We start from the raw sequence: 66,152 nt of genomic DNA, 5'->3' as shown, positions 1-66,152 counted from the left end.
AATCTTTTGTTCTTTTTCACTATCTTTTACTTTGTCTTAGCTGTATATACATTTGCTAGTATTTAAAAGATACATGTCCAAATGGGTAGTTATTTTTCTTGGGGGTATTTTCCGCTATTATGTTTCGAATAATTTTGTTACCTTGATGTGATTTAGTTAAGTTGAATCTGTTAATCTTTGTATGCTTTTTTAGGTACATGTAGAAAGTTTTTCTCACTAATGGACGGTACAAAAATGACGATAAGAATCAGTTGAATTTGATTTTAGTTGCATTACTTACAAAGAGAGATAGATAAACTCAATGATATCACAAACTATATTTATTTTTATTTGTTTGTTACAATTTATATGTTATAACATAAAATTATTAATAATATTTTTTTTAAGCTTTCATTATATCAAGATTTTATTAATTTAGTTTATTTTTTGAAAAAAATGATTTTTTATTTTTTTTTGGTAATAGTCCGCGGGTTAACCGTTTAACCCGCGGACTTATGCGGACCGGACTCGGGCTTAATATTATAACTCGTTTATATTTGCCGACGGGCTTGTTCGCCCCGTTTAATATGCGGGTTTATGCGGGGCGGGTTAAACGGGACGGTCTAGCCCGCATACCCAGCTCTATAATCTCACCTACCGTGAATCTTTTATACCCCAATATTCCAATTTTGCCCTTGCAAAAAAATCCGGTTCGCAGAAACCGAATTTTTACTAGTGCAAATTCAGAGTAAATTTCGGTTTTTAGAAACCAAAATTTGTTTTCAAGGCAAAAAAAAACTTCGATTTTTACGAACCGAAGTTTTTTCAAGGGCAAAATTGGAAATTCAGGAGATAAAAGATTCACGGAAAGAGAAAACATCGTAGTAAATTTAGGAGTTTGTTAAGGACTCATCCACAAAATATCAGCTAACACAACAATACTATGAACTTGAGCTGGAGGATTTCATATCACACAACTAATATTTATTAACGCATCTGCACATTAATTTATCTTATGGTATGAATGATAAACATCCACCTCTCAATTTAACTCGAGTAAATTTTAAAGTTTCTTTACAAGTGTACGTCTCATAAGTCATAATACTATCTGTCAACCAGGTACGAATCACTTAAGCCAGAATCATGAAATCCACGTGAAGCTCAATTCTATTGAACCTTAACCTTCTAGCATAAGAGAACCCTTCTAGTACTCCACACATACTCCTATTATCTTTACACAATTTGCTAAAAAAAAAAAACAAAAACAAAGCTCTAATTAAAATATCTAGGCTTTATGCCAAATTTTTGGCTTATGACCTATAATTTATAAGCATATATTAAAATAAAATAAAATAAAATGACCTCTACCAAAAAAAAAGAGAGAGATATGTTTGTTACAGTAACAACTTTTTCTAACAAGTTATATCTTTTTCTTTTTTTTTAAATAACGAGCTTATATCTTTTGTTTTACTATCTTATATCTTATTTTGACAAGTTAATTTAATTATCTTATAAGTTAAAGTTTATAGTTTATTTACTTATTTTTTTAATTTTACCCCTATCATCTTACTTAAAAAATTAAATATTAATTAAACATATTTTTTTATATCATTTCATATTTATGGGTTAATTTAACCGTTAATTTTATTAAACACAATACTTACCGTGATACAAAATAACCTCATTTACCCTGTTTATCCTTCAAGATCATTTTGTTTAGTTCACTCACTCTGCTGGAGGCTTTCGTGCCCGCCGCTCATTCTTGCAGCTATTGTGGTTGTGTTGTATTTGGGTGGTGTAGTGGCATGAACAAAATAGTAGAATCTTTAAGGCAAAGGATTCCACCATCCATCAGCTGCTCGACAAAGTCAAAGCTCATTCGCTCTGGTGGATAAAATCTTCTAATGTAAATCTCAGTATAAATTCTCATATGTGGTGATCGAGCCCCTTTGTTTGTCTAGGTATTGGTTGATTAGTGTTTTGTTGATGTAAACGCTTGTTGTTCTGCTTGGCACTCCTTGTGCTAGGTAGGACTTCTTTTTTTTTCTCTTATTAATGAAATTCATTTTTGCTTGTTCAAAATAAAATAACCTCATTTACAATTGTAAAATCAGTCAATTCAATATCTTAACACTAGGCATGGCAACAGGGCAATGACGATTTTTGTATTCCTTGTTCCTGAACTTGAAGGGGTTCGGTTACCCTCATACGTACCACTTCGATCACCTTCAAATATGAAAAATAAAACCTCAATCCTATACTCGATGGGATTCGGGTATTCAGTCCCGCCCCATCTCTGCATTAAATTGTATTTTGTTTTGATATTTTTTATTATAAAAAATAAAATAAAAACTCAAAACTACGTTATTTCAACAATATGATTTTTTAAAAATAATAAAAATAGAGAAATCGACTTTTTTAAAATGAAATAAACAGCTAAATATAATTTAAAAATTTAAGAGTTTCAAAGTTAAAATAAATAAAAATATAAGTTTGTTTTGATACAAGCAACGTGGGTTGGAGGTAGGGTTTGGAACAAGCCAGGCCAGACCTCGATAAGCATGAGTCTGGCCTACGATTTTTCTTCAGGCCTGGGCCTGGCCTACGGCCTATCAAATGTTATTTATTTTGGTCTGGCCTGAGCCTTTTTAAAGTTTGGTCTGACCTTGTAGCCTATTTAAAAGCTTGTGTTACATAAATGTCTCTATATAGTCTTTTTACATAGGCTAAACAGGTCTTAAAAGCCTATTTCACATTTAAATTTTTATAATTTTTTCAACATTAAGAAAAAACTAATAAAATGATTAGCACAATAATTAAAAGTTAATAAAATAACAAATATGATTAAATAATAATATATTTTTTCTTTGGCAAAAAAAATAATAATAATTAAATATAAACAGGCCGGCCTATCAGGCTTTGTAGGCTTTTTTAAAAGCATGAGCATGACCTATTTATGTAAACAGACTTTTTTCAAAGCTTAAGCCTGACATTTTTAATAAACAGGCCAGACCAGGCCAGACTTACACAGGCCAGGCCGAAGACGCCTGTAGGCCGCCTAGCCTATTCCCAACCATAGTTGGAGGGCAGGTTTGAGATGTGTGTGTTCTCATTATCCATGCCTCCGTCCTATGAAAATGGAAAAAATTCAAACACACAAACTCGGTCAATTTATGCTTAAAAAAAACTCAGTCAATTTAATTTTTTTCTATCAAATTTAAACAAATATCCACAAATACATGTTCTATTACCATACCTATCCAAAATACAACCTATGTCAAGTTGCCAACCGAAGATTCATGCATCATTTGACCCTATAAAATAAAATAAAATAGGCTTTTGGCCTCTTTTGTATAAAAAATAAACAAGAATAGAAGAACATTCATGCATCTTCATCATTATATATACAATAAAAAAAGCATCATTTTAATCTAAATATTAAACTCAAATGGTTAATAAATTTTCCTTAGAAAGGATATATTAGAAAGAATCCGAGAAAATAATTTGTGCACACAAAAATCAACACCCGTATTTAACAGTTAGAATACAATTTTACTTGCCTCTTTAATCTTTTTTTCGAGTGCTGCTATAGGAACACATTTTTTCCTACACCATTATACAAGAATGGATCTCTCAATATTTTTCCCCTCAATTTTTTTTAATTTTCACATCTCAACCATCAATCAGCTTTTCTCTAATTCTATTAAATTTAAATATAATCTTATATTTATAATCTAATTGTTTATTATCAATATTATTTCCTCAATTTATTTTTCTATCGGATAATCTTCTCTCGTATATGTACAGCTTACCTTTCATTCCAAGTTGATTAGTCTATGCACGCACTGCATATGTGAAAAAAATATTAAAAAATGACCAAAAGGTATATGAGATGAGACTATGGTAGTATGGTTATACGGTGTCAGATGTATAATGGTGTGTGCACTTCAACATCAAATTGGGTGTGCACATAAACTAAAGTAAGAAAAAAAGTGAAATGAGCACCCTCATCCATCAAATTTATTTGGATTTTTTAAATTGGTCTCATTCAATATTTTATAATTTTTAATTATTTAAATAATTCAACTATATTTTCTAAATATTCATATAATCCACTAAATAGTCTAAAATGAATCCCACTTAATCTCATAATATTTCTCACAATACAATTCAAAAATGAAATTGAAAATAGTGAAGGTGAATATTATAGTATTGAAACTTTGCGAGGAAATTGTAGGAGCAAGTCCCCATAAATCACTATCATTTTTTTCTAAAGGAAAATGAGAGCTTGAATTAAATATAATAAAGGAAAGTTTACAACGTTGTCCAAATTGACAACTAGTACGTACATCAAGTATTTTTAGTTAACCAATTTGAAATATTGATGATTTGCTTATTTTCTAAATTTTGCAAGAATTTAAAATTCGAATGTCCTAAGCGAGCATGACAAATCTCATAAGATACTTCTTTAAAAGTAGAAAGAGCTTCAAAATTTCCCCCTTTTAGAGCATAGAGGTTGCCTTGTTTATATCCTTCGGCTAAGATCCTTTGTTTTCGTTTCTTAATAACAAAACCATCAGAGTTAAATTCATAAATACAAACATCATTAGTAAGTTGCCTCTAACTCCACGCATATGACTAGCTTTTCCTCTAAGGCTAAAGAAGGCTTGATTATGATCAATTGATGACTTTTCTTCGGCAAGATAAGCCTGTTCAAAATTTTGCAATGACATAAGAAATTGATGAAATGAAGGATATGGAGGTTTTGATAAAACCGCAATTTTGAACTCTTTATATTTGTTTCCAAGTCCCTTTGAGATTTGAAATACTTTGTCCATATCTGAAAGTGACTTTCCAATGGCTGCAAGTTTGTCACAGATATCTTTGAATTTTCTAATGTACTCCTCTAGAGATTAATTTTAAGTTGAGCCTCGTTGTCTTCACTATTGGGTAGCAATTGATCATTGATTGCACTCCAAATTGAATAGGTTGTATCCCCACCATAGATTAAATTAAGAGTATCTTCCTTCATATTACTAAGGAGCCATGATATGAGTAGTCCATCATTAAACACCCATTGATCTTTGTTAGGGTTTGTTTTGTTTCCAACTGAATCAGTTTTTCAGAGTTTGTGATGTGATGCTCAAGGCCACGAATCAATGATAGGATATGTGATTTCCACAACAAGAAGTTTGTGGTGGATAGTTTAATTGAAACTAGGTTGGAGCATTGGTGAAATGACAAAATAGTGAGTTTAGGTTCTACTAATACCATAATGAGATTGAAAATAATGAAAGTGAATATTATAATATTCAAAGTAAGGACAAAGGTTGAATATTATAGTTTAGGTTGGAGCAAATATTTAATTGTTTGAAAAAGAAAAAAAAAAGAAGAAAGCATACATGTAGCACTTAAGGATCGTTAGTACATTAGTACATAGAGAAAGGTTCTTCATTGTAGAAATGGTGAAAAGAAGCTAAATATCCATCATGTCCGACAAGAAATGGTCATAGGCAGTTAAGACATGGTACTATATTCACCGATAATCATGTTGACCACACATATCACTCATTTTTAAAAAATAGGATCCATAAAATAACACAACAATAAGCAATCATTGTTGACCACAGATTCAAAGACTGCTGAGATTACTTCCACATCAAACACATAATATTTTAAAGGGGCTTGCTAAATTAAGAATTCAAACGTAGAAATATTTTCTTAAATTTTGTGTAATTAATTTGTGATCAAGATTAAAAAGTAAAGTAAATGCATTAATTATTACAAAATATTTTTCTTACGACATATTTTAGCTTCTCCCTATTTTAAAACCCCTAGATTCTTTCTTTTTGCTGATGTATTATAACTAAAATAATTTTTTTTTTTTAAATAATTTGTCTCGAGATCATTAACAAAACTAAAATAATTTTGTATGATTGTATAAAGAATTGTCCAATTTAAATACTAACACAATAATTATTTTAGTTTTTTTAATAATTTTTTATTCATCTTGATTTTCTTGGCAATACTCACATTGGCATCTATTTTTAATTGTCCCATAATTTGCCAAAAAATAATTGTTCAAAATTTCAAATAACACACTTCATTTTCAATACCCATTCTTTTGCATGACCAAGTTGTCCTAAAAGACAAAAGAAGTCTTCACTTCAATTTCTTTTTAATTATACAACATAAAAAAACCAGCATTCTTTTTGCTCAAGAGTCCTAGATTAGATCATGATACCCACAGCTTTCTCCTTTCCAACAATTATTTTGAAACAAAAAATATTATATACACATCCATGTGTTTTACTTTCCACTAGTATGGGATTATGTAGCAAGATTGAAGTGTTATACTTATACCATAATAAAATGATTAGACCGTTAAACAAGACATTAGACTCAAGAGATTAATAAGCTCCCCTAAAAACAAATTGTTTAGAAGAACCTGAGTTCGATTCTTGACGGAAACAATTATTAACCGAATTTTACTTACCTCTCAGCCGAATTCTAAATTACTAGAGCCCCCTCTGCTGAGAACCAGAGAAGGTTAACACAAAAAAAATGATTATACTATTCAAAAGTAAAAGTGGTTAGTTAGTAGAAGTACATGATAATAGCAAAAATGAAACATAATCAAGCACTCATATAGAGAATTAGTAGATATCAATTACAAACCACTTATTCTATCAAGTTCATGAAGTAATCATAATAGCTAGTTTACACTTCAGACTTGAAATTCATAGCAGAAAACCACAAAATTAAAATCACTAGGAATTTATTTATTATAGCCTTGTTTGTTAATGATGAACAAGGCATTCATGTGAACCAGCCACAATAGAAGGTTGAGTGCTTGAGCTAACTGCATCAACATTTTCCTCTAGGCACTGAGGCATGACAGTGACATCGATCTCAACCGATGTAATGGCTTGAAAAATAAGGGCATTGACTTCTTCAAACCTCTCTTCAGAGAGAGAAACCTCGGCAAGAAGTCTCCATGCATTGGCTTCAGATGCCTCATCAAAGTCCTTCTTCCTTTTTAACACCATGTGTCCGCTAATTTCCCAGACGGCTGGATTAACTTGTGTGTCAAGAAGCTCAGCACTCACGTCTCCAAGAGCTTGTTTCTCTGCATAGCACTGTTTCACAATTTACATTAGTTGCAGAAAATATCATATTTGAAAACAAAGGAATGAGATTTCAAGCAACGTAAGAGGGTTTAAAACAGAATCTGCAGCAATTTGAGCCGTGACATCCAGCGTTGTTAAATAGCACCTATAGCAGCGGTACGTCGCTAGTGGAATCTAAATAAACGGAAATAGCAACGGTATAGGAATATTGTGTAGCAGAATTTTGATAAACCGCTTCTTTTTTGCGGATATTGACAACATTGGTGACATAAAGGTTTTTTATGTCTCTGCGATTGTGTTTGAGGCTGCATTTCCCCACATTATGAAGGATCACAAGACGATCTCAAATTAAAATTTTAAAGATAGACTGGAAAGCCAATTTACCTGTGGTAAGAGAAATACGCGCCTTCCACAGTCAGAAATAAGTACATTGTAAGGTATGTTGTTGTGTTGAAGGCAGATACAGGCTTCAGAAACAGTGTTCGATAAATCATCAAGTGTATGACCACCCTCAAAGACAAGACCTCTGACTGGATAGTTCAACAATTTAGATATTTTCACACCACCGTTTATTCCAGCAATTTTCTTAGTAGGAGCCTTCTCAATTGGAAAAGGAAGGGCCAAATAATATGCCTGAATTTGTCAAAAATCAGAGAATCATGTTTTCATTACCGCAGAAACACTAGATAAGGAATGCAATAACCAATAACCGATGCGAACAATAATGTGGTAATCAAATCTATTCTCAAGTTGTTCGGCAATGAGTACCTGGAAGTGAAGATGGTTAATAGTAGCGAATGCTCCCAAGCTGTTGTAACCCAATCGAAAATATGGATTTCCGGCTTCAGCTGCCATGTGAAGCGCAAGTAAAAAGCTTGCATGATCAATCCTTTGGGGCAAACACTCGAAAATTCGAGGAATCAGCAGCACATGCCCATATTCAATAGGACTAACCTGTCAAAAGAGCACATAAACAAAAAGCATCATAGAAACACGTATTCAATTGAAACCTCAGGCATGTTTTTAAATTTTAGTATGCAACTGCAAATTGCGGTCGCAATGTAAAGGGTTTGGAGATCTCCGCAATCACATTGCGACAAAAATTATGGCCGCATTTGCCCCCAAATTTGCCACAATATGAAGGATCAGAATGGTAACGGCAAAAATTACTGCAATTTAAAACCACACCCTAAACGACAAAAAGGTACCGCAAATAAAATAAAGTCCGATAAACATACATTGATGGCAACAAAACTAGGAGAATTCTCAACATCAATAGGCGCATTGGGAAAGAATTGGGGGTCCCCTTCAGTGCTAGCCTCAAATTGAAACAAGATCTCTTCTTGTCCAACTTTGGTGAAGTTAAATTTGGTTTCATCAAAGGGCTGGAGAACCTTGTCAACACGGAACTCGGTTGGCCTCTTTTTGAGGTGACGACCCTCATTCAGCTGAGCAATGAAACCATGCTCACCCGGAATCACCTATCCCCAAAAAAAGCACACATAAATGAAACCAAGTCCACTGGCAACAATATAAACAAAAACATAACCAGAAGAAAATAAGGATAAGAACAATAATAGAGAAACAAATTAAAACCTTGGTTTCACAGGCTGTAACATCATAACGGAAAAGCCCTCTCTGCATGCGATCTTCCCACTACACCATCAAAAATTCAAAACTCAAACACATAACATAATAAATTATACAACACTAAATACGTAAATAAGTAAAACCTGTTCATAACTATCTATATAATATTGACATTTCAGATTGAAGGCATGTCAATTTGGACGACATATAAACTATGAAACACGGACAAAGACATGGATATGTTGACACCAATGAAATTTTGAGCAAATGATATAATTCTATGTAATCACATGTGTAGTACCGGACATTGACACATGTCAGACACCATGAGACGCCTATAATCATAAGTGTCGGTGCTAAACAGTATAAATACATTCAATCATTTATTTCTATTTTCTTAAACTATTAACCGTATCTGCGCATCAATATTGTAGTATAAATACATTCAATCATTTATTTCTATTTTCTTAAACTATTAACCGTATCTGCGCATCAATATTGTAGTATAAATACATTCAATCATTTATTTCTATTTTCTTAAACTATTAACCGTATCTGCACTTCAACATTGTATCCGTCTAAAAACATATAAATTCCATAACTACCTGTCCAAGAATAATTGAATCTAGAAAAGCCGCGGGACGTTCATGGCATGCAAGGAGAGTCAAGTCCTTTCTCTCATCCTTACCAACCCGTTTGAAACCATACAAAGGTAGCTTCGCCTCTATTATAAAAAAAAAAAAAACACAATAACAACAAAAACATCATAATCATGCATAATTCAAAACCAATAACATAAACAAAACATAAAATTCAATCAGAAATAAAACACTACCTTTAATACAACAACTCTTGAGACAATTTCTACCACAACCACTAACAGGAGCATCCTCATCTTTTTGATAATTGGAAACTACAGTAGGAACCCTCTTAATACTCAACATCTTCTCTGTCTCTATCTCTCACTAACCAAATCCAAAACCAGCAACAAACAACAAAAGCTACCAAACCAAAATACTAAGAACAAAAAAGAACCTTTTTTTCTTCAAAAAAAACAAAAATTAATTGACTTAATCTAAATCCTAAATCTAAAATTTAAACAAGAAGAACACCACCACCAGCAAGAAAAAGGAGATCAGATGGGCTGCCGCCTTCAGAAGGTAAAGCACCACGCCCGCCGTGCGGCGAAGGGTTGGTTTCAATCACACAACCCTTGCGTCGTAAACAACGACGGGCATGAGACAGAAACCGTGAAACCCTTTGAATAGCCGTGATGATTTCTACAATGCTACAACACCCTTTCGGGTTCTTAACAACCCACAAAAGATTTGTATTCTAAACACAAAATAGAATTTGACCCACCACAAGAAATGAAGAAAAGAGAGAAAATTTGGGAACTTTGTGGAGAAGAGAAGCTGGATGAGGAATTGGGGTGAGAGAAGAGATTAATTTGGAATTGGGGGTTGTTGTTTACTTTGTTTTGGGGAATATTTATATGAAGAAAAAAATATAGATTTTGTAGTAACAATTTTCTGTTATATTTGTAATAACAATTTTATATTTTGCAAATCATTCACTTTCTTGATTAGTTTAATAAAGATGAAATGTATCAAAAAAAAAGAAAAAAAATGAATTTTTATCTGTAAAATAATTTTACAAAACATGGAATATAAAGGGAATTTATGACACAAAACATGATTATTATTAGTTGACATGTAAAATTATTTTATATTATTAATGTAATATATTTTTTCTTTTTTATATGATGATATAAAAAATTAAATCTTTTTATTAAATGTTATAGTGTAAAATTAAGCTAAATTAATCTATATTAGAGTGTCTATATCTATTTAACTCTTTTTTATTTATGGAATATTTTATTTTATAATTAATGAAAAATCACAAAATAAGATAAGATAAAGTAAAGTAATGAATAAATTTAAAATAAGTGAGAGAAAGAGGTTGAGTTTGAGTTGTGGAAGATTTGGATTTAGGTGTGTGTGAATGTGGTTGTGAATCGTGATTGGGTCTTGTTGTTATGTGTCTTTTTGCATAAGACAGCATATATGAAGGAATATGTGGATCTTGGAAACCCTTTCTTTTTAGGAATCAACTTTCAAGGTTCAACAATCCATAGTATTTTTTATTATATAATATTTATAATTTTAATCAATAGAAAAATATGGTTATTATTTATTAAAGAAAAAATAAAATTTAGAAACAGTTGGAGAAGACCAGGCCGACCATGTGTGACGGCATCAGACCTATAAATTTTAGGGGAATTTTAAAGCCGAGATTCTCCTGCATTAATAGTTATATATTGTTAATCTTAATTAAATATCAGAAATGTGTATCAATAGATTAATTGTAGACTATGATGTTTGTGGGTGCAAAGTTCTTGGTTAAAATCGCAACATAGTAAATTTTTTTGCATACTTTTAATTCTAATGAATTCAAATTAAATGAAAATAGTTAAATTCAATCTAGTTACAATTTAAATTTAAATTGAGAATGATTCTTTTATAAAATTTAAGGTTTTTTTACTATGGGTCGCTTTTTATATTCAAATCGGACCTCTAAATTGTCGGAGCCGGCCACAGAGAAAACAACTTAAAGAAAATATTTAAATATGTTTATTATTATTTAGATTTGTTATGATATTTTTCGTTTATAAATTGTCTCCGAATAAAATTGAAATTGAGTGTATGTGAAACAACTTATGCGAATAAATAAGTTTTTGTCTATTATTATAAGTTTTTCAATGTAGTTTATGAAAAAACAGCTTATAAAGATACAATTTTGTTAGTGAAAAAACTTATAAACTAAAATAAAACTTTATTTATTTGCATAAACTATTTCAATAAGCTTAAAAATAAGTCAGAACGGACCCATAATATATTTGAAAGATAAATAGTTGTAGCTACCAATTAGGCTTGTTAAACCTCATTTTGATAGTATCAAGTTGATACATGATGTTTTGTATGCCCATGCCTACATATCGTTTAATATAGATTAGATACTTCGGTTATTCAATAAATCTAAAACATTGACTTTTGCTTATAATTAAGGATGGAGATGGAGTATGTAGTCTTTGACTTGGTCAACTCCACCTTAAACTGCGAAAATCGTCAAGTATATCATTTTGAAATGTCAAATGTCCCCTAAAATTAAGTCGTGTCTGTCAAATTGTCGCTACCTCCATTTACTCCGGTGATGACATGTATGTTAGCTGTCTACGTAACACATGCCAACGTGACTCCAAGTCACATGGAGTAATTGACAAAAATATGCATAAATAGGTCGGTAATTGACTTAAATTTACATAAAAAGAGAGGGGGTAAGAAAGAGAGAGGGAGATAGAGATCTAGAGAGAGAAATAAAGGAAGGATAAAACTTAGAGAGAGAGGGAGAGAGAGAAGAAGAAGAAGAAGAAGAAGAATTAGAGAGAGAGAGGGAGGGAGGGAGAGAGAGATAGAGAGAGGGGAAGAAATATGAGAGAAAAGCTTAAGTGGGAGACAAAGAGAGAATAATTACAACAACAACAGGAAAATAACCTTAATTACAACATTGTAAAATATTCAAATTAGTTCGAGAGAGATAGATAGATGGAGGGAGAGATAAATAGCGGACCGGAGAGAATACACATACAATCTTAGATTTTTCTTAAAATACACAAATAATTGTACAGTACATGGAGAATCATTATCTACTCCATATAGAATCCTGCTAATTAACTTCCTAAATTAACTTCAATGTGAGGGTGGCATTGGTTCAATATAGAGGATAAGGGTTTCGCGTAACTTAAAAATTCATTATAGAGAAATACAAATACATAGAATTAAAAAATCTATTATGATATGTATTTGACCTTTTAAATTAAGGGCTTAACTATACATTTGGTCCCTTACGTTTATTTTAGGTTTCAATTTGGTCTCTTACGTTAAAAAAGTATCAATTTGGTCCCTTACGTTTCCATTAGGTTTCAATTTGGTCCTTTCCGTCAGTTTTGTCACTAATACCGTTTGAACTATATAAGTGTCAGTGTGTCAAAGTGTCTACGTGTCTGTCCACATATGTGAACTGACTGCCACATGTGACAAAACTGACGGAAAGGACCAAATCGAAACCTAATGGAAACGTAAGGGACCAAAATGATACTTTTTAAACGTAAGAGACCAAATTGAAACCTAAAATAAACGCAAAAGACCAAATGTGTAGTTAAGCCTATTTTAAGACAAGAAAAAGTTAAGAATGAAAAAGTTCTTAGATTTTTTCAAGAAAGAAGAAGGAAAAGGTCGTCTAAGGTTTTTCCTTTTTGAAGCGACCGCTCAGGTTCGGTTTTAATTACCATGAAATTTACCATTTTATTTTTATTTTTAATGAGATGTAACTTCTTTTTTAGTACAATAGTCTAATGGTTAAATTCATTTACTATAAATATATATATGGAGAAGTAAACAATAACAAAAAATTCTTCAAATTTTAAAAGAAAAGAAAGAAGAAAAAATGTCCAAGTTTTTCTTCAAATAAGAATAGATAAGATTTTGTGTAACAAAAAAGAATGGATAAGATTTAAATGGTATATTCATAATTTTTATGAGATGCACTTTTACGATTTCTAGTAAGAAATTTATTTTGTAATATTAATAATTGATCTAACCTGATGATCAGAAAGGTTGAGGCCGGTCCGTTGAGCAAGCTTCCACACCGAAGGGGGGGTTTGTACCTGCAGGTGCTCCGATGCCTAAGTCAGCAAAGAGAACAAGGGAGATACAAGAGCAGAGAGAGAAAGTATAGTGAGTAATGAATCAGAATACCTGGCTCTCCTGTCTAGGAGAGCTTATATAGTGCCCCCAGCGCTGGGCCAAAGGTTGGTCTATTGGGCCGGGATAACCGGCCCAATAGACTCAACTGCCAAGATAGTCCCTGTATCGTAGGGGAAGGCCGTTATTTGCCTCTATCTTGGTTGGAGCCGTTCCGCTATTCGCGGATAAGGGATAGACTCCGTGACAACTGTGGTTGGATAAAGGAGCACGTGCTAAACGTGCTGCTTAGCTGTTAAGCTAAGGCGGAATGAGTCAACATGCATGGATAGACGAGCACGTGTTTAACGTGCTGCTTACCCATTATGTCGAGCAGGGCACGTCATTGGCTGACGTGTCGGGGAGGTCTCCCCTTAGTGGGATGTGCCCCAAATGTCGGGCATAAGGGATTGGGCCAGCCCTTGGCCCAGTCCAGAACAATAATAATAAGATATTTTATTAAAATTTACATTAAAAATAAAAAAAGTCTAACCTATAGGCACAAGCCCAACACGTCAATATTAGGCACAAATAACAAAAAGTTTATTTGGGTAATTTTTTTTTTCTTTCTATTTTTAAGCCTCTTCTTCTTTGAGATTCTTTTGGATAATATATACTCCCTCCATCCCAAAATATAACATCTCATTCACTATTGCACGTATGCCAAGATATAATTTTGATTACGAATATCTTTAATTCTGAATAAGTAAAAATTATAAAAATTTGATATTTTGAAAATAATCATCGAAACTAATTAAACAATATCTTATATGATAATTAATATTTATAGTTATATAATTTTAGAAAAGTGGTTCTTATAAAATGAGACTGAGGTAATATATATATACCTAAAAATTTTAGATAATATATATATATATACCTATATACTCCATCCTTTTCTTTTTATTTGTCGTTTTTAGAAGAAAAAAAAAACTAAGAAAGTATATTTTTGCACCTTATCTTCCTATTATACCCTTATTTTAATTCACCAATAAATTTTTTTTGCACACCCTCTCTTTCCAATAAATTTAATATATTATGTAAAAAAATAATAATATGTTATGTACAAAAAAAAACTTTAGTTTTCCAAATATATATTAAATCTTTTATAGTTTCAACAAACTATTCCCAAATATTTGGAATTTACATGAGGGTATAATAGAAAAAGTATAACCTTAAATTAGCAAAACGACAAGTAATTTGAAACAAAATTATTTTCTAAAACGACAAATAAAAAGGAGCGGAGGGAGTATAAAGAGGATACATAACTTTTCATAATACCAATCATTGAATTAAAGAAAAAAGAGATAACATGGGAGATAACATTGATCAAGAGAATTCAATTAACAGAATATCATCTCTAAAGAAAAGATGATTGTGCTGAAATTTATCGTTTCAACCCATTTCAATTCCTTTTATCCGTGAAGTTTTTTTCTGCATGTGATCAGAAGAAGACAAAGTTGACTCTGAGCTTGATAGTAACCTTTCAGAGTCTTCTGATGCTGACATGTCCTTCAGAGTCTAAGACCTTCAGAAGCTGCACTTTAGATTCTGACTCTCCGGAATCTGGCATTCTAGCTTCTTACTTTCTTCAGATTCTAGTACTCTACACCAGAATCTGACTTCTAACTTCTAACTTCTGACCAAAAACTTCAATTTCTCTTCAAAATGACATGTACTCTTGTATATTTTCATTTGAATTTTATTTTATGATCCTGCACACTTATACATATATTAGCGTATCCAATTTATTCTTTTAATAGTTTGTTATCATAAAAAATTTTATCTATAGTATCTTATATTAAGGCAAAAAATGTGCAGTCCTATAAATAAATAAATAAGGATGGGAAGAACACATAAATAAAGGTAACAAGGTTACAATTTATAATTATTTTTTAAAATTATTAACAAATATTTCTTTTTGTCCTTTTCATAAGAAACAAAAGTGAATTTTTTTTTTTGTCATTTTTGTAAGAAACTTTGACCGATTTTTAAATGTTTCAAAATGCTTAATTTCACTTCTTCCGATATTTATTTTGAGAGAATATTAAAAATAAGTTAATTAGATGAATTGCGAGTAATTAAATAAGAGTATACATGAAAAAAATTTAAATTTGTAAGAGTATTAAATGAAAATAACTATGTACAATGCGTTTTTTTTGGTCTGTGTAATTTTGTCAAAGTGCTCATTTCAAAAAGGACGGGAAGGAGTATAATATTTATTATTACATGATATGCATGACTTAGAGTAATTTATCACATGAACAATTTTTTTTTGCTAAGCGAAAATAATTAAGGAGAATGCATTCTTTTAAAAAGTGTGACCTCAAGTGTCACATATGATGCATTAGAAAGAGGTACCTCAATTGCAAATGATTTGTTAATATTCATGTTTTATTTTTTAAAATTTTAAACTTCATAATATTATTGGTAGTGTCATGAGTTATTAGCGGTGACATACTTGGTGATTATATTGATATTTATGACTCTAAAAATCATGTATTTAACATATCATATGAAAAAGAGAAAATCAATTGCGTATTATTTATTTAATATTCAAAATATATTTTAAAAATATTTAAATGTCATTATATATTAGTGTGCTTACTCTAATCTCTTTAATTAAAACTTGCAACTTTTAAATTAAAAATGAAATTCTCAATTATAAATTTGTTCCAAAATTAAATTTTCAATCAAAATATTCAAGTTTGATCTCTAACTTAGTAATACTTGATTATCCAACAACAAACACAAAAACTCTTCGTTAGTTTAGCCAATACTGGCAATCAAAACTAGATTTTTTACCTATTTATGTTTTAGTGAGAGTGATGAAATGTAAATTTTTTAACCACAGATAACTATCTAAAAAAATCTCATTTACTAGATAGAATGCATATGATGCCAAAATGATTTCAGAAAATACCAAGAATACGTTTGATCTGCTAAAAAATAAGAACTGGACAAGATAATTTTTGTTATACTGTGTTTGATTTTAAAACTGTTTCAGATGCTGGACAAACTGGGCGACAAGGGACGGGACAAAACTGAAATTCTTGTCCCCACAGAACCACGTGACAACTTTTTGTGCTCCGCACAATTTTCCTAAGATACCAAAATAACATTTTATCCACGAAATATCGTACAACACAAAATTTGTTCAATACCTTAAACGTTAGTCCTGTGCTGTTCTGTCTTGTACTATTATGTCAAGTATTTATATTTTGCAAATCAAACGGACCCTAAGTTACACAGCAAAAGTGATCGTTATGTAAGGGTGCACTAATGAACGAATTGGAATAGGGAGTCAACACCATAAATCTCATCTAACGGTCTACCTCTTGCAGCAGAGATAGCGGCAGATAAACTTGTGCCGATGATCCATTTCCCAATTTCACAAGCTCTATAGAATGACTAATAACTATTTGACCTAACTTTTTTTTCTCTTATTTTTCCTCGAAGTAAGAAGTTAGGTCAAATAACAATTTTTTAAAAATATATCGGTAAAGGTTAAAACCACCTTCAACAATACTATACTGAGTGACCGACAATGTCAATAATTTACAAACAATTATAATCATATCATATCAAAAAACATCACAAAACGTATGCATCTTATCAATGGTGTCTAAGGTTTAAAATAATTTTGTTCTATTTTTTCTTTTAATTTTGATCTATGTTTTCTTTATATATTAATCAATAACCAAGGGGGGTCAAGGGAGCAACTACAAATTTCTCTGATTAAAAAATGATCGGAATCTATTCACTACGTAAACAAGATGAAAATGATCTCTTCACAGTAGATCAAAAATGTTCCCATAAGGTTGAGAAAGTTACAAAAAAAGTGATCTTATTGTAACAAAATTGGTCATTTTGAATTAACTTGTGTCTTGCAAAGGGAACAAGCTGCACTCTTGTGACTTGTTATTCTGATTCCAAGGTTGTCATTGATCTTATTACCAAACCTTTGAACAGGTACCACTGTTATGCATCTTTGATTGCTAATATCATGGACTTATTGAACTTTGATTGGGAAGTTAGACTTTGTCACACTCTTAGAGAAGGAAATGCAAGCGCTGACTTTCTTGCAAAGTGGGGCTCTAATAATGACATCAAATGGAAACAATCGAACTCTCTTCCAAAGGACTTGATAGCCATTCTCAACAATGATTCTTTGAGGAACCCCGTCCCTCGTTTGTAGTGTTCTCTTATTTTTCTTTTTGTTCTCTGTTTTCTTGTGTTGATTAGCTCATGTACCAAAAAAAAATCCATCCGTTTCAAATTACTTAGTGTATTTTTGCACCTTATTTTTCTATTATACCCTTATTTTTTCACCAATATTTTTCTTTTGCACACACTTTTTCTTTCCAATAAATTTAATATATCATGTACAAAAAAAAATGTTATGTACAAAAAAAATTTAGTTTTTTAAATATATATTAAATCTTTTACGGTTTCAACAACAACTCTAAATATTTGAAATTTACATAAGTGTATAATAGATAAAATATAATCTTAAATTATCAAAATGACAAGTAATTTGAAAAAAATAAAATTTTCTAAAACCTGAAGTAATTTGAAACGGAGGTAGTATAAGATAAGATGCTCAAGACTTTTGGGTGGAGATAGACTCAACTTCTTGTGAGACAAACAAAAATGAAGTATTGTACTTCTATACCGATGAAGCACATAACTTCCATATGAATTCACCGGTCGTTCTAAATGAAGTATTGTACATCCTAGCCCACAAAGTCGTTCTAAATGCCCCTCCATGCGTGATAAGGATTCACGGTGCTATACAAACGGTGGAGTTTATATGGTTAGTACGAATTATTTAAATATACAAAATTCTCTTTGTCTACTTCTTTTGATTTGGAAGTGTATCGGGTTGTCCCTCAAGTTTGGGGTAGTTGGGTTCCATCAAAAGTTCTTGTTTTTCTTGGCAATTGCGCTCCTTACCTTAGTCGGCTACCAACAAGATCTAATTTATTGCATAGAGGAATTATAGGGAGTGGTGTGGTCGCCTTGTGCTCATGTTGTTCCGGAGAAATTGAATCGGAAAATCATCTCTTCGTTTCTTGTCCCTTGACTTGGAAAGTTTGAACTTTGGTTCATCGTTGGTTTGGTATTATTTCGGTGGTCCCGGCTACTATCTCCTCCTTGTTGGATAGATTCTTAGTGGCATGTCGAAAGGGGAAGCAAGGTCTGGTGTGCTTCTAGTTTGGCATGCAGTGGTTTGAGAAGTTTGACGATCTTGAAATGAGAGGATATTTTCTGCTAAAGAGCTAAATATGTTGACATTTTTGGTAGAATCCAACTTGTGTCTTGGAAATGGTTGTTAGCTAATTAGCTAAAAGTCTATAACTCACCTTGCTTATTTTATGAATGGTGTGTTAATCCTTTGGATTAGTTAATTAGATGATTTTTGTTTGTTTTCCGTTATAGTTTTGTTTAGTTTAGTGTGATGAGTATGACCTATACTTATCCTACAACTGTGGCTATAATATCTCTTGTACTTATTTCAACCTTAATATATATAATATAGCTTTGCCGTTTAAAAAAAAAAACCTCTCCAAAAGTTGTTGAAACCATTTTTTTAAGAGAAGTATCGTTAGTTTACAAAATAAAAGATGTGTGAATATAGCTCTAACAACATCCATACATTTTCGGCCAGCTCGACGTATTCTATATTTTAAAAATATTTAAATGTCATTATATATTAGTGTGTTTACACTATAATCTCTTTAATTAAAACTTACAACTTTTAAATTTTTAAATTAAAAATGAAATTCTCAATTATAAATTTGTTCCAAAATTAAATTTTCAATCAAAATATTCAAGTTTGATCTCTAACTTAGCAATACTTGATTATCCAACAACAGACACAAAAACACTACATTAGTTTAGCCAACACAGACAATCAATTAGTCAAAAAAAAAAAATGACAATCAAAATTAAATTCTGTACCTGTTTATCTTTTAGTGAGAGCGATCAAACGTAATTTTTTTTATCACGTAACTATCTAAAAAAATCTCATTTACTAGATAGAATGCATATGATGCCAAAGTGATTTCAGAAAATACTAAGTTGCACAATAAAAGTGACTGTGAATGTAATGAAAAAAAAACTATGTAAGGGTGCACTAATGAACGAATTGGAATAGGGAGTCCTCAACGTAAATCTCATCTAACAGTCTACCTCTTGTAGTAGAGATAACGGCAGATAAACTTGCTGTCGAGGATCCATTTCCACTTTTTTGTGATTTTCTGTTTAAGAGAAAAAAATAAAATTTTTGGATTTTTTTTTCTTCATCTAATTGCTTCACCTCTGCATTTTTTTCATTTTGTCGTATGAACTATTTTGTTATAGTGTGGTTAATTTAATCAATCCTCTTTTATAATCTTGCCTTTAGATCAATCAAAGAGCCAATATTTATGGTTGAGAGAGATTGAGGGAAAAGCTGATTGAGAGTATCCAAATCCAAATAAATGGGAGATGGGATGTACGTAAGCTGATTGAACTACCAAGAGAGACGAGCCACAACCTCTCGCGGTGAAGAAATAGAATTGCAGAGCAACCACTTTGTAGAACCAGTCGTGGAGGTCCAGCGTCGACAACTCAGTGATCCTTGACAAGGGAAAGGGTGGAGCGGCCATTGGAGGCTTCGCACCACCTGAATCCGGTGCTACATCGTGAGAAGCACGAGTGAAGGCAAACAGGTTAAGGAAGGCGGCGTGACATAAGATGAGGTGGTGAGGGAAAGGCTGCCGGTGACAGAAATTGGAGAGACAAGGGTAAGGGTGGCAGTGGTTCAATACGAGGAGAAGGGTTTCGCGTAACTTAAAAATCCATTATAGAGAAATACAAATACATAGAATTAAAAAATCCATTATGATATGTATTTGACCTTTTAAATTAATTATTTTAAGACAAGGAAAAGTTAAGAATGAAAAAGTTCATAGCTTTTTTCAAGAAAGAAGAAGGAAAAGGTCGTCTAAGGTTTTTCCTTTTTGAAGCGACCAGTTCAGTCCGGTTTTAATTACCATGATATTTACCATTTTTTTTAATGAGATGTAACTTATTTTTTAGTACAATAGTCTAATGGTTAAATTCATTTATTATAAATATGGAGAAGTAAAAAATAACAAAAAAGTCTTCAAATTTTAAAAGAAAAGAAAGAAGAAGAAATGTCCAAGTTTTTCTTCAAATAAGAATGCATAAGATTTTGTGTAAAAAAAAAATGGATACGATTTAAACGGTACATTTATAATTTCTACGAGATGTACTTTTACAATTTTTAGTAAGAAATTTATTTTGTAATATTAATAATAATAAGACATTTTATTAAAATTTACATTAAAAATAGAGAAAGTCTAACTTAAGCACAAACCCAACATGTCAATGTTAGGCACAAATAACAAACCTAATCTCTTTAATTAAAATTTGCAACTTTTAAATTAAAAATGAAATTCTCAATTATAAATTTGTTCCAAAATTAAATTTTCAATCAAAATATTCAAGTTTGATCTCTAACTTAGCAATACTTGATTATCCAACAACAAACACAAAAACTCTACGTTAGTTTAGCCAACATTGGCAATCAAAACTAGATTTTTTACCTGTTTATGTTTTAGTGAGAGTGATGAAATGTAATTTTTTTAATCACAGGTAACTATCTAAAAAAATCTCATTTACTAGATAGAATGCATATGATGCCAAAGTGATTTCAGAAAATACCAAGAGTGCGTTTGATATGCTAAAAAATAAGAACTGGACAAGACAACTTTTGTTGTACTGTGTTTGATTTTAAAACTGTTCCAGGTGCTGGACAAACTGAACGACAAGGGACGGGACAAAACTGAAATTATTGTCCCCACAGAACCACATGACAACTTTTTATGCTCTGCACAATTTGCCTAAGATACCAAAATAACATTTTATCCACGAAATATCGTACAACACAAAATTTGTTCAATACCTTAAACGTTTGTCCTGTGTTGTTCTGTCTTGTACTATTATGTCCAGTATTTATATTTTGCAAATCAAACGGACCCTAAGTTACACAGCAAAAGTCAGCACCGTAAATCTCATCTAACGGTCTACCTCTTGCAGCAGAGATAGCGGCAGATAAACTTGGTGTCGAGGATCCATTTCCCAATATCACAAGCTCTATAGAATGACTAATAACTGTTTGACCTAACTTTTTTTCTCTTATTTTTCCTCGAAGTAAGAAGCTAGGTCAAATAACAATTTTTAAAAACTCTAATAAGAAAAAAGACACCTTCTATATTTTTAGAAAAATTATAATATATTATCAAACATATATTTTAACCTTATTATAATAAAATAAAATAAAAGTTTTAACCTTTTTTTAATAAAAAAGTAAGATTACCAAACAACTTTAATTTTAGTTTTAAAGTTATTATTTCTAACTTTATGATTAAAAGAGTTTTTACACCTAAAAAAACGGGTTCAAACTGTACATAAAAATAACATGACAAGTTTTTTTTTTTTTTTACTAAATAGGTGCATTTTTTGACACTATTTTAATAAACAACAAGTGCACTTTTCAAAACGATTATATACACAAATGGAGTAAGTTGTAGAAGTTATTAAATTATGGTTGGCAGCCACGATATTTTTTTTATAATGTAAATTAATTGATATTTAGTGATTGACAATTTCCGTCACTATAAAAAATATATCGGTAAAGGTTACAACCACCTTCAACAATACTATACTTAGTGACCGACAATGTCAATAATTTACAAACAATTATAATCATATCATATCCAAAAAACATCACAAAATGTTATGTAAAAAAAATCTTTAGTTTTTCAAATATATATTAAATCTTTTATGGTTTTAACAATATTTCCTAAACTTTTGGAATTTATATAAGTATATAATAGATAAAATATAACTTTAAATTATCAAAAGATAAGTAATTTAAAGAAAAGATAACATGGGAGAGAATTCAATTAGAAACATCGGTCGACAAAATGTCACCTCTAAAGAAAAAATGAAAGTATCAAAATCAGAAAAAACATACCTCATGTTTAGAAAAGAAGCGTTCGAGATGCAAAGGTAAGCTAGCTAAAAAACTTTATCAAAAACAATATGAAAGAGTTATTACATGTGTCCATGAATCCTTTCCTTCTTTAATCTGATTTGATATTGAAGTAATATATTTGTGTTATTGTTATCTTAATTTAATTAATTTATGGGTGCGTTTGATCTGCTAAAAATCAGGGGACTTGACAGGACAACTTTTGTTGTACCCTGTTTGATTTGAAATTGGTTATGGGACTGGACAAATTAGGTAGCAATGGACAGGACAAAAACAAGATTTTTTGTCGCTCACTGAACCACAGGACAACTTTTTGTAACTATAAAAAATACGAAAATACCCATTTTAATTTCGAATATAAAAATATTATCGTCATATATCTCTCCAGTACAGTTTTGTCCTGTCCTGTATTATCTTGTTCTGTCCTGTACTGTTCTGTCCCGTTCTTGCTGTTTTACGAATCAAACGCACCAATTATTAGGTTAGACACTTTAGTTTGAGTTCCAATATAAGAGATTTATCTTTTAAATAAATGTGTTTTTTACCTTTTTTTTTTACGCAATAAATGTCTTTTTTTTTTGTTAAGTAACCTAGTAGTTAAATTCTCACATATTTAAATGTGGAGAAGTATGAAATCCGGGGTTCAAACCCCGACCACTCTAATAATGTCTCTGGTAGCTACTATTTAAGTTACATTTATGAGACACGTAATAAATGTCTTTTACCTAACTAATTATGTATAGTAATGCCAATAAAATATAAATATATAGTTGCACTTGCACACTTCCTTAAAAAAAAAATAGTTGCACACTATCCAAAAAAAAAAAAATAGTTGCACAGGCGAAAAAAAAAATAAATAAAAAAAATATATATATATATATTTTGATATAGTTCATTAATAAAATCTATTTCTCCTATAATATTGTCGTTTTTTTTTAATACTAAGATACACATATATACTAGTGTACAAATAATTCACTACAAGAAAACATGCATTTACTGAGGGCCAAAGGCCCTCAGTAATGCACAAATTTCGTCTAAAATGCATGCATTACTGACGGCCTTGGGCCCTCTGTAATTAGCTCGCCAGTAATGGTTACTGACGGCCCAGGACCGTCAATAACGTTACTGACGGCCTGGAGCCGTCAATAATACACACCGGTCAATTCAAAAGGCCACGCATTTGTGACGGCCTGGAGCCGTCAGTATGCTTTGTTCTTTTCGCGCATTGTGACGGCCTAGAGCCGTCAGTAATGGTGAACGATTAAAAAAAAAATTAATAATTTAATTATTTAAAAATCAGTATTTGATTTTTAAATAATTAAATTATTAATTTTTTTTTAAAAAAATTAATATTAATTTTTTAAAACAAAAAATATACTGCATAATAAATAATTAAAAAAATATTAAAATTAAAATTTAATAAAAAGCATAATAAAAATACTTAACATAAGCATAATTAAATATAATGATAATATTGTCATTACAAAAAGAAAACAATTAAACAAATAATAATCAACAACAGATTATTAAAATTACACATCAACGTTGGTCAGGCGGCTGATATAGTGGTCGCTTCCCCTTGCCAGTGTCTGTTGGCTGACGCGACCTTCCTCGGCCTCGGCCTCTACCTCTACCTTCCTCGTGTATTATGACTCCGGGGAGTGACGTTCGCAAAGGAGGTCGTGCCACAGGCCTATGAACGAAGTTAATTGGGGCTTGATTTGGGAAGAAGTTGCCTTGGGGTTGATTTGGATGTGGGATTATGAAGTCTTGTTGTGGATTTAATGATCTCTGGTATTCGGTGAAAGCAGTTTGTTGATTATTTCTACCGCTTCCGTCACTACTGCTTCCACTTGTTTGCCCAGTAGGATCAAAAAATTGTAAATGAACTGGGTCATTAAGCATCTGACTCATATCCTCTATGCTCATACTCAGTACTGGATCACCCTCTCGGTACTCCGGCAGCTGATTCAAATTAACCATGCTACTCAAATCCGGTCGATATTCTTGTTCACCGGCATTTTGATTTTGTCGTGCCGAAGCCTGAGATGATGATCCAACCCCTCCCCCCGCCGGCGCCGGCGCCCTCTGCTGTGAAAAGAATTCCTGCAATATATGTTGGACCCGTACGTCCACCCGGTCATCAAATGATGCTTCGAACTCATCGCGGAATTCTTCTCTATACGTGGCCCTCATTCGCGCTTCATACTCATCATCGGTTTCCTCTCTTTGAGTTGGACGAGAGCGTCCTGTACTCGATGAAGATGAAGATGTGTAAGTGACATCTCTCAAACCAGTTGGGTCACTTGCATATAGAGAAGATGTACACCCAGCAGCGAATTTGCGACCTCGAGTCGCACCACCAGCATTCTTAACAAAAGCCAACGACATCTTGTTTCGACGAACATCCTCATTATCTCGCCTATGAGGTGGTAGTCGTAGTTGGCTTGCATTATATTCTTCAACCCAAATTTGCGTCAACCTCTACAATAAATTAAAAAAAAATTATAATTAATTAATTATAATGTTTAGATATAATTATATAATGTTTAAAAAATAATGTTATACGAAATAAATAATAAATAATATATATAATTAAATACTTACCGACACTTCTTGCGCCCTTGCCCCCGTCCACTCACCGGAATCTGCATACCGGTGCATCATGTCATTCATCTCCATAAAGGTGGGTGGACGACCAAATTGTTGGATGAACTCAAGACGAAGCGTTCCGGCAGATTTAGACCCTCCAGAGTGTACGCACGCACGATTGGCTTCATCAGTATTTCTGTTGGCTTTGTTCTTTATACACTTTGCAATATACTCTTCCTCTTCCCATCTGCGGCAGAGCATAGGGTATGAATTGCCAGCGAGCCAAAGTGGTGGTTTTGAAGGATCCTTTTTAATCTTTTTCCGCGCTTCAAAAAGTAAGGTCGACAGACGCTTGGTGGCTTTTTTGTTGAATATACGCTCAATAGCCGCTGTGTGGTGATTCAACCAAGTTACTTGCGACTACGAAAAATAAAGAAAAATTGTTAATAAATTAGTAAATATATGTTTAGTAACAAAATTGATTGGATAAAAAAGTAATTATAAATAAAAACGTACCCTGAAGCCATTCCAAAATTGTTGATATCCACGCTCATCTGCCCTGACCTCCGTCCAGTTGAGATATGGAGCCTGGAATTTGGATTTCAATGCATTATTGATTGCCTTATTCGCCGGATTTTGGGGTTGCAAACTGCACAATATATATATATTAGTTAAGAATAATTATCATATATATCCAATTAATTTATTAAACACAAATTCTTAATAATAATTAACTTACTCTGTGGCGGTATATGGCATGATGATGGGTCTACCATGCCGGTCAATCAACAATTCATTTTGAGGAGCTAAAAGTGCAATATCGGCTATTTCCTCGTCCTCGTGGTCATCATCGTCGTCGTAGGAGTCGTACTCCTCTTCCACACCGTCTACGGTTCGAGACTTGGGCATACCCTCCAACCATCGATTCCGAACAACGCGGCGGGGTAAAGCACGTCTACGTGGAGCGCGTCCGCGTCCGCGTCCGACACCCGGTGCTGGTGGAATATCATCAATGTCATCATCGACATTGTCATCATCAAAATTTTCTTCATCTGGATTCATCTATAATAAAAAAAAATATGATAAATATATTTATATAATTAAGAAATACATGACAAATATATATATAATTAAGAAATACATGACAAATATATATATAATTAAGAAATACATGACAAATATATATATAATTAAGAAATACATGACAAATATATATATAATTAAGAAATACATGACAAATATATATATAATTAATTAAGAAATACATGACATATATTGTTTTATAATTCATCATCATTAAACGATAAACAAATGCAACCAAAAACAAATATTCAAGTACAACGATTAATATTATTACAACGCGGATAACTATATTATAAAATTAATTGTCATCCCAATCTGATACATCTTCATCATCACTGCCTTCATCATCACCATTAGCTTCGACGTCCTCTTCATCAACATCACCATCAGAAGGTACTTCTTCGGCTTCTTCTTGTACACAAAGTTGATTAAAAGTTTCAACTGCAATGACATCATCAACATTGGACATCTCATCTTCCTGATATGGTTCATCTTCACGTTCATCTATCTCATTTTTTTCAATCAGACCCCTTGGTTTTGATGTTATTGCGGCACACCAACCTCGCTTATCCCTTGTAGTCGATGGATAAGGGACATAGTGAACTTGTCTGACGTTATGAGCCATAGCAAACGGATCATACAATGGATAATGTTTGTTCATTTTTATGTCCACGGTATTAGTCTTTGAATCATATCTGGTACCTCTATTTGAAGGATCAAACCATTTACAGTAAAACAACACGACTGTTTTCTTGTAATCAAGGTAATTGTATTCGATTTCAAATATGTTCTCAATGACACCGTAAAAATCTCCTTCACCATTTTCAGTCACACCTTTCATACACACTCCACTGTTTACTGTTGTTTTTCCTTCACTCCAACTGTGTGTCTCAAATCTGTAACCATTGACAAAGTAGGTGTGCCATTGTTTAACGGTTGACTTTGGGCCATCAGATAAGTTTCTCAAGTGTTGTATGACACGAGTTGCGGGTGTTTGTTGGTACATGTATTCTTTGAACCATGCTGGAAATTGCGAATTGATTTGAGCAGAAGTATGTTGTGTTAAAAACATCCTAAGTTATTAAATATCGTTAGTTATAAGCGAACTTAATTGGAATAAATAATTATTTATTAACTAATTAAAAATACTCACTGTAAATATGGCTCGACTTCATTGCAATTAATCAGCAAGTGAACATGCGCCGAATAGAGAACTTTGTCACCAGGATACAACACTTTCTCACCACCACCATTACGACCAGGCAAGCTGAATATTGACATGTTTAATGGGTGAATTCTCACAGGCCGAGATGTTTCAGTTTCATTGCGAATATGGCTTGATGACAACGTGTCTTTGAAGTAATGCGAACAAAAGTAAATTGTTTCGCGGTGTAAGTATGTTGCACAAATTGAGCCTTCGACCCTAGCTTTGTTTTTCACGGCACGTTTTGCATAACCCATGAACCTTTCGAACGGGTACATCCATCTATATTGAACCGGCCCACCAAGCCTAGCCTCGTATGCAAGATGCACCACAACATGCTCCATAGAATCAAACAAGGCAGGAGGAAATATTCTCTCCAACTTACACAAGATCAGTGGAATGTCATTTTCCATCTTGATGAGATCAGCCTCTCTTAGCGTTGTCGAACACAAATTCTTGAAAAATTGACTGATTTCAATAAGCGGATTCAATACATGTTGGGGTAAAGAACTAAATGCAATCGGAAGTAAAGTCTGGAAAAAAACATGACAATCATGACTTTTCATCCCACGCATCCTTCCATGGTCAACATCAGCGCATCTCGCCAAATTCGACGAATAACCGTCCGGCATCTTCACTTCTTTTACCCATCGACAAACAGATTTTGCTTCTTCAGGAGATAAAGTATAGTTTGCACGAGGTTTAAGAAGTTTGCCGTTAGATGTCTCCACCAACAACAGTTCGTTACGTTTGCAATACAACCCTATGTCTCTCCTCGCGTTGTCATTATCTTTCGTTTTTCCTTTGACATTCATGACAGTGTTAAAAATATTTTCAAACACATTTTTCTCAATATGCATAACATCAAGGTTGTGACGTAAAAGGTTGTCTTTCCAATACGGCAGATCCCAAAAGATACTTCTTTTTGTCCAGTTGTGTGTTTGTTCATAACCACGCGGTTTAGATGCAACACCACCTACAACCTCAACCTTTGGAATATCTTTCACTTTGTTCCAGACTTGTCGGGATGTCAAATAATCTGGTGGATCACGAGTCTCGGTGTCACCATGAACAAAAGCATTTTTATTTCTTCTAAACGGATGATCAGTAGGCAAGAACCGACGATGACAGTCAAACCAAGTAGCCTTCCCACCGTTTTCTAACCAAAACGCTTTGGTGTCCATCATGCAAATAGGACATCCTAGTTTACCATGTGTCCCCCATCCAGACAACATCCCATATGCAGGAAAATCATTAATGGTCCACATCAAAGCTCCTCTCATATTGAAATTTCGTTTTTGGTTGATATCATACGTCGCAACACCGTTCCACAATCTCTTCAAATCATCAATCAAAGGTTGTAAATAGATATCAATACCAACAGTTGGACTAGATGGGCCTGGTATTACAGCGGCTAAAAACATGTAAGGTTTTGACATGCACATATCAGGAGGAAGATTGTACGGGGTAACCAGAACAGGCCAACATGAATATGGAGTGGCTGATACTTGAGTATATGGTGTAAATCCATCTGAGCATAACCCAAGTCGGACATTCCGTGGCTCCGAAGCAAATTCAGGATAAACTTGATCAAAATGCTTCCAAGCCATTCCATCAGAAGGATGTCGCAACTCACCTGACATTTTTCTCCTTTCATAGTTTTCACGATGCCATGTCATTTTACTGGCTGTTTGCATCGATGCATACAACCTTTGCAACCTTGGTATTATGTGTAAATAGAACATCGCCTTTCTTGGGATTGGCTTCCTTCTGACTGACCGTGAATTTCTTGTTACACGATATCTTGGTTCTTGACAAAATTTACATTCAAGTAATGCACCGTCATCTACACCAAATTCGTTGCTATAGTACAACATACACCCGTTAACACAACAGTCAATTCTCTTCGCTCCGAGTCCTAACTTTGCAACCAATTGTCTTGCTTCGTAATAATTTTTTGGCAAATCAAGAGGATGGTCTATTGTTATATCCAACATCAGTTTTGTTATCAAGTCCATTGTGTATTCTGAAACAAGACATTCAGACTTGATACCCAAAAGTCTAATACACACCGTTAACTTTGAGTCTCGAGAGCCTTCACACAACGGTGTATTTGTCTCTTTCAAAAGATCAAAAAATCGCTGGGCTTCCTCATTTGGTCTCTCGACGTTAACATCAGCGTCATATTCATCATCAGCAGGGTCGTCGACATCATTTGGCACATAAATCGGCGTATTAAACCCAAGGGCATTAGTTATCATATTGTCCATCTCATTAAACGGATCATAATGCTGATGATAATATTGGGGAACAACAACGGGCTGAAAAACACTGCTTGAAGCACAATTTTGATTCACGGGAACAGTCGTGGAACATCCTTCGCCATGACTTGACCAAACCCAATAATTAGGTTGGAATCCCTTTTTATATAAATGAGACCTAATTTCATCTTCGCTCTGTATTCTTGTACATCGACAAAGTACACACGGACATCTAATTCCCCCTTCACGTATCACAATGTCATTATATTTTACTGTATTGATAAACATTTCGACCCCTATTTTAAATTCCTCTTTAACCCGGCCCCTCTTTCCAGGATTATGTCTATCGTACATCCAATTACGATTGCTAAAATCCATATCTGTGTAGTTTAATTAATATATAATTAGATCGATATATGTATTAAATTTATTACTTTATTTTTCAAAAGTATTTTGGACATATATATATGTCTACTCAACAATAACATATAAACTTTTAACATTTTATTTTTAAAGTTTATGGTTTATTAAATCTAAAAAATACTAAGTTTTTTAGTTGACAAAACTACCGACTTTTTAACATATATATTATAATTTTTTAAAATATAATTGTTTTTCTTTTTTTAAATACATAGTAATAATAAAATGCTAGTAACTATTTCTAAGTGTACGGTAAAAATAAAACTATCACTAAATATTATAAATTAAAATTACATATATTACTTACTTGGGTGCCGGGTAGAGTCTTACTTGGCGCGCGCTCCTAACCACAAACTCCGCTCCTAACCCACGACCTCCGATGACCACGAGAATTTGCTAATAAAAATTGTAAATAACAAATTATTAGAACATATACATTTAAATAACAAAGTAAAAATTTTAACTTTAAAAGTAAAACACAAACACTAACCACTGTTTAGATGGAGATATGAAAATTACATCACTTTTTTAAAAATACACAAACTGTTAAAAAATTTCTTTTATAAATTTTTTTAAAAAAAATTTCGTTTTTTTAAAAAATAATATAAATATACTGTTTTTTTGAAAAAAAAAATACTTATTTAAAAAAAATAATTCTGTTTTCGAAATAAACAAAAATATTAGAACACATACATTTAAATAACAAAGTAAAAATTTTAACTTTAAAAGTAAAACACAAACACTTACCACTTTTTAGATGGAAATATGAAAATTACATCACTTTTTTTAAAATACACAAACTGTTAAAAAATTTCTTTTATAAATTTTTTTTAAAAAAATTTCGTTTTTTTAAAAAATAATATAAATATACTGTTTATAAATATAAATATTACTAAGTATATGATAAAAAAAAACTATCACTATATAGATTAAAATTACGTTACTTACTTGGGTGCCGAGTAGATTCTTACTTGGCGCGCACCTAGCCCACGAACTCCGCTCCTCACGAGAATAAGACTTGCTATTAATAATGGTAAACAACAAATATTAGAACATATACATTTAAATAACAAAACAAAAATTTTAAATTCGTAAAAGTAAAACACAAACACTTACCACTTAAGAGAGAAAATTAGAGAAATTGGAGATTAAGTTGAAAGTATTTCGTCAAAAAAAAAAAGTTGAAAGTATGAAATTAGAGAAAATTTAAGAGAGAAGTTAGAGAAAATTTAGAGAGAGAATGGAAATGAAAAAATGAAGTGAAGGAGTAGTAATATATAGGAGTAGTTTTATTGACCGTTAAAGTTTAAAATTCAAAATTGACCAATTACAGACGGCCCAGGACCGTCAAAATTGCCCAACGGTTATGTACATACTGACGGCCTGGGACCGTCATAATTAACATGCTTTACTGACGGCCCAGGACCGTCAGAAATGGTTAACGGCTAGCAACATACTGACGGCCTGGGACCGTCTGCAATACCAATTGCTTTACTGACGGCTCAGGACCGTCAGTAATTCTTAATAGTTCATTTTTAATTAAATTCCGTTCTCCAAGACTACATTATGACGGCCTGGGACCTTCAATATTGCACAAATGCATTACTGAGGGCTTTTAGCCCTCAATAAGTTTGGTCAGTAAAAACATGTTTTCTAATCAAAGAATAATCAAAGATATGATTTACAAATAGTTGGAAATGGTGAAAATGCTACAAAGTTGTTTTCACCCTTTTCAAATATGTTATTGCTCCTTGCACCACTGATATCTATTTTTGATAGCATTTCTTTAAATATACTGTATGCATATATTCTTATACGTGTATTTTATTGAAAACAGAAAATGAAAATTTGAAAATTAAGTATTCATTTGATGAGATGTCAATAGTTGAACAGGGCCGGTCCACACCCACGTGTCCGGTGTGTGGTGGAATTGGACTCTTCAAACTTTTAAGGTCATTTGAGGGCTCAAAATGTTTAGGCCTTATAATAATAATAATTATATATTTTAAATATTTATAGAATATCAAATATGTAACAATCGATTAGTGGTAACCTATAATGTTTTGAGTGCAATGTCCTTAGTTCGAATTCCTAAAATATCTCTTTTTTGCATGATTTTAGTGGTAACCTTTGATGTTTAAATAATAATAATAATAATAATAATAATAATAATAATAATAATAATAATAATAATAATATTGTTTTGTGTTTTTATTTTGTAGCCTAGCAACACAGCACTTTAAGGCTGCAGCAGAAGCTTATCAAACACATGATCATCTGTCAGCACAACAACATTCTCTAGCTGGAAGAGAGAATCTTCGTGTTGCTCAAGAACAAAACCAGAAGGCAGCTGAAGAAATTTTTAAATTCAATAATCGCAAAAACAAAATCTGGAGGGTAGATTTGCATGGTCTCCATGGATCAGAAGCTGTTCAAGCTCTTCAAAGTAGATTAAATGAACTTGAATTGGATAAAATCGACATCACTATTTCCAGAAAGTTAAACTCATTGGAAGTTATAACAGGTAAATACTTATCGCATATTTTACTCTTTTTGTATGTTAATCTAGCTAACATACTCTTTGTATAGTTAATCTTAATTTTCAATATTTCAAGACAATTAGTGATATTAATTAGGAGTTTATTTTGAAAAGAAACAATCTATAGTAGATTTTGAAACTGAGTTTATTTTGTGAGAGAATTTTTTGTTGAATGAGTGCTAATTAATCTTTAAGAACAAAGGGGGATTATTTTATATATATATATTTTATTTTTTTTGCAAAAAATAAGAAATTAATATGTTATCAGTCATTTAAACATTTTACTTTTTGAATTTTTATAGGAGTTGGCAAACACAGTCGCGGGAAACCGGTACTCCCAACAATTATTAGAAGTTTCCTTAACCAAAAGAAGTAAGTAATTAAAATTAATATATTTTGGTACAAAATTAAAATTAATATATAATAATGTATTAGTGAGAACATTATAATTAATACTTTGATTTTCATTACTTTATTTATTTGTTATTATACAGGTATCAATTTGAGGACGTTAGACCAGGAGCACTTAAAGTTTGGCTTCAGTCGTCATCAAGTCAAGCTATTAGAAGCAGATAAAAGAAATGAATATATTGCACTGCACTCTTTTCTCCTTCACCATGATTTTATCCTTTTAGGTTTTTCTGGTAAGGTTTTTAACGAGGCAGTAGCCGCTTCGTATCCTTGGGTTTTGGCATAGTCACCCAAGATTGTTTTATATATAGAGTACTACAAATGACATTTGATGGATTTGAGGGGTGCCAACCTAGTTGGGATGTCTCTACCATACAATGCACTCTGTTAGTTAATTGTTTGTACAGTTGTAATTCAGTTAATTTTTTGTTTGTCTTAGGTAGTTATGCAGTTACTTGCATTTGAAGTAACGACCTATTGTATATAAACAATCTAGGCCCTTTGTGGAAGAATAAGATTTTATTTTTTTTTTATTCAATTTTTGCTTATTCAATTCATCTTTTCTCTCAAATTTTATTCTTCATTCTTCATTCATCTTTCATTCTTTTGGGTTCTTTGTTTTGGGATTAATTCCCCAACAATAATTACTCCTAAATATTGTATTTTTGTCTAAAAAAATGTGTCTAGATAACATTTCTCATTAAAAATATATCGGTAAAGGGTACAACCACCTTCAACAATATACTTGGTGACCGACAATGTCAATAATTTACAAACAATTATAATCATATAAAAAAACAGCAAAAAAAAAAAAAAACAGCGCAAAACGTATGCATCTCATCAATGGTGTCTAAGGTTTAAAATAATTTTGTTCTATTTTTTCTATTAATTTTGATCTATGTTATCTTTATATATTAATCAATAACCAAGGGGTCAAGGGAGCAACTAAAGGGAGCAACTACAAATTTCTTTGATTAAGAAAAGATCGAAATCTATTCACTACGTAAACAAGATGAAAATGATCTCTTCACAGTAGATCAAAAATGTTCCCATAGGTTGAGAAAGTTAGAAAAAAAGTGATCTATGGTAACAAAATATATTGGTCATTTTGAATTAACTTTGTTACCTTAACAAAAGCGTTCTCTTGACAAGAAAAATACAAACCTCCAAAGACTCAAACTACTATGGTTACCAAAATCGTATCATTAGTTTGTTATATAAGATAAGATGCTCAAGACTTTTGAGTGGAGATAGACACTCAACTTTTTGTGAGACAAACAAAAATGAAGTATTGTACTTCTATACCAATGAAGCACATAACTTCCATATAAATTCACCAGCCATCAATATTTTAAGGTATGTTTTATCTATTTTTTTTTTTTGACAAAAGGAAACTCAATTCATTTCATTAATCAAATAGTTTTCAATACAACGAGGAATCGACTAAAAAAGACGGCGACTGAACATAGAATAGGCCGCCCTTGCTAAGGAGTGAGCAACTCTATTCGCTTGTCGCTTTACAAACTTGACCTCAAAGTTGTTATTCGACATAAGTAAATTCTTAATATGAGAAATTAAAATACTAAACTCGGATAATCCATCTTGCCTAGAATGAATAGCATCAACTACTACTTTTGAGTCACTTTCAAAGATAACATAGGATAAACCTCTTTGCATCATTTCTTCTATTGCTTCTTTATTTCCCATGGCTTCACCCTCCAAAGTCTTGAGCTTGGTATGCATGAGATTAGTTCCGGCAAGTATAAATCGTCCACGGTAGTCACGTAAACACCATCCCCATCCGGTTGCTTCAGCCGTGTCATAAAAGCTTGCGTCAACATTACATTTCATGAATCCCGGAGGTGGTTGCTGCCAATGGACTGCTGGTTCGGCTGCTGATTGCTGGTGTTGCAGCAGTTGTTCGTCCTCAAGGATGCCTTGTATCATAGCCCAATCATGCCACAGTTGTGCCGCTTGCATTCCTAGCTACTTGTTGTGCACTTAATTTGCTTTCATTCCACACATAGTTGTTTTGATTTTGCCACAAAGACCAAATCAAAACTGCCATCTTGCCTGCTGTTTGTATACTTTCATTCCTGCAAATATCAAAAATCAAATCTCTAGCATTATGAAACTGTTGCTTTCGTGAATGTATTTTTTGATACATTCCCATAGTATTCCAATCTTCCAAAGTAGGTTCACAATCAAATAATAAGTGCCAATCATCCTCATTATCATTTTGACATAAGGGACATTCCACCGGACTTTGAACATAACGACTTCTCAAGCGCGTTCGCATCGGTAGACATTCCTTACAAATTCTCCAAAGCGGCTTTTGGTGGGGCTTGTATCTTCCATCCAATTTTCTCTATCTATTGGCCTTTGTTCTACCCCCCTCCTCTTTATTAATTTCCGGTATCCCGATCTAACCGAGTACACCCCATCTCTTTACCCTTCCCAAATTAACTTATCATCTTTCACTACTTCTAACAACGGGACAGCAAGAATAGATTTAGCAACATCCTCAGAAAATAAAGAATTAATTTTTCGACTGTCCCATTGTTTTATGTTAGGTAGCATAAGTTGTTGGACAGTTAAATTGTACACTTCTTGCTTTTGAGGAGCTCTAACCCAATGTTCATTGTCTACCCTTAACCACGGTTCATTCATAATTCTAATGTTGCTACCATCACCTATTTGCCATCTACATCCATCATGCAAAACTTGCCTAGACTTCCAAATGCTTCGCCACACAAAACTAGGATTATTACCAAGTTTATAATCAATAAGAGAGGAATGGGGAAAGTACCTCGCTTTGAAGATTCTTTCCAACATACTATGGGTATTGGGAGAATAGCTTAGTATGTTGGAGTTGTGTAGATTTAGTAGGTAACTTGTGAATAACCAGGGTAGCTCTGTTGTATTAGACTTATTTAAGTCATGTCTCATGCCTATTTTAATAAAATTTTCTTGGCTTTTCAAAAACATAATTATGCATTAACACACACTATTGAGGAAGAATTTGCAAGGACTTATCATTTTTTTTTATATAAATGCAGGACATTCTTCCAACATTTGAGGAAGGTGAGCTTGAAGTTGATAAAGATGATGAGTTATGAATCAAGTTTATGTAAAAACTAATACTTTTTGGTTATTTTTAAAACAAACTATCACGTGTTATTTTATTTTTTTGGTCTCATATCATGTGTTATTTTAATTTTGTATATTTTGGATATCCAAACTTGGAATATTTTTGAACAAGTTATCTATTTTAATATTCCAAACTTGGAATATTAAATGATGCAACAATGTTATCTATTTTCTTTAGGCTTTTAAAATTGAGTTTTTATTTATTTTATTTTACATCAATTATGCTATTTATTTATTGTTTTTTCAAAATAAAAAAGAATTGTTATTATAAAAAAAATTATTTAAAAGTAACCAAAAATAATTATTGAAAAAAAAAGTGTTGCTAACAGATAAGCAACACGAAATAACCGTTGTGTAAAATTAAATGCAGAACTAACAACGAGTCAATAACCATTGCTATTACTATAACTGTTGCCACAATAGTATGTTAAAAATCCGTTCCCGGTAAAGATAAGCAACAAGAATAAACTGTTGCCTAGACTTATATGTGAAACCGTTGCTAAACAAAAAGTAAGCAACAATCCAAAACTGTCCCTTAATGTATAAAAACTGTTGCAACTGGATCACAACAAACCGCTGCCTTTTAAAGATTTAAGCAGCGGTTATGTATTACTGTGGGCGAAAACTCAAAAACCGCTGCCTATAGCAAAGGGCACGGCCATATAGAGTGCGCTACGAAAACCGTTGCTAAACCGTTGCCATAGGATATAGGTACGTTTTTTTGGCTTTACATGGTTTTTGACCGCTGCCTAATCTTCAAAATGTTGTAGTGTGTGTTATTGACTTAGGCCCCCTTTGGCCCTATTTCCTTTGAAAAATTCAGAAAACTTTCTCAACATAAGAATATTAATCTAAAGAGAGAAAAAGAGTGTTATTGACTTATGTATGAAATGACCCTGATTTTGTATAGCGGCACAAACTAATTATATTTCATCAAATAGCACATAATTCAGTATAAAATTTGTTAAAACTCTTACAATGGATTGAGATTACTCAACATGAATTTATAAGCAGGGGCGGAGGCACCACGGGTACAAATCAGTTTTATAGAGTTGAGTTAACCGCAAGATTGTTTAATGGGCTCCTTTGCTTAGTCTTCCAAAAATACTCCTATATATGTCCACTATTTCCGTTAACTTTTTAACCTTCTTTATATATAAATCAATAAAATACAGATAAATAAAATACAAAGATCGAAGATTCATAATAGTCATTAACATTACGACAATTTAATCCCCACCATTATAAGAAAAATTTATATTTTTATGATGGTATAATTTCTAAAGAGAATAGGTCTCTCACAATAATTCAAAATGGATATTTTATATTTTTAATGACAAATATAATATTTATATATAAAAATAAAATAAAATTAGAGTACATATACTAGAAGTAAAGAAAACTAGAGATCCAACATCTAAATAAGACAACTACACAAATAGCCATAAAAAATATACACACAAAAATTTAATTCAAAACGGACAATTGTTACACTGATATAATAATTAAAAATGAACAAATTGATGGCTCATATATCAATCCTTTGTAGCACCTCCAAAAATATAATTCAAATTTGCTAAATAATTTCATCATTAACTAACCGTTCATTTTTACAGGAAAATTAGTCTTTAAAAGACAAAAGGAAATAGTGTGTTCCTACTACTGTATGCTATCCAGGCCCATGCACATACAAGTAAAAATAATGCACTTCACTTTGTTTGATGCACATTTATATTTTGGACAATCAGCATTTTTTTTGCATTTTATAAAAAGATTTGTTTGAACACCGATTACACCAAGAGATAAAGAAAGAAAGATTATCAAAATATAAACAAGCTTATGATTTTGTGGCATATTTTTTCTAATTATATTGAAAATTCTTTGATCGATCACTTTAAATAGATCTTAACACTTTCATGTTGAAAGAAAATAATAATAAAATTGGAAATTTTGTAAGTTGTCTCTAAGATACGTTAATATGTGTTTATCTCTTAGGTTCACCGAGTGGATATCAGCTAAATTTAGTAAATATTACATATAATTTTTTTTATGATCATTAAAGTTAACTACATTTTCATTATAATTTTATTATATTTTTTATTTCTCTTTTAACCTTTCATTATAGACAAAGAAAAAAATCCTAAAAGTATAGGAGTAAAATTTATGCTATACTTCTGCATACTCCATTATTCCTTTTTAAATTTCATTTTGAAATAGTAACACCAAATTAACGAATTTTTGTACATTTTCTTCATATTATATCTTCATTTTAAAACATAGGCTAATGATATATCTCAGTTTAAAACATAGTCTATTGTCTTCATTTTAAAGCAATTCAAAACATAACAAAACTTCGGCAAAAAAGGAAAAGATCCACTCTAGTAGTTTTAAGGCTAAATTGCAGTTTTGGCCCTCCACGTTTCATAATTGTGTGATTTTGGCCCCTCACGTTTCAAATGTGTGATTTTGGCCCCCCACGTTTCATAATTGTGCGATTTTGGCCCCCCATGTTTCAAATGTGCGATTTTGGCCCCCCATGTTTGCCCCCTTTTGCATTTCTTGGTCCCCGTTGACTATTTTGACAAAAATTTGCTGACATGATTTTTTTTTACACGTGTCTTAATTGTATTGGCCAACCAAAATTTATTATTGTTAAATTAACGCTTTTTATTGTTGGTTGCTAAATTAACGCTTTTTATTGTTGTTTTTTATAATTTGTCAAAAAAATTAAATTAAACCCTTTCCTTGATTTTTTTTTTAAAAAAATAATAATAAATTTTGGTTGACCAATACAATTAAGACACGTGTAAACAAAATTCCATGTCAGCAAATTTTGGTCAAAATAGTCAACGGGGACCAACAAAGGCAAAAGGGGGCAAACGTGGGGGGCCAAAATCGCACATTTGAAATGTAGGGGGCCAAAATCGCACAATTATAAAATGTGGGGGGCCAAAATCGCACATTTATGAAACGTGGGGGCCAAAATCGCACAATTATGAAACGTGGGGGGCCAAAACTGCAATTTAGCCTAGTTTTAATTGATTTTTTCTTGCTTATTTTTTTACACAAATTGATTTTTTCTTGTTGTTATAGTATTTTAACTTCGAGTTAGGATCCTCTCCATTTCCAATTCTTTCCATTTCCTCCATTATTATATAGTTTTGGGAATATAAATGCAAAAATGTGACATCAAGTGGGTCCAAATGTCATTTATACACCCCAAAATATTTAAAAACTTTGGTAATGGAAGAAATGGAAAACATAAGAAATGGAGAGGATCTCAACTCTTTAACTTCCATAGGTGTTGTTTCAAAAAAAAAAAAAAAAACTTCCATAGGTGTTCTTTTATTTTAGGCGTGAATATAGACACTTTTTCTTTTCTTTCTTTTTATCTACAAGCTTAGGTGTTTCTTTTCGTTTAGGAGTTGCTCGCTTCGTTTTTTAAAATATGAGAATCCTTTTTGGTGTTTGTTTTGATTTGTTGTTTTGGTTTGATGCTTTACTTTTTCAGTTTTTTTTTTTTTTTTTTTTTGAAGACTTTTCAGTTAATCTTTTGGTTAGACGTACTCAATAAATTTCTATTTATCGTAGAAAAAAAAAAGATTAGAATATTATAACGGTAAGCTCCACTTGTTTAATGTTTGAGATAAAATCACCACATGTCGTTTTATGAGGCTAAAATATGTAACGTGTTTATTGGATCACTCATGAAAAATTACATTTTATTTCGACATCAGTGATTTTCTAATGTTGTCTTACAACATGTTCAAGGATTATGAGTCACATAAAACTTCATCATTGCCAAAAAAAAAAGCTATTTAGGGTGAAAGGGCTGAGGGCTCATAAACCTACTGAAAGGAGCACTCTAACACAATTTTATTAAATAAAATTAAGGCCTAAAAAGTTTTTTTTTTTATTTCACATCGAGTCCTTAAAAAAAAGTTTTATTTTGGTTCGTTAATTATGATATCATTAGTCACAATGGTCTCTGCCCAAAATTTTTGGATATCTAATTGTGGATTCAAACCATTTATTTTTTTCATTTTTAATTTTTATGCGTGTTGATTGATGATCATGACAATGGAATTAGGTTGTTGTTTGTTCTGGGTAAGAGAGCGGGGAAGATGAAGATATTTTTCTTCATTTTTTTTTGTTTAAGTTAACGTTTTGGCCAAAAATTAATGGAAATGATCGGTATGACCGGTTAATGGACGAAAAAGGAACTTATGTGAGCTATACATTGATATTAAAATGTTATTTTTTTTTACGAAGATTCCACCGTCATTAATGATGACTAATCTCCATCAAGGAACCTGTGGGGCACACAAGGTGAGTTCCCTCCTTCCAACCGAAGTTTCTCCATATGAATGAGCCAGAAATCGAACCCCTGACCATATGCTTAAGGGGATCAAGATCCTTAACAATATTAAAATGTTAATTTAATCATTGAAATTTTAAACTCAAAAAATTAAAATTATATCCATTTCACGATCACAAACTACTATCCTAATATCAAAAATTTCAATTACATTCCATTTCTACAATAACATGCTTAATTGGTTGCATGTACGTCAATGCACAATTTTGATCGTTAATATATTTAATTGTTTATTAGTAAAAATTATAAAAATTTAATATTTTAAAGATACTCATCAAAATAAATTGAACAAGATCTTATATGCTAGTATTTACATTGATATATTATTAAAATAATACGGAGGTAGTATATATTATGATATAAATTACTAGTCCCACACCCGTGCGATGCACAGGTGTTATGTGGTATTTTATATTATAATGTTGAAAAATTATTTGTATAAATTGTAACAATAAGTATTATAAAATGAAAATTATAATAATAATAATAATAATAATAATATAAAAGTGTTGTACTTATCACTTCCTCCAACCAATATATATACCTATATGTATAGAGAATGAGTACGGACCATCAAAATTGAATGAAATGTATTTATTTTTTTGGTGGGGTGTGCCAGCCAATGCAATAGTGCAACGCATAGACGACACACTAAAATTGAATGAAATATGATAATGATAATGGTTATTATATATTTCAATCTCATAACCTAACTTTTTGCATAACCTTCAGTCTTCTCAAAAATTATAATGTAATTAAGTCAATAATGTATATCTTCGTATTTTTTTTGTGTGACTAAATTATAAACTATTTGTTGTTTCTATGAAAACGGTTGATATTTAAATGAGATAAATATTGAAAGAGAATCCAACCATGTTCATCTTCATTGTCACTAAGAAATGTTATAATAATGTAGAAAAATGTAACATCACAACATCAATTTTTGGATAATTGGAGAGGTATAATTCAATAATAATGTAGAAAATTGTAACATCTTGTGACATCAATTTTTGGATAATTGGAGAAGCATAATTCTTTATTATTTATTATGAGACTGATATAATATAAAAAAAAATAAAGATGAGAATGATATAATATTGATTATATTGAAAAAATATATAAGGAAGTGATGTGGAAACAAAAAAAATAGAGATGAAAATGATATAATATAAGGAAGTGATGTGGCATTATTGTGTGATTTAATTGGATGTAAATGAGTGATGTGGATTAGGGTTAAGATGGATAGTAGGAGAACTATCTAGGAATTATATATATAGATAATAAGACAATTTTGAGGTTGTAACAGATCGGAACATTTGGATTTCCCATGCACTTACGGATTTGGATTTTCCGCTATTACATTGCCCTACTGTAATGGATTGGAACTGTTCGATCAACAATCGATAGTTGAGAACATCTATACTTAATTTTATTATATCTAATTTGAATCGTTTAATCTGTCATTAACAACTGAGATCAATTACCGCGAAAAACAATGTGTTCCTGCTATTGGAGGCGATCCATGTAGCTGAGGTCCATGCACTTACAATAGAATTCAACGCACTTCACTTTAAACGGTGCACACATATATTTTGGACAATCAGCTTTTTTTTTGCATTGGGAATACAAATGTTCCTTATGACCAGCATAGACTACAACAAGAAATAAAGAAAGAAAGATTATCAAAATATAAACAGACTTATGATTTTGTGGCATATTTTTCCTACTCTTTACGTAATATATGGAAAATTGTTTGATCGTTCACTTTAAATAGATCTTAGTACTTTCATGTTCATAAAATTCGAAATTCTGGAAGTTGACTCCAAGATATGTCAATAGGTCATGTTTATCTCTTAAGCTCACCGAATGGATCAAGTAAACTTTAGTAAATATTACATGCAAAGTTTTTGATGATCATCAAAGTTAACTACATTCACATTATATTTTTATTTCTCTTTTGGCCTTTCATTATAGACAAAGAAAAATCCTAAAAGGCGAATTTAATTGTGATAAATTATGAAGAAAAATGAATCAGTTGTAAAAATAATGCATTGAAGAGGTGGAAACAAACTTTTTATAAATTAAAATTAACATAGAATAAATTATTTTCTTGGAGAAAAGTATAGGAGCAACATTTATGCAATACTTCTATATAATAATGGATAGAAAGAGAAAATTGTCTCATTACGCATAACTCAGTTAATAAGAATATTACATATAATATAATATGTAGGAAAATAGTATATAGTTATGGACAATGATATGTTATGAGACTCCTCAATATCCTCATACATTGATGAAACTTCAATTAAGGACGATCAATCAATTTTGAAGAATATTATAGTTGTATTCTAACTAAAATAAATTTTGATCGGTCATTACTTACATTCAATCGAACTCAAAATTACTACTATAATATAGCTTTTGGAATGCTTTCTTATATAGCTTGTGTGTTTTTAGAGATTGTTCGGTGATGCCGAGGTTGTTCGGTGATGGCAGGATGTACTTTTAGTACCTTTGAACTTTTTCTTGTTTATATTGCATTTTATATATAATATATAAAATATTTTGCCAATAACAAAAAATTCAATATCACAACTAAAATTGTTAGGCAGAATCTTAACATGTGATTTAAGAGTTTGAAAAAAAAAAAAAGTGCATTTATATCTTAAGGAGACATGTCAAAAAAACAAATATAAAAATTAATCCACTATACTCAACAAATTACAATAACAAAAGTATTATTTGCCTTCCATACTATAGAGAAACATAATGAAACTATAAAAGTACATACGGGTTAAATTTAAACTTATAAGTATTATAAAATTGTTTTTCAAAACATACGCATGCACTTGTGTCTCTGGATTTCCCGTTATTACAATGTCATGCTGTAATAGATTGGAACTGTCCGATCAACAATCGACGTACGGTTGATATTGTTTAAATTTAATTTTATTTTTAACAACAAATCGAGATCGATTACAGCGAAAAACAATGTGTTCCTGCGCGATCCAGGCCCAGAGCCATGCACTTACAATATAAATCAATGTTGCACTTCACTTTCATCGGTGCACACATATATTTTGGACAATCAGCATTTTTTTTGCATCTGATAAATTGATGTTGCTTACCAGCACGAACTACACCAAGAGATAAAGAAAGAAAGATTATCAAAATATAAACAAACTTATGATTTTGTGGCATATTTTTCCTACTCTTTATGTAATATATATATTGAAATTTGTTTGATCACTTTAAATATTAGCACTTTCATGTTGAAAGAAGCAATCATAAAATTGGAAATTCTGTAAATTGCCTCTAGATACGACAATAGGCCATGTTTATCTCTTAAGCTCATCGAGTAGATCAGGTCAACTTTAGTAAATATTAAATATAATTTTTTTGATGATAATCAAAGTTAACTGCATTTTCATTATAATTTTATTATATAGTTTTTTTTTTCTTTTAGCCTTTCATTATAGACAAAGAAAAATCCTAAAAGGCAAATATAATTGTGGTAAATTAAATAAATTGTTTAGTTCCTATACGCAAATATAATTGTGGTAAATATCTCAAATTTAATTAAATCCTAAAAGGCAAATATAATTGTGGTATATATCTCAAATTTATTGTTTAGTTCCTATAAAATATGTTAGGTGTTAATATATAATAATTTTTTTCGCGGTCGTGTTTAGTACATTATTATATCTTTTTTTTTTTATCTAACGATGAGACTATCTCATTTTTTTTAATCTAACGATGAGACTTATAATGGTATTTAGAGTGGTCAAGACCTTTCTTTGTGTGGGAGGAAATCTTTACGGCCAACTAGTGTGTGCCTTGGAGTCTATATCCTTATCTCATAATGATGATTCATGGGAGTTTCGACCGGATAGAGGAGGTATGTACTCGGTTACTTATACTTATGCCAAAGACTTGCCTCTTCTTCTATCTCTTCCTGGGATTCAGTCACTTGTCGGGTAATGGAGGGTGTTTGGGATAGTTTGGCTCCATCAAAGGTGGTGGTATTCTGTTGGCAAGCCTTACTTGGACGCCTACCGACTAGAGTGAATTTGGCTACAGGAAGCGTTATACCTATTGAGGCGCAATCTTGTGGGCTTTGTTGAAACGGTCGCTACGAATCGGAAGATCACTTATTCTTGCTTTGCTCGTTTGCTTGGGTGGTGTGGTTGGAGGTGTATAATTGGTTTGGGTTAGTGGAGGTATTGTCAGATAAGGCGGGGGCAATTTTTCTCTTCTTTTTTGGGGCTTTCATGTCATCAAAGAAGATCCACAATGGGTAGTGATGATTTGGCAAGTGTTCTTTGGGTGATTTGGAAAACAAGGAATGATATCATTTTTGCTCAAAATTCCCATGACGTGTAAGAGGCGGTCGAAAAGATTAAACGAGTTTCTTGGTAATGGCTATTGGCAAAGAAATCTCGCCACCTATGCTTGTATTATGATTGGGGCATTATGTAATTTTTGGTTGGGGGCATACAATATTGTATTTAGATTGGTAGTACTATTTATATTAGTACTATTTATACTTTGTAATTTATAATATATATCTCGTTTGTTGCTGTTAAAAAAAGAAAAACTTATAATGGTATTTACGCTTAAAAGCATGGACAAAAATTTGTTTAAATTAGTACTTTCTTTAAAATAAAAAAGGTAGTGCAATGCAGTGACGGAGCCAGAAACTTTGAGAAGTGGAGGCAATACTTAAGAAAATAAAAATACAATATTAAAAATATAACCTATTATTTTTAATATGTATACACTAATATGTATCGTAAATATCTTTTTTAGTTTTATTATTCCAAACATTACCAAAATTAAATAAGTGTTTCAAAAATATATTAACAATAATTTTTTTTAATTAATCCTTTGATTCTCGGGAGAAGGAGTCATTCGGTTGCGATGTAACTAAAGTCTGACTAATAATTGTTCCGCCAATTTTTATTTTATTGTTATTATTTAAAGGAAAATGCTAATAAGTACCATAGAGATATTTATTAAGAAACTAAATATAAAAAAAATCCTTTAAAAAAGTGTGTATTCTAACACCTTAAAAGTAAAAAAAAAAAAAAAATTTCAAGAGAAAATCCTCTTCTATTTTCTTTTTTAGATTCTTAATAATGGATACTTGTTAGCAATACCCTTATTTAAAATGTAAAAAAGAAAATTGTGCAAAAATATCAACTTTTAGATATTAAATTTTACACAAGTACGTTGTTGTGGTAATAATTAATTTTTTTTGACAAATCTAAGCATTGCAAGTCCCAGGCACATGTACATATTACATAGTAGTAGTAGCAAATTCAAACTGAAGTGGGGGCTCCAGCCCACACAGCCATATACATGGCTCCGTCCCTGGTGCAATGTGATTTGATAGATACAAGCAAATACAACACTGATGAACGATATTCATAATTGATATATAAAAATAACGCGTGAACACAATATTATGAATATGAATACAAAACTCATTAAAAAATGTGAAAAACACACACGGACCGCTTAAAAGCAGGTACTAGAAGTTGTGACATCAGATATATTTGGAGGATTAAAACTTAATGAATTTATTTGAAGTGACTAAAAGTAAAACTTAGATATTTATAATGCCCAGAATTATTTAACTCATATACTAATATAATCACGAATTTGAGTTGTCAAAGAAAATAAAGCCTCGAAAAAATTTGTTTAAATTATTAATGTTTTATTTAAAAAAACTACAATATAATTTTACACAAACAAATACAACACTAATGAACTATATTGGTCATTGATATATAAAAATAACAAAGGATACATATTTGTTATTTATAATTACAAACAAACACATTTGTTTTAATAATATTTCATGGATAGGAACTATCATACACAAGAGAATAATCTTACAATGACGAATTTTTTTTGACATATATAATACTAATATACCCCTAAAATAAATTATTTTGTACCCTTAATTTTTAGAGATCTAGGGAAAGCCCTGTCGGTCCCATGCATGTACAAGTAAAATAAATGCACTTCACTTTCTCTGGGGCACACATATGTTTTGGACAATCTGCATTTTTTTGGCATTTCTTAAGAATATGTTTAGCACCAATTACACCAAGAGATAAAGAAAGAAAGATTATCAAAATATAAACAAACTTATGATTTTGTGGCATATTTTTCCTACTCTTTACCTAATATATTGAAAATTGGTTGGCCGATCACTTTAAATAGATTTTAGCACTTTCATGTTAAAAGAAGCAATCATAAAATTGGAAATTCTGTAAATTGCCTCTAAGATACGTCGATAGGTCAAGTTTATCTCTTAAGCTCACCGAGTGGGTCTTGTAAACTTTAGTAAATACCACATATAAATTTTTTAATGATCTTCAAAGTTAACTACATTTTCATTATAATTTATTATAGGTTTAAATATGTAATCAGTCCCTGCAGTTACACCAACTTTTGATATTAGTCCTTGTAGTTTTTTTGTTAGCTTTTGATCCTTGCAGTTTGAAAGCATTTTGGTTTTAGTCCCTCTGTTACTCAAAACGTTAAAAATTGGAAGCAATTAACGGAGTGCCACGTGGCCCAATCAATATAAGCCACGTGGCCCAGTAAAAAGCATCACTTTTTAAAAAAACAAGTGAAGGTTTTTTAAATGAAAAATTTAGTAAAAAAACAACAACAAAAGTTCATCTCCCTCCTGCTCAACAACACCGGTGATGGTTTTGATTTTTTCAGTTTGAGCACTCAAAGTTGAATAAATGTTGATCTCATTCACATGAAGAAGATGGATCAAGAAGACACAAAATTGTGTTTTATGTATGAAAATCCCTAAAAATATTACTAGTTTTTTTGCAAGCAGGAAACGACTATGACTTCCGCCGGCATGACAGAACCTCTCTAAACCCACTGCAAACCCAGTCAATTATAAATATCCACTGTCCTAAATCGAAGCAAATTTGGACGAAGAGAGGCGTGTGTAGGTTGAAGAAGTGGCACTCCGTTAATTGCTTCCAATTTTTTAACGTTTTGAGTAACAGAGGGACTAAAACCAAAATGCTTTCAAACTGCAAGGACCAAAAGCTAACAAAGAAAACTACAAGGACTAATATCAAAAGTTGGTGTAACTGCAGGGACTGATTACATATTTAAGCCTTTATTATAATATTGTTTATTTTTATTTTATAGCCTTTCATTATATTATAGACAAAGAAAAAATCCTAAAATTAACATACTTTTTATAAATTAAAATTAACATAGGAGTAATTTTTATTTAATATTTCTATATACTCCCTCCGTATATATCTTTTTAAGTATCGTTTTGGAATTGTAACATCAAATTAACGAAATGTGTTTTTTAACTTTTTTTTTCTTTCTATTATACCCACATTTTAATTCACCAATATATTATTATTTTTTTGCATACATTTTTTATTTTCAATAAATTTAATATGTTATGTGTTAAAAAAATAAAATTAATATGTTATCTTTCTCTCGTAAGAAATTTTAGTTTTCTAAATATGGGGCTTGCTAAGTTAAACCCACCTAAAAAGTACAGGCATGTAAGTACAGGCATATTACATATAACAAGAATATTTTTTAAAGTGTACGCATAACTCAATTAACAGGAATATTTTTTTAAGCTAAATTAATCCACTCAAATTGGCACCAGAGAGAATCGAACCTGAAACCTTAAAGAGCAGTAAACCATAAAGAGGAGCACACTCTCATATTAAATTAGAATCAGATTTTTTCATAAGCTACTAAAATTAAATGACATTGAGAAAGTTCTATCATTTAATTGGTAATAATAACAATTATGTTGGACAACTAACTAAGTGGGAAAAAAAATTTTCTTCAAAAAAAAAACTAAGTGGAAAAACAATACCTTGCCATTAAAAAAGTAACAAAAATCATGAGAAACAAATTACTTCTAAACATAAAAATATCTAATGTTTGGAAATATTTAGTTTCTCATGATTTTGTCGGCTTTTCTAATGGCAATGTACTTTTTTTTACAACATAGCTAATTGTTTCGCAGGACTCTTATTATTACGAATGAATGGTATAACTTTATCCTTATCATTCAAAAACTTATGCAGAAGTATGAGTCCAATTCAACCTGCCCTCCTACTTAATGTTGGTTCTCAGCAATGCTTAATACTGATAAGCCTCAGAACATTCACTCCAACTAGGTCCATAAACTATATGCTTTTTGACTATGATTATTAAGGCTTCATAAACTAAAACAATAGACTACATTTTAGTGTGTCGTATATAATCCAGGAAAGGAGGTTCCTTTAGTTGCTCTTATTTTTTTTTTAATGACAAAATATATTATATATAACACGTAATATGAACAAGACAAATATCATAATATAAAAGGATATCAGAAGTACATTCCGTCAATCAACACCGAACGAACTTTAAAAAACACATAGTTATACAAAAAGGCACACCAAACTGTAACATTTTAAAACAACCGGTTGTTTTAATTTAATACTATACCTTTTATAAAATTAAGTTGTTTGTAAGTGTTTTCTATATCGAAATAATGAGGTGTCTCTGCTGAAAATTGGAAAAAATGCTATCGGTTTGGATTCTTTACATTTTAAATTTCCTAAATTCATTTATATTTAGTGTAAATTTTATAGAGAAAGTTTTTTTTTTTCAAAAGACTAAAATTTAGAGAGAAATATCAAGTGTTGAAAAGATTAAAACCATCCTAAATAATAATATAAATGTAAAAATGTAGAATTTGAAGGTAAAAAACCTTAATCCTAGAAAATGCAGTCGTTCTAAAAAAATTTGATTTCAATAGAAAAGTACGTAGTCTAATGTTTTTGAGTGATGGTGGTGGTTGTGGTGGGTAGTTTGGTCGGTGTTGATGGTGAATAGCGAAAAGATGGGAATGGGAAGGAAAATGAGTGTAGAGAGCAAAAGAAGATTCAGTTGTGATGAAAAATTGAGACCGTTAAGGCTTCAATAGTGGAGACAAGTGAGAACGTTGACGTTGAAGTGGATGAGACGGAAAAAAAAAAGAAAAATTGTGAAAGAAAAATTGATGCTAGTGTTATTCCAACGGAGACAAGTGAAAACACCAATGGTGAAGTGAATGACAAGAAGAATGAAGAGGGCAAAAACATGAAAGTTGTGTTGGAAAAATTGTGACTATCCAGGTTCCAACAGTGGAGTCAGGTGAGAGCATCGATGTTGAATTCGATGATTTGATTGATGAAATGTCTGATGTTTTTGTTGGTGATTTTGTTTGGGGAAAAATTAAGAATCATCCATCAGATCTAGTTTATGATTAGGAGGGTAATCAGACCTATCCTTATAATCATAAACTAGATCTGACCATGATTCTTAATTTTTTCCCAAACAAAATCACCTGCAGAAAAATCATACCTTTCATTAATCAAATCCTTGAATTCAACTTTGATACTCTCACTTGTCTCCAATGTTGGAACTTTGATCTAGTCACAACTCACCATAATCTTCATATTTTTTCTCTCTCTTCATTCTCCTTATCATTCGCTTCACCGTCAATATTTTCACTTGTCTCCACTAGAACCTCAAAAGTCCCAACTTTTCTTTTACAATTTTTATTTTTTCCATCCTCATTCTCTTTCTCACCCACTTCAACGTTAATGTTATCACTTGTCTCCACTATTGGAACCTCAATAATCTCAAATTTTCATCACAATTTGCATAATTTCCCCTCCACAATCTCACTCCCATCTTTTTCTCTTTTCAACATCAACCCTTGCCAAGCTGCCACCACTCAAAGCAACGCTTTATTCTACTTTCCCCTCCCAATCAACACAAGGGAAATTTTAGTGAATTAAACACAAACACATAAGCTACATGCATGATATCATGGTTTTATTGTTTGCATAAATAATCAATTCAATACAATAAAATGTGAAATTAAAAGTGAAAAATTAGAAGGTACCTGAAAGATGAAAACTAGTGTAGGAACAAGCTAATAAGGAGGTTTGATTTATGAAATATTTGAACGTGAAATGAATTCTTGAAACCATTTAGTTGAGAATATGATATTAGAAGAACAGAGATGAAGAAGAATGTGATTCTGCAGAGGGTTATAAATAATGACAATTTTTAATATTATACCATTTTCATTGAACATAAATAAAGTACATTTGCGCGTCAAAAAAAGAAATTACATTTGATTTTTTGGTCAAGGTAATTAAGAAATCAGATGTATTTGGTCAATATTTGAATCAAGTACATTGGATTTTTTGTTTATATTTAAAAATTAATGCACTTTAGAATAAAAAAGAGTAGTCAATGTTTTATTAAAAATTTATTAGTCAATTTTTCTTTAAATATTTTCTTTGACCAAGAAAATATTATTGGTTAAAGAATCTGGTATATACAAATATAATGAATTTTTTGGTCAAAAAAATATTTAAAAGAAAAATTGATCATTAAATACATATAAAATATTTAATAATTTAACTGACTAAAAAGTAATATTTTGACAAAAATTAAGTAGAGAATTACAAAATTCTAAATTAAATAAGGATCAAATGTTTATTCTTTCAATTACTATAGTCCAAGCTTATAAATTTTATCCAATTCTAGTCAATATTTTTTCTATTATATTGATTACAAACCGAAACAAATTTATATACCAAAAAAAGACAGAACAAATTTTTCAATTACAGTACTTCTAATTATAAAAAAAAATAAAAAAATTACAGTCGATGCTTAAATTTTATCCATTTCTAGTCAATATTTTTCTATTATAGTGATTAAAAACAGAAACAAAAATCATGAATGTTTTATAAAAGGCTTTTAAAATGGGACAAAATTTGTGTAAAAATTTAACTTGAAAATTTATAATTTATAAAAAGTATTGAGACATATACAACGTAGTTATACACATAAAGTTTTCTTTTTATAATTTTTTAATATTAGTTACTATATGAAATTAAATACAGCTACTATATGAGCTGAGTTCAATTTGAAATTAACCTCTGAGATCTTGAATAGTAGTAATTTAATTAATCACTTTTTATAGCAGTAAATGTGTTAACACATCTAGTAATTTAATATCCACTTTTTATTTAATAGCTAACATATAAAACTACGTGCTTTTTTTGCAAGACATTCGACCATGTCCATGATAGTGCTATACCTATATGACTACATAAAAATGTGAATTGATGGTTACCGTAAGCTTAGTTCAGGTGATGAGGAAATCACATTATATATGTATGGCCGGGTTTGAGCTCCGAACACTCCACTTATTCACCTTAAGGATAAAATTTATAACCATTAGATTACTTGACAAAAAACGGATCGATATAAGTAATCTGATAACATGATATATAAGTATTCTAGTGACATAATCCGGAATATTTTTAAAATTTTTTTTGGTAAATTTTATAAAAATCGGAACATTCTTACATATCTAAACACTTAATGTGGAGATGAACAAAATGAAATGGCAAAGGAGGATAAAATTGGAATATTAAATTATTTGTAAGGGTAAAGATATAAGTGCAGGGGTAGAAAGCAAATTTTTCCTATTCTGAACAAAGCCCAATTATACTAGTCCAAAGTATACCTGGCCCAAACCAAAACCATTTTTCTTTTCTTTATAAAGGCTCACTTCAGCATCTTTCATACACTTACACCCTAACCCTAGCATAGCAAACGGCGGCAACCTCACCCTTACTCTTCCATTCATAAAACTAGCATAGCATAGCATAGCAAAGCAAACTACGACAACATCCTCTCTACCATTGTTGTTCGTTCCATTCCTTTTAATCTAGTTGTGGTACAAATCTCTCTCCCTCTCTCTCTCACCGGGTTTTTTCCGGTTATGTTAATTTTAGATCTATGTTTTTTATGTTCCAACTCACTTTTGGATTTGTTATTGATTTGGTTGTTGCAGTATAGTCGATGGCGGGAAAGAATGATGGTGCAAAGAACCTTGGAGCAATAACAAAAAGGTTATATTTTTCCGTTTATTGTATTTTTTTCCCCCAAAAGTTTATTTTGCCATTCATCATCAAATAATGTTTTTGATTAAATTATTAATTTGGCATAAAAATAGATAATATATCATTATCATTTTGAATTTAAGCAACTATAAAATAATAGAAAATAATGACCATAAGCATAAACATTTTAGAAAAATAGTCATAAAAAATTTAGACAAAAGATATTTGGACAAAAAAAAAAATTGAAACAATGGCCCAACATTTTCCTCTCCGCTAAAATTATGCTCTCACTCTTATTTTTATGTGAACTATCCATTTTACACTCATATATATGTTTTGTTTTTTTTTTTTTTTTGAAAACTCACTCATATATGTTAAAATCCTTCATTATTTTTTTTAGAAATGTTCAAGGTTTTTTGGAATTACAAACCGGAATATTAAGTATAGTTTTTAGGGGTGGGGGTGAAAATTTTATGTGGCTAGGTATGATAGCCCATAAATTGAAAAAATAAAATATAGGTTTGGAGAAAAACGTTGACAAAGATGTTTTCTCTCCCCACCCCCCGTGATTCTTTTATACCCCCCAATATTCCGATTTTGCCCTTGCAAAAAACTTCGGTTCGCAAAAACCGAATTTTTCTAGTACAAATTCAAAGTAAATTTCGGTTTTCAAGGCAAAAAAAACTTCGGTTTCTATAAACCGAAGATTTTTGCAAGGGTAAAATTGGAAATTCAGGGGGTATAAAAGAATCACGGGGGGTGGGGAGAGAAAACATCGACAAAAAAACTAACTTGAAATCTTATTGGGCCAAAAAAATTAAACCAACCCCGTAATTGTCCCAACCCACACTAAACCACAAGATTAACACACCAGTTCGAATTGTCGTTATTTTGACCGATTCCACAATTTTGACATGAACCCGATCCAACCGGAATTGATATCTAAACCTACTAAAGACTATTTTGCACTCATCTCAAATAATATTTGAACTCCTCCCCTAAGAAGACATGTGTATTTTTCTTATTTAAAAAAAAAAAATATTTATATAACTCTGAGAGGTATACAGTACATGCATATGTAATTGAACCTTTATGGTAGACAATGCACAACAATAATTATTCATTGAAGCTACACTCGTGTCAGTGAATTACACGGTGACATTTAAGATATTATTTATACAAATGCATAGTAATGAGATAATCTAGTACTGAGTTTTAGAAATATTTCAGTCGCTGATAGCATCTAGGCTCATCAGGCAACATGGAAGAATCATATGTCTTAGCCGCTACTAAAGTAAAAATGGTCCATAAATGAGTATAATGTGAATTTTAGCATTACACCTATGAGAAACAATTCAATGTCTGTCCTGATAATTTAGTTAATGCCTTTCTACAATCCCAACTAAAGTATTCGTTTAGGGACCATTTTATTTTAGTAGAAGATAAGACGCATGGTTCTTCCATGTTGCGTGGCATGTCGAGATGCTATCAATGACAGGAATATTTTAAAAAAACTTGATATTTGATTTGTATAAATAATGTCTTAAATGTTACCAGTTTAGTTCATGGACATAAGGGTAGCCTCTATGAATAATTATTGTTGTTTAATAACCTAAGAGAAGTTTAAATGCAAGAATGAAAACTCACCAAAATGCTTCGCCAACTACAACTAACCAAATTAATTACAACAATCATTATCTTCTTTATCGGTTTTTGGCACTTTGAACATGGTTTTGTATGAACAATTTTCTAATTAACAGTTTTTGATTCATCCCGACACTTCTTTTCCCAAAGTTGCCACATCAAACATGAACAGGGAGAGTGATCTCGAACACCATTTTATTTGAAGCACACTCTCCCTATTCATATTTGATGTGGAAACTTTAGGAAAAGAAATGTTGAGATGAATCAGAAATTGTTAATTGGATAATTGTTCATTCATAACTTTGTCCAAAGTGCCACAAACCGGTGCAGAAGAATGGTGGTTGCAATTTGGGTAGCTGTATTTACAGGCTAACATTTTGGTCAGTATTCCTTCTTCTTGCATTATATCTTCTCTTTTAACTTTCTCCTAGGTTATTACACTTCTACAAATGTAATAATTTATGTGTTTACTATAATAATTTCCCTTTGTGTGTACAGTTGGCTGTGTTGTGGAGCTACCATTAGGGAGTATACTTGGTCAAGTATAACATGTCAAAGCCATGGTCACTACAAAGAGCTAGTGAGAAAAGCTGAGCGGGCAAAGAGGAATCTCTATAGGTACTTGCGTTATCATAATTAATATCTCACATAGACTAAAAAAAGTCATATGTTTGAATCCTTTTGTTTACACTTCAACAAAATGTTATCTCTGCATGTTAATATCATTTTTTATCGGATGCACACACCCGTGCGCACACACATTTGTGTGCGTATGTGGATTGTTAATTTACTTCCACATAAAAACATGTGGAAGTAAGTTAGCGAACCTTCTCCCATTATATATTGACAAAAAAATCATTTGTATTTATTAATATATGTTTTGAACAAAAGGATATATCTATAAATTACATTTTATTCTATTTTTAAATAGAATATAACAATCACATTTCCTTAATTTTAGTAGATATCTCACTAGCACTAACTAACATTGTTCCTTAATTTTAGTACAATTAGAAATAAATAACAATATATAATACAAAAGCTATCTAATAGTTAATACTGGTTGAACCATGCGTTCAGAAAGTAATATTCTGTTAGAAAATACGCGACAGGAGTAAGAAATATTGGACATATTACTCGAATTGGTAATAAAATCATTCACTTGGCTCATAAACAAAGTCACATTCTGACATGTCTTTAGGTTGGTTTTCTATACATTTATATGGAACAAGGTTCATGGTTTTCATAGCAAGTACTAAGTAACTTTTATTGATTATATATAAATTCAAATAACTTTTATTATAGGGTTGTTTGAATTCTGAAATATGCTACGACTTCGAGGGATGCGGTTTCGGATACTGAACATGGATTTTTCGAATTTGTAAAAAGGATCGAAATCCAAATTTTACTAGTTGGGCCCAAGCTTATAAATTAGTAAAATTTTGATTTGGATCCTTTTTAAAATTTCCAAAAATCCATGTTCAGTATACGCAACCGCATCCCTCAAAGTCGCTACAGGTATCGAAATTCGAACAACCCTACAATAAAAGTTACTTGAATTTATGTATAATCCATTAAAGTTACTTGGTACGTGCTATGAAAACCATGAACCTAGTTCCATGAATGAATAGAAAACTAACCTGAAGACGTGCCAGAATGTGGCTTTGGTTATGAGCCAAGTGAATGAGTTTATTAGCAATTCGAGTAATATGTCCAAATTTTTCTTACCCCTGTCACTTGTTATCCAGCCGCAGGCACTATTTGCTGTAAGATCACACAATTTCAGTTAAAAGATGTTCTCTTATACATATACAGTGCAAAAGGTAAATAAGCTGCACCATTAATCCTTTATGGATGACAAAACCAATCATTTTGAAAACTACATTCACACCTAAGGAGAGACAACATTGTTATGCATGATCTTCACAAACGGTCAATTAACCACTGATCACTTATTTTTTTACATATATAGCTGACTCTTCACAAACTTCATAACTAAAAAACACGTTACATGCTCGCAGTTGTTACCGGTAAGAGTAAAGCCAACTTCAGAAGCTTATAAACCATATCAAATGTGTTGCTTTTATTTGTTTCCGGTGGCAGAGCTAGACTAACATATTGGGGTGGGCCACAACTTAGTCCTCTAGATACCAAAGTATTGATTGGTGAAATTTTTTTCAAAAAAAAGATAAATTAAATCTGAAAATTTATAGATCATTAACATTCAAATAATGTTGCATCATTAAATAACGTCTAAATTTCTATATTAAAGAGAAAATCACTTGCGTATTATTTATTTAATATTCAAAATATATTTTAAAAATATTTAAATGTCATTATATATTAGGGTGCTTACCCTAATCTCTTTTATTAAAATTTGCAACTTTTAAATTAAAAATGAAATTCTCAATTATAAATTTGTTCCAAAATTAAATTTTCAATCAAAATATTCAAGTTTGATCTCTAACTTAGCAATACTTGATTATCTAACAACAAACACAAAAACTCTACGTTAGTTTAGCCAACACTGGCGATCAAAACTAGATTTTTTACCTGTTTATGTTTTAGTGAGAGTGATGAAATGTAATTTTTTTAATCACAGGTAACTATCTAAAAAAATCTCATTTACTAGATAGAATGCATATGATGCCAAAGTGATTTCAGAAAATACCAAGAGTGCGTTTGATATGCTAAAAAATAAGAACTAGACAAGACAACTTTTGTTGTATTGTGTTTGATTTTAAAACTGTTCCAGGTGATGGACAAACTAACGACAAGGGACCGGACAAAAACTGAAATTATTGTCACCACAGAACCACGTGACAACTTTTTGTGCTCCCCACAATTTGCCTAAGATACCAAAATAACATTTTATCCAAGAAATATCGTACAACACAAAATTTGATCAATACCTTAAACGTTTGTCCTGTGTTGTTCTGTCTTGGACTATTATGTCCAGTATTTATATTTTGCAAAGCAAACGGACCCTAAGTTACACAGCAAAAGTCAGCACCGTAAATCCCATCTAACGGTCTACCTCTTGCAGCAGAGATAGCGACAGATAAACTTGGTGCTGAGGATCCATTTCCCAATATCACAAGCTCTATAGAATGACTAATAACTGTTTGACCTAACTTTTTTTCTCTTATTTTTCCTCGAAGTAAGAAGATAGGTCAAATAACAATTTTTAAAAAAGACACCATATTTTCAGAAAAATTATAATATATTATCAGACATATATTTTAACTTTAATATAATAAAATAAAATAAAACTTTTAATCTTTTTTTAATAAAAAAGAAAGATTTACCAAACAACTTTAATTTTAGTTTTAAAGCTATTATTTCTAACTTTATGATTAAAAGAGTTTTTACACTTAAAAAAAACGGGTTCAAACTGTACATAAAAATAACATCCAATGACAAGTTTTTTTTTTTTTTTTACTAAATAGGTGCATTTTTTGACACTATTTTAATAAACAACAAGTGCACTTTTCAAAACGATTATATACACAAATGGAGTAAGTTGTAGAAGTTATAAAATTATGGTTGGCAGCCACGATATTTTTTTTATAATGTAAATTAATTGATATTTAGTGATGGACAATTTCCGTCACTATAAAAAATATATCGGTAAAGGTTACAACCACCTTCAACAATACTATACTTGAAGTAGCAAAGTTTTTCACAAGAAAGGGGGGTTTGAATTGTGAACCTTTAAAAATTGTCCTTTTTAAAAATTAGATATCAAAACATACGTTAGAATGATCTCAGAATAAATAACATAAGTTAGGAGAATGATCTTAGAACGATCTCTGAGCTGCAAACAAAAACAATAAGTGATTTGTGTGTGTTAGTGTTTGCACAAAATTAATACGAGTTTAAGGGAGAGAAGAGACACAATAATTTTATCCTGGTTCACCCCTTAATAGTATGGGCTACTCCAGTCCCCACGCTCCTGTGAGATTGTCCACTAAGAGATTCTACCGATCTCAAGATACACTTCTTCTTTGATCTAATCCAAGATCACAATCTTCCAAGCTTCACTTGCTTGATCTACCTAAGTCTTTCCTAGACTTTATGAGGTGTCACTCAATCAATAGTTACGTATTGACTTGAGCCAATCTTTACAATATTGATAATGGTTTGGATCTTAAAGCTTTCTCACTCAAACTAAGTTGAAAAGCTAGTTACAATAAAATCTCTCTTTGTTCACTCAAAATGGATACTGATCCTAGTATGATATTACAATATATGGAGTGAAAGAGATCTTCAAAGAAGAGCTTGAAAACTTGTATCACAAAGACAAGTAGATTGATTGTTGTAGCTAAAACTCTTGCTCTTCAATGTTGCCAAAGCCTTCCTTTTATAGTTGAACCTTGAGTCTTCAGTTCCTTGGTCCCAAAGGAAGTTCTCCAACGGCTAGTTGATTCAAAATAGACAGCTCATGCTGAATTGTTGAGTGGATAAGCTCAAACTGATCTTTCTCAGAACGTTCTCCCTGCTGTTCTTCATATTTTCACTTAAAAGGGCCAAAATGACAGCTTGCAATGGGCTGTAGATAGTTGTTCATTGCTTCCTCACCAAGTATATCCGTTATAGATCATTTAGGCACGTTTTGGCCAGCTGTAGATGAGCTTGCAACTTCAAAAGCAAAGGACAGTCATTCTCAGCATCATTCTGAGATCGTTCTCTAATCTGGGCGAATTTTGCACTTGATCTTCAAATGGAGAATGATGCAGACCTGTGGCCAGCTGTAGTGTGAAGGGAATGCAGCTGTGATGTCCTTGCATAACTATTCACTTGTCCTTTCCATGTACTTCTTTTTCTTGATTAAGAATTAATCTCTTGGAGAATGTTCATTAAATAATGACATTGAAGGTACATGACAACTATGAGTTGAATGTGTGTTGTCTCATCCTTATTGGTCTATGTAATTCTTGTCCAAATATTCTTGATACACCTGATTAGATGATGCCTTGAGAAATTATCATGTTGCACATGCTTGATCATTAACTTTGTCCAAAGAGGAAAGTCACTTTCTTTCCAACTTATTCCTTGCCTTAAATGTTCATGAACTGTTGTGATCTTGTGAGTTAAAACCAAGATAAAGTGCTTCTTTGTCTTGTATATGGTTGACTTAATGAAATAAGTGCTTTTGCATTTATTCTTGTTCATAAGAAGAATGTTGCAATTAAACCAGAGATCATTCTCAGACTGATCCTGAAGCTTCTCTTTTTGCCAAAACATAATGAATATCATTGAGATTAGAAGCTTAATTGTTCCTGACTAATTAAAACACTCAAGAGCACTTGTTAGATAACAATGAGATCAGAATTACATTTAAAATATTATTAAGATGTTTGTTATCTTTAAAACATCAAATTGGGATTTTGCATTTTGCCTCAACAATACTTTCTTTTTTTTTTGAGACAATACTATACTTAGTGATCTTTTTTTTTTTAGACAATACTATACTTAGTCACCGACAATGTCAATAATTTACAAACAATTATAATCATATCATATCAAAAAACATCACAAAATGTTATGTAAAAAAAATCTTTAGTTTTTCAAATATATATTAAATCTTTGGCTTAAATGCACTTTTGATCCCCCTATTTTCAAAAAAATGAAGTTTTGGTACCCTTATTTTAAAAACCAACTTTTTAGTCCCCAAATTTTAATTTTTTTTGAGTTTTGATCCCCTATTGCATTTTAAGGTTAATTTTGTTGATGTGACATTGTCACTAATGCATATCAGCGTCCACGTGGACAAATTTAATATCTATGTCATTATTTGTTTTTAATTCAATAGAACTTATTTTATAAAATAATTTAATTAAACCTAAGAAAGTTCATTAAAATAAAAAATCCAAAAATTCACAACCTCTAATTTATTAAACCTAAGAAAAAACAAACAATCACAACATGGACATGATCATCTTTGATTCATATCAAACAATTGCATATTGAAAGCAAGTTTTGTGTTTCAAGAACCTTCAACTTTCATCATCATCCAACTTTATATAAAACCAATCTATAATTAAACTTCAAACTTAAAACAATTTTTGGGTTTTCATTCAAACTCATCCAAAGTCATAGATAGTTTAAAGTGTATGAGTAATTTCTATTGAAACACAAAATCATCTCTAATTTCTTTTCGTTTTTAAAAATCCAAAAATTGTTGAGTTTGAACGGAAACCATAGGATTAGTGAAATCCATAAGGAAGGATTCTCTCCGACGACGGTGAATAAAATTCTAGTAGTTGAAGGTTTGATAATTAGGGTTTCAAATTTCATATTTTATAAGATTTAACAATTATTATTTCAGTTGAATATATAATTCAAACAATTAAAATATTTTATAAATAAAATTTTATTGAATTTAAAAATATATAATAATGACATGGATATTAAATTTGTCCACATGAATGTTGCCACATCATTAGTTACAAGGCCACGTCAACAAAATTGAAACCAAAATAGGATGGGGGATTAAAACTCAAAAAAAATGAAAATAGGGGGACTAAAAAGTTGGTTTTTAAAATAGGGGGACCAAAACTTCATTTTTTTGAAAATAGGGGGACCAAAAGTGTATTTAAGCCTAAATCTTTTATGGTTTTAACAATATTTCCTAAACATTTGGAATTTATATAAGTATATAATAGATAAAATATAGCCTTAAATTATCAAAAGACAAGTAATTTAAAAAAGAGATAACATGGGAGAGAACATGAAAGTATCAAAAGAGAATTCAATTAGAAACATCGGTCAACAAAATGTCACCTCTAAAGAAAAAATGAAAGTATCAAAATCAGAAAAAACATATATCATGTTTAGAAAAGAAGCGTTCGAGATGCAAAGGTAAGATAGCTAAAAAACTTTATCAAAAACAATATGAAAGAGTTATTACGTGTCCATGAATCCTTTCCTTCTTTAATCTGATTTGATATTGAATTAATATATTTGTGTTATTGTTATCTTAATCTTAATTTAATTAATGACTTATTATTAGGTTAGACACTTTAGTTTGAGTTCCAATACAAGAGATTTATCTTTTAAATAAATATGTTTTTGACCTTTTTTTTTTACGCAATAAATGTCTTTTTTTTTTGTTAAGTAACCTAGTGGTTAAATTCTCACATATTTAAATGTGGAGAAGTGTGGAATTCGAGGTTCGAACCCCGACCACTCCAATAATGTCTCTGGTAGTTACGATTTGAGCTACATTTATGGGACATATAATAATTGTCTTTTACCTAACTAATTATGTATAGTAATGCCAATAAAATATAAATATATAGTTGCACTTGCACACTTCCTTAAAAAAAAATATAGTTGCACACTATCCAAAAAAAAAAAAAAATAGTTGCATACAAGTAAGTTACCTGCTGAAAAAGATAACTGCACCAAAATATTAGAAGATCATAAGTAATTGTTCAAGTTCCAACAATAACATATATATTTGAAATAAATAAAATGAAAGGAAAATAAAGATAGATATAGTATAGTATTTCTTAGTTTAGTGAGAAGTTATTTAATAACGGATTGGAGCGGATGTACGGGCGAAAGTATATATATATATATATATATATATATATATATATATATATATATATATATATATATATATATATATATATATTTGACATAGTTCATTAATAAAAACTATTTCTCCTTTAATATTGTCGTTTTTTTTAATACTAAGATACACATATATACTCCTTCAAAAAAAAAAAAAAATACACATATATACTAGTGTACAAATAATCAAAGATATGATTTACAAATAGTTGGAAATGGTGAAAATGCTACAAAGTTGTTTTCACCTTTTTCAAATATGTTATTGCGCCTTGCACCACTGATATCTATTTTTGATAGCATTTCTTTAAATATATTGAATGCATATATTCTTATACGTGTATTTTATTGAAAACAGAAAATGAAAATTTGAAAATTAAATATTCATTTGATGAGATGTCAATAGTTGAATAGGGTCGGTCCACACCCATGTGTCCACTGTGTGGTGGAATTGGACTCTTCAAAATTTTAAGGTCATTTGAGGGCTCAAAATTTTTAGGCCCTATAATAATAATAATTATATATTTTAAATATTTATAGAATATCAAATATGTATCAATCGATTAGTGGTAACCTATAATGTTTTGAGTGCAATGTCCTTAGTTCGAATTCCTACAATATCTCTTTTTTGCATGATTTTAGTGGTAACATGTTTAAATAATAATAATAATAATAATAATATTGTTTTGTGTTTTTATTTTGTAGCCTAGCAACACAACACTTTAAGGCGGCAGCAGAAGCTTATCAAATACATGATCATCTGTCAGCACAACAACATTCTCTAGCTGGAAGAGAGAATCTTCGTATTGCTCAAGAACAAAATCAGAAGGCAGCTGAAGAAATTTTTAAATTCAATAATCGCAAAAACAAAATCTGGAGGGTAGATTTGCATGGTCTCCATGGATCAGAAGCTGTTCAAGCTCTTCAAAGTAGATTAAATGAACTTGAATTGGATAATATCGACATCACTGTTTCCAGAAAGTTAAACTCATTGGAAGTTATAACAGGTAAATACTTATCGCATATTTTACTTTTTTTGTGTGTTAATCTAGCTAACATACTCTTTGTATAGTTAATCTTAATTTTCAATATTTCAAGACAATTAGTGATATTAATTAGGAGTTTATTTTGAAAAGAAACAATCTATAGTAGATTTTGAAACTGAGTTTATTTTGTGAGAGAATTTTTTGTTGAATGAGTGCTAATTAATATGTTATCAGTCATTTAAACATTTTACTTTTTGAATTTTTATAGGAGTTGGCAAACACAGTCGCGGGAAACCGGTACTCCCAACAATTATTAGAAGTTTCCTTAACCAAAAGAAGTAAGTAATTAAAATTAATATATTTTGGTACAAAATTAAAATTAATATATAATAATGTATTAGTGAGAACATTATAATTAATACTTTGATTTTCATTACTTTATTTATTTGTTATTATACAGGTATCAATTTGAGGACGTTAGACCGGGAGCACTTAAAGTTTGGCTTCAGTCGTCATCAAGTCAAGCTATTAGAAGCAGATAAAAGAAATGAATATATTGCACTGCACTCTTTTCTCCTTCACCATGATTTTATCCTTTTAGGTTTTTCTGGTAAGGTTTTTAACGAGGCAGTAGCCGCTTCGTATCCTTGGGTTTTGGCATAGTCACCCAAGATTGTTTTATATATAGAGTACTACAAATGACATTTGATGGATTTGAGGGGTGCCAACCTAGTTGGGATGTCTCTACCATACAATGTACATGCACTCTGTTAGTTAATTGTTTGTACAGTTGTAATTCAGTTAATTTTTTGTTTGTCTTAGGTAGTTATGCAGTTACTTGCATTTGAAGTAACGACTTATTGTATATAAACAATCTAGGCCCTTTGTGGAAGAATAAGATTTTATTTTTTCTTTATTCAATTTTTGCTTATTCAATTCATCTTTTCTCTCAAATTTTATTCTTCATTCATCTTTCATTCTTTTGGGTTCTTTGTTTTGGGATTAATTCCCCAACAATAATTACTCCTAAATATTGTATTTTTGTCTAAAAAAATATGTCTAGATAACATTTCTCATTAAAAATATATCGGTAAAGGGTACAACCACCTTCAACAATATACTTGGTGACCGACAATGTCAATAATTTACAAACAATTATAATCATATAAAAAAACAGCAAAAAAAAAAAAAAAAAAAAACAGCGCAAAACGTATGCATCTTATCAATGGTGTCTAAGGTTTAAAATAATTTTGTTCTATCATGCCACAGTTGCGCTTGCATTCCTACTTGTTGTGCACTTAATTTGCTTTCATTCCACACACAGTTGTTTTGATTTTGCCACAAAGACCAAATCAAAACTGCCATCTTGCCTGCTGTTTGTATACTTTCATTCCTGCAAATATCAAAAATCAAATCTCTAGCATTATGAAACTGTTGCTTTCGTGAATGTATTTTTTGATACATTCCCATAGTATTCCAATCTTCCAAAGTAGGTTCACAATCAAATAATAAGTGCCAATCATCCTCATTATCATTTTGACATAAGGGACATTCCACCGGACTTTGAACATAACGACTTCTCAAGCGCGTTCGCATCGGTAGACATTCCTTACAAATTCTCCAAAGCGGCTTTTGGTGGGGCTTGTATCTTCCATCCAATTTTCTCTATCTATTGGCCTTTGTTCTACCCCCCTCCTCTTTATTAATTTCCGGTATCCCGATCTAACCGAGTACACCCCATCTCTTTACCCTTCCCAAATTAACTTATCATCTTTCACTACTTCTAACAACGGGACAGCAAGAATAGATTTAGCAACATCCTCAGAAAATAAAGAATTAATTTTTCGACTGTCCCATTGTTTTATGTTAGGTAGCATAAGTTGTTGGACAGTTAAATTGTACACTTCTTGCTTTTGAGGAGCTCTAACCCAATGTTCATTGTCTACCCTTAACCACGGTTCATTCATAATTCTAATGTTGCTACCATCACCTATTTGCCATCTACATCCATCATGCAAAACTTGCCTAGACTTCCAAATGCTTCGCCACACAAAACTAGGATTATTACCAAGTTTATAATCAATAAGAGAGGAATGGGGAAAGTACCTCGCTTTGAAGATTCTTTCCAACATACTATGGGTATTGGGAGAATAGCTTAGTATGTTGGAGTTGTGTAGATTTAGTAGGTAACTTGTGAAAAACCAGGGTAGCTCTGTTGTATTAGACTTATTTAAGTCATGTCTCATGCACTGGCGGAACCAGGGGAGGGCTGAGGTGGGCCGCGGCCCTCCCCCCAAAAATAGGAAATTACTAATATACCCTTGATATTTTGATAAAATTAAATATTTCTAATACTATATATATATATATTTATGAAGGTAAATAGAAAAAATAATGCAGTGATAGCCTAGTTGGTAGATGCTTCAACGCCTATAGTGTAGGAGGTGAAGGTCATGAGTTCTAACCATGCCTTTGTGTTTCTTTTCTCTTTTTCCTTTTCTTTTCTTTTTTGTTTTTTTTTTCCTTTTAAAAATTAACTTTAAGACACATCCTTGAGGATAAATTATCGTCTTAAACTTGTAAAGACATAATTTTGAGATTAATGTTTTCATATGATATATCGATTCACAATTTTTATTTTTACCAAAAAAATAAAACACAACTATTTTCAATTTAATTAATCCATGTGTAATTATCTTATATTTATTAATGAATAAATTTCAATCTATAAATTTTTTATTGTATAATTATGCAAGCAATAGTTCAAAGTCAATTATTGATGATTTCAAGCCACGTGACATACGCAGAGTATTATTTTCAGGTATATAATTTAATTTTTTAATTATCAAATTATTGCTTATTATGACTTAAATTTTTATACGCAATATAATTTTTTTAACGGCCCACCCAAGAAAAAAATCCTGGTTCCGCCACTGGTCTCATGCCTATTTTAATAAAATTTTCTTGGCTTTTCAAAAACATAATTATGCATTAACACACACTATTGAGGAAGAATTTGCAAGGACTTATCATTTTTTTTTTATAAATGCAGGACATTTTTCCAACATTTGAGGAAGGTGAGCTTGAAGTTGATAAAGATGATGAGTTATGAATCAAGTTTATGTAAAAACTAATGCTTTTTGGTTATTTTTAAAACAAACTATCACGTGTTATTTTATTTTTTTGGTCTCATATCATGTGTTATTTTAATTTTGTATATTTTGGATATCCAAACTTGGAATATTTTTGAACAAGTTATCTATTTTAATATTTCAAACTTGGAATATTAAATGATGCAACAATGTTATCTATTTTATTTAGGCTTTTAAAATTGAGTTTTTATTTATTTTA

The 66,152-nt window shown here is 31.2% G+C and overlaps 4 protein-coding genes across 5 annotated transcripts; 1 reads left to right on the top strand and 3 right to left on the bottom strand.

Annotated features, from left to right (window-relative positions):
- Window positions 1-6,605: 6,605 nt before the first annotated feature.
- On the bottom strand, window positions 6,606-10,365 carry LOC123918357 (GDP-L-galactose phosphorylase 1-like). The gene is made up of 7 exons (XM_045970381.1): window positions 9,535-10,365; window positions 9,305-9,423; window positions 8,706-8,765; window positions 8,348-8,590; window positions 7,878-8,063; window positions 7,494-7,742; window positions 6,606-7,118 (listed from the first exon to the last, which is right to left on the bottom strand). The coding sequence occupies exons 1-7, from the start codon at window positions 9,641-9,643 to the stop codon at window positions 6,780-6,782; spliced, it is 1,305 nt and encodes a 434-aa protein (XP_045826337.1). The 5' UTR covers window positions 9,644-10,365; the 3' UTR covers window positions 6,606-6,779.
- Window positions 10,366-24,010: 13,645 nt separating this feature from the next.
- Window positions 24,011-30,466, bottom strand: LOC123918356. Its single transcript, XM_045970380.1, has 3 exons — window positions 30,439-30,466; window positions 25,179-25,410; window positions 24,011-25,055 (listed from the first exon to the last, which is right to left on the bottom strand). The coding sequence occupies exons 2-3, from the start codon at window positions 25,251-25,253 to the stop codon at window positions 24,111-24,113; spliced, it is 1,020 nt and encodes a 339-aa protein (XP_045826336.1). The 5' UTR covers window positions 25,254-25,410; window positions 30,439-30,466; the 3' UTR covers window positions 24,011-24,110.
- A 1,403-nt stretch (window positions 30,467-31,869) lies between these two features.
- LOC123915237 (smr domain-containing protein C11H11.03c-like) lies at window positions 31,870-33,246 on the top strand. Its single transcript, XM_045966378.1, has 4 exons — window positions 31,870-31,928; window positions 32,354-32,655; window positions 32,973-33,042; window positions 33,165-33,246. The coding sequence occupies exons 1-4, from the start codon at window positions 31,870-31,872 to the stop codon at window positions 33,244-33,246; spliced, it is 513 nt and encodes a 170-aa protein (XP_045822334.1).
- A 1,234-nt stretch (window positions 33,247-34,480) lies between these two features.
- LOC123916490 lies at window positions 34,481-38,165 on the bottom strand. Of its 2 annotated transcripts, none has more exons than XM_045967959.1 (2): window positions 37,209-38,165; window positions 34,481-35,177 (listed from the first exon to the last, which is right to left on the bottom strand). In XM_045967959.1, the coding sequence occupies exon 2, from the start codon at window positions 35,059-35,061 to the stop codon at window positions 34,525-34,527; it is 537 nt and encodes a 178-aa protein (XP_045823915.1). In that variant the 5' UTR covers window positions 35,062-35,177; window positions 37,209-38,165; the 3' UTR covers window positions 34,481-34,524. The 2 variants fall into 2 exon arrangements, with proteins under 2 accessions (XP_045823915.1, XP_045823916.1); XM_045967960.1 differs by lacking the exon at window positions 37,209-38,165 and adding an exon at window positions 35,891-36,449.
- Between the last annotated feature and the right edge of the window lie 27,987 nt (window positions 38,166-66,152).

The sequence above is a fragment of the Trifolium pratense genome, linkage group LG3 (assembly GCF_020283565.1).
Source record: "Trifolium pratense cultivar HEN17-A07 linkage group LG3, ARS_RC_1.1, whole genome shotgun sequence".
NCBI classification, from domain to species: Eukaryota; Viridiplantae; Streptophyta; class Magnoliopsida; order Fabales; family Fabaceae; genus Trifolium; species Trifolium pratense.
The sequence above is the reverse complement of the archived record's forward strand: the minus strand, read 5'-3'. Positions and strand labels throughout refer to the sequence as shown.

What these genes read in the sequence shown, in the direction of transcription:
- LOC123918356 (XM_045970380.1), bottom strand. Translation starts at nt 25,253, where the DNA reads ATGGAGATGAATGACATGATGCACCGGTATGCAGATTCCGGTGAGTGG. An exon ending in CAAGGGCGCAAGAAGTGTCG is followed by an intron (nt 25,056 to 25,178) that starts GTAAGTATTTAA and finishes AATTTATTGTAG; the next exon opens with AGGTTGACGCAAATTTGGGT.
- LOC123918357 (XM_045970381.1), bottom strand. Translation starts at nt 9,643, where the DNA reads ATGTTGAGTATTAAGAGGGTTCCTACTGTAGTTTCCAATTATCAAAAA. An exon ending in CAAGAGTTGTTGTATTAAAG is followed by an intron (nt 9,424 to 9,534) that starts GTAGTGTTTTAT and finishes TTTTTATAATAG; the next exon opens with AGGCGAAGCTACCTTTGTAT. An exon ending in ATTCAATTATTCTTGGACAG is followed by an intron (nt 8,766 to 9,304) that starts GTAGTTATGGAA and finishes TTGATGGTGTAG; the next exon opens with TGGGAAGATCGCATGCAGAG.
- LOC123916490 (XM_045967959.1), bottom strand. Translation starts at nt 35,061, where the DNA reads ATGCAAGCGGCACAACTGTGGCATGATTGGGCTATGATACAAGGCATC.
- LOC123915237 (XM_045966378.1), top strand. Translation starts at nt 31,870, where the DNA reads ATGTTATTGCTCCTTGCACCACTGATATCTATTTTTGATAGCATTTCT. An exon ending in AGCATTTCTTTAAATATACT is followed by an intron (nt 31,929 to 32,353) that starts GTATGCATATAT and finishes TTTATTTTGTAG; the next exon opens with CCTAGCAACACAGCACTTTA. An exon ending in AGTTTCCTTAACCAAAAGAA is followed by an intron (nt 33,043 to 33,164) that starts GTAAGTAATTAA and finishes GTTATTATACAG; the next exon opens with GTATCAATTTGAGGACGTTA.